This window comes from Danio aesculapii, chromosome 9 (assembly GCF_903798145.1).
Source record: "Danio aesculapii chromosome 9, fDanAes4.1, whole genome shotgun sequence".
In the NCBI taxonomy this organism is placed as follows: domain Eukaryota; kingdom Metazoa; phylum Chordata; class Actinopteri; order Cypriniformes; family Danionidae; genus Danio; species Danio aesculapii.
This window is the reverse complement of record NC_079443.1, coordinates 2,215,479-2,287,567: the sequence shown is the minus strand read 5'-3', so window position 1 is coordinate 2,287,567 and position 72,089 is coordinate 2,215,479. Positions and strand designations below refer to the sequence as shown.

The following is a 72,089-nucleotide window of genomic DNA, read 5'->3' as shown; positions in this document are numbered from 1 at the left end:
TGATTGGTTATTCTTCACCTGCTCAACAGAAAGAGCTGCGATCAGCTTTAGAAATGAATGCGCTGTTCACTGATGGCGGGAAGAACAGCCGCGGTTATCACAGATAATCCATAACAGACACAGTGGAGAAAACTCGCACCTCAGGCACGCTAGTGTCAGGATCCACAAGTATCGCTTTAACAGCCAAGAGGAGAGGAAAAGTTACCTCACAAACACGCCAGTGGGTCAAATGTCCAAAGTGAGAGAGAGAGAGGCAGAGATGGAGTTTTACAGCATTTAGACTCCTGTGCTGTGCCTCCTTCATTGTAGTAAGAGCGTTATTTACTCGCCCTCGCCTCCGCCATAGTATCGCACGTAGGACATAAATGACGTCAGTACGTAATAACCGGTTCTGATCTATTACTGAACCGATATCAATAATTTTGACACCCCTAGTAACGAGTAACGATGCAGCACGTATTAAACAAGTATTAAACTCATTGAAAATATGTACTGAAGTAAAAGTGGAAGTAGGAGAAATAAACAATACTCCAGTAGAGTACAGATACAGCCTTTTAGTACTTAAGTACAGTAGTGAAGCAGTCCTCCTTTACTATACACGTTATATATACGTTATATATACGCTATATATACGTTACTATACATCTCTGCATATGATAGCAAACAGACTGACATTTTGACATGTCAAACGTATAATAATAGGTCATTCAAAAGCCATATTGGTGTACAGGAGTAAGGTTTTCATCTCATTCACACCTTCTGAAATGTTTTTATTCAGCATAAACCGATATCTCCGTGGTGCCTAATTCAGAGTCAGTGCTGACACGGGCAGGAAAACTGATGGATATTTACTCTCCAGAATGCTTATGTACCCTGAATATTGAGGTGAATATGCAGATGAGAGTCCTAATTGAAAGCAGAGGATCGATACTGCAGCCGGAGACTACGGGGCTTAAACGCTTACAGCACCAAACACACTCTCTTCGCCCTCAATCATGTGCCAGTCATTCATCTGCGGCTTAACCTCGCCACCCTCAAAATTAAGAGAGATTATCATCTCGGCGCGGTACGTCTCCGAGAAACCAAAAGCACGGGAGACGTCAAAGTTTTGATGAAGAGCCATGAACAGACGTAATTCCTACATTTAGGAAATGAAAACCAGCGGAGCGGCGCTTCAATTTAGTCATTGTTACAATTCAGCACAATTTCTGCACGTTTGTGTCAGATTGTTTTTTGTATATCTTCATCTCATCTTGTGCAAATCTATTGCGCTACAAACGGAGATGGATGGAGTCATGCATGGCTGTTTTGGACGTCTAGAACAAATACAATAAATGTACATGAGTCTTATGCTGAGCTCACTGCTGTAATTTGCTCTCTTGGTTGGAGCTGGATGTGTTCCTACAAGGCCCCATATACACTACGCTCAAGTGTAAGTGTGTGGATCGCTTTTGTATACATTTTTTATGGGTTCTATAAATGTTTACACGCTCAGAGGTAGGTAAATGTGCAAAGTCTGTCACTGGGGTGGTACCTTTTCATAAGGTACATTTTTGTGCCATGCAGGTGCTACATTTAGGTAGCTTTAACCCAGCAGACACACAACGCCATAAGACAATAATACTAGGTTAGATTTAGGTCTCTAGCATCTAATGTTATTTTGACGACGTGAAATGACGTTGATAATGGTTGGTTTTAAGTTGTGTTGGAAAGTGACCAAATCCAGCATTGAGTCAACATCTTAAACCAACGTCATATTGATGTCAAATCCTGACATTTATTCGCCATCCACGTCTGATAGATGTCTTAGTGGTAACGTCCACATAACGTCAAGCTGTAACATCATTAGACGTTGTTATTTGGTTGATTTTAGGTTGTGTTGGAAAGTGACCAAAACCCAATGTCAAGTCAACATCTTAAACCAACATCATATTGAGGTTAAACCTCAAATTTATTCGCCATCCACGTCTGATAGACGTCATAGTGGTAATGTACACACAACGTCAAGCTGTAACATCATTAGACGTTGATATTTGGTTGATTTTAGGTTGTTTTGGAAAATGACCAAAATCCAGCGTCAAATCAACATCTTAAACCAATGTCATATTGACGTTAAATACGGACATTTATTCGTTAAGTATGACAACCAAAATCCAACGTCTGATAGACGTCTTAGTGGTAACGTCCACATAACGTCAAGCTGTAATGTCATAATTAGACGTTGATATTTGGTTGATTTTAGGTTGTGTTGGAAAGTGACCAAATCCAGCATTGAGTCAACATCTTAAACCAATGTCATATTGACGTCAAATCCTGACATTTATTCGCCATCTACGTCTGATAGACTTCATAGTGGTAATGTACACACAACGTCAAGCTGTAACATCATTAGACGTTGATATTTGGTTGATTTTAGGTTGTGTTGGAAAGTGACCAAAATCCAATGTTAAGTCAACATCTTAAACTAACGTCATATTGACATCAAATACTGACATTTATTTGTCAGGTGTGGCAACCGAAATCCAACGTCTGATAGACTTCATAACGCCCACACAAAGTCAAGCTGTAACATCATTAGACGTTGATATTTGGTTGATTTTAGGTTGTGTTGGAAAGTGACCAAAACCCAATGTCAAGTCAACATCTTAAACCAACGTCATAGTGAGGTTAAACCTGACATTTATTCGCCATCCACGTCTGATAGACGTCATAGTGGTAATGTACACACAACGTCAAGCTGTAACATTATTAGACGTTGATATTTGGTTGATTTTAGGTTGTTTTGGAAAATGACCAAAATCCAACGTCAAATCAACATCTGAAACCAACGTCAAATTGACATCAAATACTGACATTTAATCGTTAAGTATGACAACCAAAATCCAACGTCTGATAGACGTCTTAGTGGTAACGTCCACATAACGTCAAGCTGTAATGTCATAATTAGACGTTGATATTTGGTTGATTTTAGGTTGTGTTGGAAAGTGACCAAATCCAGCATTGAGTCAACATCTTAAACCAATGTCATATTGACGTCAAATCCTGACATTTATTCGCCATCTACGTCTGATAGACTTCATAGTGGTAATGTACACACAACGTCAAGCTGTAACATCATTAGACGTTGATATTTGGTTGATTTTAGGTTGTGTTGGAAAGTGACCAAAATCCAATGTCAAGTCAACATCTGAAACCAACGTCATATTGAGGTCAAATACTGACATTTATTCGTTAAGTATGACAACCAAAATCCAACGTCTGATAGACGTCACAGTGGTAACGTCCACATAACGTCAAGCTGTAATGTCATCATTAGACGTTGATATTTGGTTGATTTTAGGTTGTGTTGGAAAGTGACCAAAATCCAACGTCAAGTCAACATCTCAAACCAACGTCATATTGACGTCAAATACTGACATTTATTTGTCAGGTGTGGCAACCAAAATCCAACGTCTGATAGACGTCACAATGGTAACGTTCACACAACGTCAAGCTGTAACATCATTAGACTTGATATTTGGTTGATTTTAGGTTGTATTGGAAAGTGACCAAAATTCAACATCAAATCAACATCTTAAACCAACGTCATATTGACATTTACTCCTCAAGTATGGCAACCAAAATCCAACGTCTGATAGATGTCATAGTGGTAAAGTCCACACAACGTCATGCTGTGACATCATTAGACATTGATATTTGGTTGGTTTTAGGCTGCGTTGAAAAGTAACCAAAATGCAACCTCTGTTCGACGTTGGACATTGACGTTGGCCTAACATTGGGTTCTGACGTCAGCCCGATTTTCATTTCCACCCAAAATGCAACGTCCCAAAATATTGGGGTACATTGTCAATCTGAAGTCATGTTGATGCCTGTGTAATATTCCTCAGAGATTTTGCTCCATATTGACATGATAGCATCATGCAGTTGCTGCAGATTTGTCGGCTGCACATCCATGATGTGAATCTCCCATTCCACCACATCCCAAAGGTGCTCTATTGGATTGAGATATGGTGACTGTGGAGGCCATCTGCCTCAAGGTTGGACGTGTTGTGTGTTCAGAGATGCTCTTCTGCAGACCTCTGCTGTAACAAGTGCTTATTTGAGTTACTGTTGCCTTTCTATCAGAGTGTCTGTTTGAAAGGTTGTGTGTGTGTGTGTTTGAATAGATGTTTGCAAGTATGTGTGCTTGAGAGAGTGTGTTTTTATGTGCATTGGTATAAGTGTGATATCGTGAGTGTGCATGCATGTGTGTTTGTGTGTGTTTCTGAGTGCAGGTGTGTTTGTGAGTAAGTATGTGTGTTTGAGTGAGTGTGTTTTTATATGTATTTGTATAAGTGTGGTATTGTGAGTGTACATACAAACGAGTGTTTGTACAGTATTTGTGTGTATGCGTGTTTGTGTAAGTAGAATTGTGTGCGTGAGTATGCATGATTGAGTGTTTTTACGTGTGTATGCTTGTAATTTTATGTGTGTGTATATTTGAGTGCCTATACACTATGTATGTGTGTGTGTGTGTTAAGTGTGCATAGATGTGTTTGTGTAGATGTGTGTGACTGAAATCCAGTAATAGACTCTTACCTACCATCACTGTATGTGTCACTGCAGAAACTGTCTAGACTCTGTGTTTGTGTTTATATAGTGAACGTGGTGTAGGGAATACTGAAGAGTTTAGGCAGTTTTCCCTTTCTTCAATCCTGTTCTGGTAAACAATGGAGAACTTTTAAAATGTGAACATCCAAACTATAAAATCTCCCATTCTCTTGCAATCTGCAGCAGGTTTTTTGCCTGTTTGCCGTTTTGTATTGTATTTTGTTTGTGTTGTTTGTTGTTTTGCGTTCATTTGTTCTTTTGTGTTTGTTTTGTTTGTTGTTTTGTTTGGTATTTTGTTTTGTTTGTTCTTTTGTGATGTTGTTTTGTTTGTTTTTTTGTGATGTGTTTTGTATTGTATTTAAAGGTTTGTTTGTTTGGTTTAGTTTTTTGTTCTTTTGTATTGTATTTTGTTTGTTGTTTTGTGTTGATGTGTGTGTTGGATTTGTTATTTTGTTTTTGTCGTTTTGTTTGCTGTTTTGTATTGTATTTTGTTTGTGTTGTTTGTTGTTTTGCGTTAATTTGTTCTTTTGTGTTTGTTTTGTTTGTTGTTTGTTTTGTTGTTGTGTTGTGTATTATATTTTGTGATTTGCTTGTTTTGTGTTTGTTGTTGTTTAGTTTGGTATTTTGTTTTGTTTGTTCTTTTGTGTTGCGTTTGTCTTGTGTTGTTGTTAGTGGTGTTTTGTTTGTTGTTTTGTATTGTATTTTGTTTGTGCTCTTTTTTGTATGTTGTTTTTTGTTGTTTTGTGTTTTGTATTGTATTTTGAGGTTTATTTGCTTGGTTTTGTTTTTTGTTGTTTTGTTTGTTCGTTTGCATTGTGTTTGTCTTGTGTTGTTGTTAGTGGTGTTTTGTTTGTTGTTTTGCGTTCATTTGTTCTTTTGTGTTTGTTTTGTTTGTTGTTTTTTGTTGTGTTGTGTATTGTATTTCGAGGTATGTTTGTTTGGTTTTTTGTTTTTCTGTTTGGTATTTTGTTTTGTTTGTTCTTTTGTGTTGTGTTTGTCTTGTTGTTGTTAGTGTTTTTTTGTTTGTTGTTTTGTATTGTATTTTGTTTGTTGTTTTGTGTTGATGTGTTTGTTGGATTTGTTATTTTGTTTTTGTCGTTTTGTATTGTATTTTGTTTGTGTTGTTTGTTTTTTTGCGTTCATTTGTTCTTTTGTGTTTGTTTTGTTTGTTGTTTTTTGTTGTTTTGTTTGGTATTTTGTTTTGTTTGTTCGTTTGTGATGTTGTTTGTGGTGTTTTGTTTGTTTTTTGTGTTGTGTTTCGTGATGCATTTATTGTTTTGGGTTTCGTTTGTTGTTTCGGTTGTGTTTTGTTTGTAGTTTTCTTTCGCATTATTTTGTGTTGTTGTTTGTTTTGTCAAATAAATCGTGTGACTTCTACCCATTTAAACGAAACAATCCATGGCGGCAGCAATCTAGCAAAAGACATTCTGCCGAAAATCTATTAGCAATCATTTTGGATGAAGCCCCGCCGTTTGTCTTTGAGAGCGGAGCGGAGTAAAGGATAATTGTGTGTAGTCCAGTAAAAAAAAAGCGCCACCACACTTGAGTGAGCTTACAGCCGGGCCGATCCCAGGGCCTGGGGAAGATAGAGCAGTTAATGTTCCCTTTTATTTTAGAGGATGTGTCACTTGTATCTCAGATTTATACTATGATACAGCAATTTCGCTCCAAACAGATGGATAATAGTGTCAACGAGAGGAGAAGCCTGAAGACGGCGTTTTCTTTTATCGAGTTTTGTTTTCGTTCCTTCTCTCTTAATCTCCGTAATCTCGCCGGCATTAAGCTTGATCATGTTTTGTTTGAAGGAGTCGAACGTGTCAGTAATGGCGTCCTAATATAGCCAGCGCTGGGGGGACAGGAATCCGTCGGCCCTGTTTTTTTGTTTTTTTTTCCCGCCGTGCCTCCATAAGCACCTCTGATTTATTGCTCTCTTTATGACAGAGAGGAAAATGATGTGCTGCAGGTATATATCAGCGCAGAAAAGGAAATTGAACGCAGATATCATCTTGTCAGATGGTTAATGCTCTTCCCCCTGTCACATTCGATAGCACCAATTTGGAGAATCCTGCAGAGGTAAAAAGAAGACAATTAACAATGACAGAGCGGTAATGGATGAGCCCATAAAATGAGGCTTTGCGGGCTGCAGGATGCTTTGTATGATTTCCACATGAGATAGAGCCATGCGGGTACATGCTATTGCTATTAATTCGGACCCCCCCCCACCACCCCGTCACATAAAAACACACCATATATTCACTGGGACGCAATATGGAGTGGTCCAATGGTGAAAAAAGCGATGTAATTACCATAATTATCGAGCACTTGTGGCAATCAGTGGGTTTGGTAAGTCTGTTTGCCGTTACATCGATTTCCGATGGAGCACCACCTAAAACATCAACTCATCGTAAATCCACGTGTCAGATGTTATGGGATGGATCTAGCATGAGGGCTAAATTATATGAAGGTCAGGCAGTATTTTAACTCCTGCTCTGAGAGCGCTGTAGACTACAAACTGCCGTATCTTTTTTTTTTTTAGTTCCTCTTCTTCAATCGGATGTTCAATAGCTCCGCAGGCTTGTTGGAGTCAATTATTTTTCAAGTCAAGAACTTTATTGGCCATATGTACTCGTCCTGTGAGTACAGAGGAATTCTTTATGCAAAGACAGTAAGAACAACACAGATAACGCAGAAAACCTACATATACAAAACATGCATACACTCACCGTCCACTTTATTAGGTACAGCTTACTAGTATCGCGTTGGACCCTCTTTTGCCTTCAGAACTGCCGTCATCCTTCATGGCGTAGATTCAACAAGATACTGGAAATATTCCTCAGAGATTTTGCTCCATATTGATGTGATGGCATCACAGATTTAGGCAGATTTGTCGGCTGCACATCCATGATGCCAATCTCCCGTTCGACCACATCCCAAAGGTGCTCTATTGGATTGAGATATGGTGACTGTGGAGGCCATTTGAGTACAGTGAACTCATTGTCATGTTCAAGAAACCAGTCTGAGATGATTCACGCTTTATGACATGGTGCGATAGCCATCAGAAGATGGAGACACTGTGGTCATGAAGGGATGGACATGGTCGGCAACAAGACTCAGGTAGGCTGTGGCGTTGACACCATGCTCAATTGGTGCTAAAGGGCCCAAAGTGTGCCAAGAAAATATCCTCCACACCATTACACCACCACCACCAGCCTGAACCGCTGATACAAGGTAGGATGGATCCATGCTTTCATGTTGTTGAGGCCAGATTCTGACCCGAGCATCCGAATGTGGCAGCAGAAATGGAGACTCATCAGACCAGGCAACGTTTCTCCAATCTTCTATTGTCCAGTTTTGGTGAGCCTGTGTGAATTGTAGCCTCAGTTTCCTGTTCTTAGCTGACAGGAGCGGCACCCGGTGTGGTCTTCTGCTGCTGTAGCCCATCCTCCTCAAGGTTGTTGTGTGTTCAGAGATGCTCTTCTGCAGATCTCGGTTGTAACGAGTGCTTATTTGAGTTACTGTTGCCTTTCTATCAGCTGAAGCAAGTCTGGCCATTCTCCTCTGACCTCTGGCATCAACAAGGCATTTGCGCCCACAGAACTGCCGCTCACTGGATATTTTCTCATTTTTGGACCGTTCTCTGTAAACCCTAGAGATGGTTGTGCGTGAAAATCCCAGTAAATCAGCAGTTTCTGAAATACTCAGACCAGCCCGTCTGGCACAAACAACCATTCCACGATCAAAGTCACTTAAATCCCCTTTCTTCCCCATTCTGATGCTCGATTTGAACTGAAGCAGATCATCTTGACCTAAATGCACCGAGTTGCTGCCATGTGATTGGCTGATTAGAAATTTGCGTTAACGAGTGGAACGCCGCCAGTCCTACACACCCAACCCGCACCAAGCTGCAATCGAACTGACGACTCTCCGCATCAGAGTCGGTTGCTCTAACAAGAAGGCTAAAGACCATAGCCTCTAGCGTCTGCCGCTAGAGTACCTTTTCAGGTTTAGAGGAGTGAGGTTTACCTGCACAGCACTTTACTAGCTGGCCTCCGTTACGCGAGCAGTTGGACAGGTGTGCCTAATATAGTGACCGGTAAGTATATATCGCTTATAAACCAACATCCAAACATGCTCTAGACCAGAACAGTGCAGCAAATGAAAAGGAAGATCTTCAAAGATGTCTTTAAGTTGTAAAGAAATCTGTACTTTTGAAACTAATAAAGACAGCATAAGTCAATGATTTATTTGATTTATTTAGCCTGACATGTTTACTGCTCAAAAATATTCCCTACAATAAAATATTTTGTGTTCAATGAGGGGAAAAAAGGTGGTGTTTTTATACTCTGACATTTAAAAAGAACCTATTTTAGAGCATTAATCACAATACTGTGAAACCGTGATGTTTATCATATTGTCAGAATCTGGCAGCAGTTGCCAGTAAGTTACTGTAATATCATTTACAGCACTATTAATCTTGCTGTATATGTATTCACAGATTTGCATGTATATCTTTACTGTAAAATATACAGTAATTTTCACAATGCAACTTTAACACACAACAGCATAGCACATGAGTAAAATACAGTTCATATTACGGTTAAATACTGTTTAATTAACAAAAATCATTAACAGTGTATTAATGATGCACTCTAATATTTTGAAAAGGTCTGTTTCATACACCGCTGGCAGATGATGTATAGAGAATCCCCATACAGAAATGATGCATATTTTCTGCTCTCCTTCTTACAGGCTCTTTTTGTCCACGCAGGACGGAGATTCCATCTGCTTTCTGCTATCAGCGACCTACTAATTGATTTTCAAGGATGACAAACGAGCCGCTGCTTTGCTGAGCTAGAGGTAATTCCGACCCGGTCCTGTCGGGCCAAAAGCGGCATCTGCGGATCCTCAGCCATACCAACTACACCGAGCGTCTCCTGACTCCGATTTACACTGATCTTTTATTTATTCCCTGAAAATATGGCAGATAAGAAACATAAGTGTTCTTGATATTGTGTTTTGTCATATCGAGCAGCCAAAGATTGAAATCCTAAGAAACAATTTTCTGCCGAAATGAAAGCGCTTGGCCTTGTGAACCCTGGAGGAAAATAACCTCGCCGTTCCAGGCAGAACATATATATTTATATATAACAGAAGAACCGAATAAGTTAAATAGACAAGAGCACGAGGCATGTCACTTTTCCATTTACTGCCCTTTGGGGTGAGCGCTTCAAGAAAAAGAAATCCTCTTAAAGATGAAGACTTGTTATCAGGGCTCTTCTTGAAAGTACTTGAATTTCAGACATACGATTCAAGGCCTGGGGTCCGTTCTTCATATCGCTTAAATGAGCTAAGATGATTTGGCAGATCTCGGATCTTTTACTCTTGATAACTGATCTCTGGTTCTTCAAACAAGTTTGCAAATCAGATTAAAATGTTTGAATGAACTGATCTGAGATCGCTGCATGTGTTGTGAAGGACAGATCAATCGATCCTTTGAAATCCTGATCAGCAATGCAGCGATTGGCTGATGGCACAGCAGCGTAATGACATCATCTGATTAATATTCAATTATCCATGTGAGCTAAATTAAATAATGTTCATAGTGAACTGTTAAATCTGATACGCAATAACGTTGTACTTTTGTTGTGAGCTGCAGGCTTTACTCTTTAATATGTCGAGTATTTAGCAATCTATTTAGTGTTCCATTTAGAGAGGATTTACTTTATTATAGAAGCCTAGCCTATTCAAGTTTCTTAATAACGGGATGTTTAAATTAATTTGGCTTCAAGTGCTAAAAGTTTATTAATGAACTAATTTCGAGAGGATCACGTGCTTATGATTGTTCTCAGCTGCTCCCGTATCAGCTCATGATTGATTCTCCAATCAGATGATTCCTAACTCACTATAAATAACCAGTTTTCTTATCTCAGTATCTTCGTCTTGAAGACCACCCTCCCATCCACCCCTACTCCCCCTTCCTTTCCAGATGGGCGACACGACGGCTATCGGGCCAGTGCGAGCCAGGGCTTTAATCGGGCCAGGCCGGGCCAATAGCCCGGGAGGTTGAGAAATGAGGCCGAAATCATGTCGCGTTTCCACTGTCGGGTTAGTTGCTCGCAGCGCGTCACGCAAACACCGCCCCCAGAACGTCCCCCGAATCAAACGTCACACAACCCGTCACACAACCCGCCCACTTCAGCGGGAACAAAAAACTCAAATTATAACCACAAACACAACCTGGCATCACTACGAGAGCTGGAAGATGGAGAACACCGAAGCGATTGCTTTTTTACTGTTTGTGGTCTGTTGGTGTAAGGCCAGACAGCGATCCCTGGATAAGGACATTCGAGTTCGGCGGCATTTACTTTTTTCTTCTTCTTAGTGAGTTGATCAAGCGCGATAGCAAAACAAATGTAAGGGAAGAAAGCATCTTGTCTCCTCTTTACCTGACAGGAAAACTCCGCCTTTGTACGTAACCCCGCCCCGAAGCCCCAGTTGGCCCTCCTTGGCCCAAGGTATTCGGCGGGCCGAAAAAGGCCGGACGCTGGCCCCAAGGAAGCCCCGCTTTGGCCCGATTACGCCCCGGAAGTGATAGTGGAAACGCGTCTGGCCTTGGCTCGCCCTGGCTCGCTCGCTTTAGGCGCGATAGTGGAAACGCGCTATTGAGTCTACCTTATACTTCAGCCGTTTGCATTTCTCGCGATCCCAGAAGCTCCCTGTGATCTTAACTAGCATGCGTTTTAGAATTCTAAACATCGGTTTCTATCAGGGTACACTCAAGTCGACGGCTTGGCGTCGCGGGCCGCTGCAGAAACCATTCAAAAATGCGTGGCGCGACGATTCGGGACACTTCATGTTTCTGCCGCGCCACAGAGAGTGTCTGGTGTGTCGTGTCGCAGCTTCGAGCGGCGCATCTGGTGCCTCAGTCAAAGTTAATTCAGTGTGCGTGGTTATTAGTCTCGGTGTACAAGCTCGGCACTTGAAACTAGCACACAGTTGGCTGTAAAACTATACAAAGACACAAATGATTTTGTACTCTCTGCTTGTTATGTGTCCGAGTCGTATATGTGTTATGTGTGCGACTGATTGCTGAACCTTTCACTCCTGCTCCTTCTCAGTCTGCCTGTTGGAGCTCATGGCTCCGCCCCCTTGTTACGTTGGGCGGGAAGCCGAAACTAATCTACATGTGAAGCAACACACCCCTAAATCAGCGAGCTGTGGACACGCCCCCAACATGACACTTTTTAACACATTATAATAAAACAATCTGAATTGTGTTTTAAACTGAACCTAAACTGGCACACTCAGAAGAACCAGAATATTAATATTAAATCATAAAAAAGGGGTCAACTATGTGCCCTTTAAACTAAAGTTAACAAACTAAAGTTATTGCAAAAAAAAAACCTCAATTATTATTTCAGCTCATTTTAAATAAGTAGTTTGAACAAACAAACAGTAAACGTAATATTTTGAGTGTACATACATGCTGCCAGTGTGAATGAAAAGGTGCTTGATTTGAAATGAGTGGCGCTTTTAAGAAGTCCCTGAATCTGCTGTTGCTGAAAGAGTGTGAACGCTGTGTTGTTTCTCCTAGCCATCCGCACATTGTGATCAACTAAATGCGAGGTGGAGTTAATACGGCCTTCCCGGTTTCCTTATGATGCGGACCATAATGAGCTGAATGTCACAAAAGCAATTAACACGTCCCGGTATTAGAGTTCACCATGGGATGATGACAACAGTATCATTATCAAAGCCATCATACCACCCGTCTGCGTGAGGGACACATTAAAATCAAATTAAAGGATGGCGGCGTGCACGCAGCTGAATTCTGGCAATTAGCTTTTTGGCTCTGTGATTTTTCTTAAATGCCACAAGACAAAGTTGACTGGCGTGAATTCATTTCGCCGAAAGGTCACGAGGTGCCAAAAAGATGTTGATTTGAACGGAATTACCATTTAAATCACAAAACGCATTTAGGCGGGCCGGTTTGGAGCCTGCCGTAAATTGCTAGACAGGAACAATAAGCTTCTCTGGAGCAGAAAAGTCATTAAACGTGGCTGTAGCTCAAATGGAGGCTCAAACGTTTTTTTAGAGGCATGATGACGCAGAGAAATGCCAGGCCTATCATCGCTGGGCGTGCGTTTTTTTTTTTTTTCTCTTCTGAAAGGGCACATCTTTTACTTTATCTCTGACACACGCAATCTTTCACGGTCATAGATGCGCCGTCTATGAGTGTTTCTAACATACTAGCAGACTGACTGACACTGCCGTTTCACATGTAAAAGTAGCTTGACCTTTCAGTCTTGATAAAACAGCCGGTTCCTGTCCTGTCCTGACCAGCGTGGGAGGTTAAATTGTAAAGTAATCACATTTGACCCCATCCAAGTTTGCGTTTAGCTCCTGAAAAAGTAGTTTGCAGTTCTTTCTAATGTATATATAGTTCCCATTCTGATAAAACAGCGAATTCTCATTGTGTCCCGACCAATGTGGAGCTTTAAATAGTCAAATAATGCGATTCGACCCTATCTGTGTTTACATTCGGCTCCTGAATTGTGTTCGCAGTTCTTTCTAAATGATAATGACATCTTTTTCCCCTAATAATTTAGTGTTCAATCACACATACATTTGATTGCATTTATAAACACAAGTTTTGTATGTAGTTTGTATATGTATAGTTGTACATGTATAGTTATCACATCTATTGTGTTGTTTGTCAACAAGAAATGATTCAATGTTGTGTTCACATTAGAATTTTAGGTAACACTTTAGTTTAGGTCAGAATTCATGATATTAACAAACCATTTACTGGCGCTGCTAGCTTAATAAACTACTAATTAGCTGTTTATTAATAGTTAGGAAGGTCGAAGTTGGGTTTAGGTTTTAGGTAGGATTAGGGATGTAGAATAAGATCGTACTTCTTAACTACAAATGAACAGCTGGTTAATATCTTATAAAGAAGCCTGTAATGAGCTAGATGCTAATGGCATGAATTGTAAGTGTTCCTGAATTTTAGAGTATGCCTAATTGTTTAATCTATTCATTCTGATAAAACCCAGGTTTTCTTTTCTTGTCCTGGCCAACGTGGAGCGTTAAATAGTAAAATAATCAGATTTGGCCGCTCCAAGTTGTCATGTGAAGTAGTTTATAGATCTTTCTAAAATATGATGACATCTTTTTCCTCAGTAATTTAATCACACGTGTTTAATGTAATTAATGTAGTGTGTATTTATATAGCGCATTTTTATTGTGTATGGTCATACACCCAAAGCGCTTCACAATCATGAGGGGAGTCTCTTCACACCACCACTAGTGTGCAGCATCCACTTGGATGATGTGACGGCAGCCACAAGACAACGGCGCCAGTGCGCTCACCACACACCAGCTATTGGTGGAGTGATGAGACAGTGAAAGAGCCAATTTGGTGGATGGGGATGATTAGGAGGCCATGATGGGTAAGGGCCGATTGAGAGACTTTTGGCCAGGACACCGGGGTTACACCCCTACTCTTTACGAGAATTGCCATTGGATTTTTAGTAACCATAGAGAGTCAGGACCTCGGTTTAACGTCTCATCCGAAAGACGGCGCCCACTGACAGTGTAGCAAATATTGCAGAAGACCTACTGGAACCAGCATCGACCCAAGATTCTCACAGAAATCAGTCAAGTTTGGTGAAGGAGAAACCATGGTTTGGGGTTCCGTTCAGTATGGGGGCGTGCGAGAGATCTGTGACATCAACAGCCTGAGGTATCAAGACATTTGTGCTGCCTTTTACATTACAAACCACAGGAGAGGGCCAATTCTTCAGCAGGATAGCGCTCCTTCTCATACGTCAGCCTCCACATCAAAGCTTCTGAAAGCAAAGAAGGTCAAGGTGCTCCAGGATTGGCCAGCCCAGTCACCAGACATCAACATTATTGAGCATGTCTGGAGTAAGATGAAGGAGGAGGCATTGAAGATGAATCTAAAGACTTTTGATGAACTCTGGGAGTCCTGCAAGAAGGCTTTCTTTGCCATTCCAGATGACTTTATTAATCAGTGATTTGAGTCATTGCAGAGATGTATGGATGCAGTCCTCCAAGCTCATGATGGAGTCAGACACAATATTCATTCTGTTTCCACTGCAGCATGAGCACATATTCTATACTGGACATTATTGAAGGTTCAGTGAGCAGACTTTAGTGTAAGCAGAGTCAGACCTTACTGTCCTAATGAAATCATTCAAAATCAAGACATGATCATATTATATTGTGCTCAAATAAGTGTCATCTAGAGGCCTTTACCTTTCATATAAGACACTTCTGATGCCAAATGATCAACTAGAAGTCAAGTTATTATTTGCTGTTCCTAAAACTTGAATAGGCGACAAGACTTTTGTTAGGTAGTGTACATTTGATTGCAATACACAGCCCTTGTCAAAAACAAAAAAAATGTTATGTTGTGTTTATACGCTGTAAAAATTGTTAAGACACCATTAAGGAATAGAGTTCACTTATAAGTTTTTACAAAAGTAAGTGGATTGAAATTAAAACAATTAAGTTGTCCCAAAATAAAACTAAATTGTTGCACCCGAGTACCGAGTATTGACCATGTCCATCCCTTTATGACCACAGTGTCTCCATCTTCTGATGGCTACTTCCAGCAGGATAACGCACCATGTGATAAAGCGTGAATCATCTCAGACTGGTTTCTTGAACATGACAATGAGTTCACTGTACTCAAATGGCCTCCACAGTCACCACATCTCAATCCAATAGAGCACTTTTGGGATGTGGTGGAATAGGAGATTGGCCTCATGGATGTGCAACCGACAGATCTGCAGCAACTGCGTGATGCTATCACGTCAATATGGAGCAAAATCATAACATCAACCAAATAGGACACAGTTCTGTCCAAACAGCTCACAAAAGAAGACTTTCATCATAGCTGCCCTTTAATATTCAGTTTCTCTAGGAACTGATCACAGCTTCCGGTTCATATGGACTTTAAATTCACACAAGATCCATAATACTATTGTGTTTTACTCTTAAATGAACAGATATATCAAACGGTATGAATAAAAAATGAGTTTAAAGTACTGTAAACGTGAATCTTTCCACAAGAGAAAGCGAGACGAGCATAAAGATGGATTCCTATCTAATCACCCCATCTGCCCGAGAGAAATCCTCAATAACAACAATAAAAAAGCGACTGTGCGGCAAAAAGAAATAGGCAAAGGCTTTTAATAAATGGATGCGAATTCAAAACACACAGACATGATTTCACTGACAGCGCAGCACCAACCAAAGAGACGTCAAACGAAAACAAATGTCATCTTCAGGCGGCGTGATGTAGTGCGCAGGGTGGGCTATACTGAGCGCCCGCCTCACGAGTAATTCACCAACACTTGATCTACATCATATTTGCTGGGAAAGGTTCAAATGTCCTATTGACGGGTTATTTTTCGCGGCGCTGTCAGAGGTCAGCCTGTATGGGAATCAGGTGCCACTGTCCTGCTGACAGTGATGCATTGCTGCGCTCAGGGGGTCACGTATCTGTAAACATGCATTATAAAATCCCAAAGACAAATGTGAGAGGCTGACCTGAGAGGAAAAAGAGAGCGTGTGTGTGTGTGAATGTGTCAAGGGGCAGAGATAGCGCTCTTGTTGCAAATGAAGAGGGTCAAGTAATCAAGCTCAGTTGGGCTGGCGTGTCACTCCCATTATCTAATACTGTCCGAAATGATCAATGAGCTAAAATAAAATGATCACAAGCTAAAATAGGCTCCCTAATGAAAACGGACTGTGTTTTAACACGTTTCTTCGGGATGTGCGGGTGTGTGTGGGTGTCTATAACAACCCATTTCACAGATGCTCCTCACGCTCACTTAACCATTCAAGAGGCAGATCCACTGACCGGCAATCTCTGCACACAAATAACACTCGCTACAAGCAATAACTACACATCTCGGCCCGCGCGAGCATGACCCCTTCACTCTCCAGCCCAGGGAAAACAGAATAATGAAGTGTAAGAGAGATTACAATGAAAATACATGGTTATATCAGTGCACTGGACAAACAAATAGTGCAGTTTTCTGTTAGAAAGCGCTTGTTGACCCTTACTCTTATTTTTTTTTTTTGTATGCATGCTTTATATACAGTTAAAATATACAGGAGGGCTAATAATTCTGTTTAATGCAAAGAATATTTTCCCAACACATTTCTAATCATAATAGTTTTAATAACTCATCTCTAATAACTGATTTATTTTCTCTTTTTCATGATGACAGCACATAATATTAGACTAGATATTGTTCAATATACTAGTATTTAGCTTAAAGTGACATTTAAAGGCTTAACTAGGTTAATTAGGTTAATTAGGCAAGTCATTGTATAACAGTGGTTTGTTCTGGAGACAATCCAAACAAATATTGCTGAAGGAGGCTAATAATATTGACCTTAAAATGGGTTTATAAAAATTAAAAACTGCTTTTATTCTAGCTGAAATAAAACAAATAAGACTTTCTCCAGAAGAAAAAATATTAGAGGAAATACTGTGAGAAATTCCTGAGTCTGTTAAACAGCATTTGGGAAATACGTATTGGGAAAAAGGGAAAAGAAATACAGGAGATCGAATAATTTTGACTTCAACTGTATATTTATTTTAGTTTTATTTCTATTTTATGTCTGTACACCATTGTGTATCGAAACAAGACCATTGCTTGTTGATTTTACCATCAGGTTTAAAGCTGAAAAATTAAAAGTGTAATATAGCTTTAAATATGCATTTTTAAATACTTTAGAATATTTAGATAAAAATAAATGTTTACTATGACTTACAGAAAACTTTGACTAGTAATCTGTATTTAAAGTTTATACTTGTGATTAGTCAGTTTTATATAAAGACATACGGTGACCCACAAACGCTGCTTAAACGTCACTTAAAATATTTTTATGCATTTGCAAATGTCAAATTGCTATAAACGTATTTGATTTTTGACCCAGTTGATATATGATATTTCTATTGTGTGCGGTGTATAAATATATAAAAACAAATCAAATGATTAATTAAATAACAGTAATTGAGATATTTGAAAAAAATATTATAGGAAATACTGTGAAAAATTCCTGAATCTGTTAAACAGCATTTGGGAAATACGTATTGTGAAAAAGGGAAAAGAAATACAGGAGGTCGAATAATTTTGACTTCTACTGTATATTTATTTTAGTTTTATTTCCATTTTATTTTCTGTACACCACCGAAACAAGACCATTGCATGTTGATTTTACCATCAGGTTTAAAGCTGAAACATTAAAAGTGTAATATAGCTTTAAATATGCATTTTTAAATACTTTAGAATATTAAAAATAAATGTTTACTGTGACTTACAGAAAACTTTGACTAGTAATCTGTATTTAAAGTTTATACTCGTGATTAGTCAGTTTTATATAAAGACATACGGTGACCCGCAAACGCTGCTTAAACGACACTTAAAATATTTGTATGCATTTCAATTAAATAAACTAGACTTTGATTTAATGACTGCAAATGTCAAATTGCTATAAACGTATTTGATTTTTGACCCAGCTGATATATGATACTCATATTGTGTGTGGTGTATAAATATATAAAAACAAATCAAATGATTAATTAAATAACAGTAATTGAGATAAAACGATGAACTAGAAAAACTTGATATTTTATTGTATAATGCACTCCAATAAACTGTTATTTAAAGCTCAGGAAAAAATGTAACACTGAATTTGGTGCGAAATTACATATAACAAGTTTGCAAATAATTAATAAATTTACAGTTATTTAATTCTTTATAAAAAAAAAATGGTTTAAGACAGAATTGTTGAGATTATTGTATATAATATATATATTAGCGATTCTCCGATCAGGATTTTTGCAGCCATTACTGATTCTTCAAGCTTTTGTCATTGCATAAGCACAATTATGAGTATGAGATCTCGCCTTACCAAAGATATTAAATAAAGGATGTTGCATACAGTACATGTAATGGTCAGAAGCAGCTTTACAATTGTAAAATAGATGTTTTGTTGTAGTGCTGCTGATGCATAACCCAGGCATATAATCTCGGATGCACCTTCCTCTGCTTGTAAACTCATAAACAAACAGTTGCAATTGTTTCATGAGATCGGCTAGATCAATGAGTATCGGTTGAGTCGTGAAATGCGATTATCGGCCGATACCAATCAGAGCTCTATATTTTGTATATATATATATATATATATATATATATATATATATATATATATATATATATATATATATATATATACACACAAAATATATATATTAAATCACATTTCACGACACAATCGATATATATATATATATGAATTATGGGTCAAAAATATGCCTAATGTTATGGTTAAAGAAAACACATTAAAAAATATATATATATAAATTAAAATATAAAATAAATTAATAATAAACCAATAAAAAAATTATAAGTAAATAAATAAATAAATAAATAAATATCTTGAATTCTGTGCCTTAAAGAACTCTGCATCTCAACATGGTGATACTGTTTTAAAAACTTTATTTCTCATATTATTACTTGTAGACAAAAATAAAAACAGCACTGTATTTCTGCACATGATGCTATGCTTAATAATTTGACAATTCGACAGCTTTTTTAAACGTGAAACAGGTCAAAAACATAAAGGCACGTGAGGCTGAGAACACTGAGAAGAGCTGCTTTTATGCCGTAATAAATAAGCGGACATACATTCCTATGGCGGTACCCGAACAGACATGTAAACATGGGAGCAATCTCTCACCGCACAGCACCTGACATATGCTACACTTTCATAACAGGCACTGACCGTTATTACAATATTAATAGCTATAAATATTATAAATAGACTTCCCAACTGGAGCATTTTTGCTTCGTATTTGCAAAATAAGAATATCAAATACATTCAGTCACAAATCAAGAGGATGAAACGCTTCAACAGCTGCTTTTCTGGCCAACTAAAAGTGATGTGATAAACATTTTTCCACACATGTAAACAAAGATAAACTATTTTACGAGTACTAAACTCAGAAATGTAACACATTATTGCAGATATATCAGCATCGAACTTTACAAAAACCTTTTGACCCCAAAACTATTCATATTGCTAATCCATAATGTAACACTGCATTAATAATAATAATAATAATAATAATAATAATAATAATAGTGAAGAAATTAAAACAAACGTAAACTAATAACCTAATATGAAAAAGCAAACACACACACACACACACACATGATGAACAGACAGGCTTATGTTGGCTTTTTCTCACTTTACTCCACCTCCATGGCGGACACGTCCTGTTCTCCGTCGGATTTGTCCGGGATATCGGTGTGTGGCTCTGGATCTCCTGGTTTCGTCTCTTCTGTAGGGATCTCATCTGTTTGTGCATCTCCATCTTCAGCTTTTACAGGCTCTGCTTCTTTACTCTCTAATGAATGAACAAAATGAGCTACAGTTAGTAAGATCCTTTACTCGAGGCTAAACATGTCAGTGACACACAAAATAAACCAACAGAGACGCAGTGGAAATATGTGCTAAAGCCTGTCTGATATGCTGTTTGACTGTGGTTACTATGTAAAATGAACACTAGGGGCAGTATAACAATAACTTGTGTTCCTTTTCACACTAATGATATTCACAGGGACATATTATCGACAAATTAAGGAGTATTATTGCACAGTTTTTTGCCTAACACACATTAAATATGAATCAATTCAAATAATTTCTATAGCATTTTTACAATGTTGATTGTGTCAAAGCAAATTAACATGGAAGTAAAACAAAACCATGTCATAAATATCATAAAACACCTTGATGCAGTCCATAATTGTCTTAGATTTAACTCTGATGAAGCACGATTCCACATAATAGATAAAAGCAATGTAAAATCAAGGTAAAACTATGTGTTTGCAATGCAGTTTTCTCTTACGTCTGCTTCTGAAAACACTATCGGTTGGGTTTAGCTCAGTGGTTTGCTAGCTGATCTGTACAAGCGCCAACTTCTGGACGTGTAAAAGTAGGACGTGTATCAGAAACGTACAACCAAACGTACCCTAAGCAACGCATTTAAAAAATCGTGAAAATGTAGACAGCGCCCTCTAGTGGATTTGTCATCAGAAACGTACTATAAATCGTACCCGGGGCAATGTGTTTTTGTAGATTTTTGATAAATGTAAGCTGAGGTACGTATTGGACTGAAATAAATACGGCTCAAAGTTAATTTAGAGACTAAATTATATTTTCATTAGAGTAAAAGCATGCTTATGTTTAAGTTGGCATCGAAACTTAATTTAACTTGACTTGCTATGCAGCTATAAAATGATGAAAACAAGATCGATAGACTCCAAGCTTCATTTAAGGGCACTAAAGTGGAAAAAAGTGAGCTCAGAAATAAAACCAACAGAAGCCTAGAAATCAAAGAGTGGACAAACATTTATTTCTTAGTAAAAGGACAGTTCGACCTGTTAAAGTTAAATATTAATGACAAGAGAACATGGGTTCCTCTACAGTTTTATTTATATTACGGCAAGAATAAAAGCAAAAATACTGACTTTTTATTTTTATTTTGCCCACTCAACAATTCACACACTGTCTGGCTAGTTTCTGTCCTATACTTATGCTAAAAAGGCTACAATGGGCCAACAATCCTGTCCATTATCACCAATAATGCCTAGAAAAACAGGCCATCAGTATATTGTAAACTGATAGGTTCAAATATTCTTTTCCAGTCATCAGACATTATTTGTTACTTAATTTTAGTTTGTAACTTGTAAATTGTTTTAAAGTTCAAAAATGTTCTATATACATCAGTGTAAAACCTGTAAATGGTGGAAAAACTGATTCTGTAATAGTCAAACCACCCGAGTCTCCACTTTAGCCATGGCATCTTTTTTTGTTTGTTTTTGTGTTAACAAATGATTTCCTAAAGGTTTTTCCAAACGAATACAAAGACATTCCTCCTTTCCCACAGCTGTTGCAATTTCTAGGCAAGAATTATTGGTCATCTGGTTATCTCGATGATGATCCCGCATGAACGGATCATAAAGATGTCTGTACAGTCCTTCCTGTTTCAGACAAAGTCTCTTCAAAGTGTTTTATATTCAACTCAAATCAAACGCGGTGCCGCGCAAACTGTTCACTCGAAATCTGTTCACTCTGCAAGTCATTTCGTTCACATGCCGAAATCATGTCATGTGCACCGAAAGTTACCCTCCGCAAACACAGCGATGACGTCACATTCGCCACGCGCACTGCGTTCAACAACAGAAAGCTGATTGGCTATTGCATGTTGGTCTTATTTGTAGTTGTAATACCGCAAACTACATTAGGACTAGTGAAATAAGTGATGTTTTATAAACAAATTTCGGGAGGAGCACGCGCAGAAGTTTCAGTATCAAATACGTCGTTGACAATTATTCTATTATCCAATCAGTTCTTGACCAAACCCCTATATATACCAAAGCTGTCTTACCTGCAGCATCTTACGACTTTAGCATCCCTCTACCACCCCGTCACCTCACCTCTTAAGCATTACAATCCCAGGGGGAGCGTTCTGGGGCCGGGCTAGATACTTCGCTCGAATCCCTATTCCTCTCTGTTTCCTGATGAGAAATAACTCGAGTTTGGGTGTCTTCCCTCAGAGCCCTCTCCCCGGACAGCACGCCAAATACGCTTTATTCTGAAACTATTGCAAGTGTGAACTCGTGAAAGAACTACAAAACCACAAAAACCAAGCAACAACAACAAAAAATTATTTAAATGAGCATTAGATGTAGCTTTACCTGTACATCAGAAAAATAAGACCTGTGCAGAAATATTTAAGACCTAGAACAGCCAATTTAAGACTTTTTAAGGTCTAAAATGTCAATTTTTTTTATTTTTGACTTAAGACCTCGCGAAACCCTGCTGAAAGACGTCCGGAATGAAGCAGATCGTCTGCTTTGATGACGATGGAGACTCCCCCCTCCCAAAAAAATTAAATTATCACAATTATCAACTTTTTTCAATATCGTGGAGCCCTAACACACACACACACACACACACACACACACACACATACACACATACACACAATGTATCATCCAGAGCATGTAATAACAGAAAAGAGCAGGACAGTAGACTCTGACTGTGCGTTCACACCGAAAGCGGTGAGAGCGTCCAAGGTCGCTCTGGCCGCCCTGGCGACTACGCTGTCTGCCGTCAGCTCCGGCGGCGAGAGCGTCAAAATTCGCTACATTGGTCTCGTATTTAAAGGAGCCGCTGCAGCATTTCAGTTACATTCCTGCATAAACATGCTTTCTAGCGAGAAAATGTTGCGCAATTCTTAAATTCATTTAACAATGGAAGATCAAGTTGCATGTGGAGTGGCTTTGCTCCACTTAATTATCCAATGTGTACATATGTCTGAAATATCCTGAAGCAGCAATACTGTTTTGTACTGTCGCATGAGAGTCCCGCTTTTTAAAGATAAATATATACAACATAAAAGGACATCAGTAACTTATTTAATGCATGTTCCTGTAAGAAAACATTGTAAATAATTGAAAATCCGGCGACCGTAATAATCAAAACCTTGGGAACAACTTGATTTCAACTCTCCTCGACGCTCACACCAGCGAAGACGCGCTGCGCTGCTCCTCGCCGCCGGCTCTTATTGAAAATGAATAACTTCCGGCAACTTTGACGCTCTCGCCGCTTTCGGTGTGAATGTACGGTCACTGCGTGTGTGTGTGTGTGTGTGTGTGAGCGGCAGGTAGAGACACAGGGTAAAGCCCTACTAACTAGGCAGCGCAGTGGGGAGGAATATAAGACTCTAAAGCCTTTAATCACCTCACAGATCTGCTCTCAGCACATCAGCAAATGTCCTCTCAGAGGGCACACACACACACACACACACACACGTCTCATCTCAAACTCACAATAAACCCGCAGTAAACAAAGCCGGCCCCTTCAGAAATCATCCTTTAATACTCTGCATCTAAACATGATCTGCTCCTGCTGCTCAGGTGAACTCTGGCGGAGATCTGCTACCTGGGGCAGGTGGAGAGACAGGCAGGTCCGTCTCCATGGCAACAGCAGGAGGGTCTTGGCTCGTCTTGGCTTCTGCAGTGAATTCTGGGAGCCGCGGGGCCTGGGGACGCGTCTTCCGGGCCGGGTTCAGGAAATAGCAGTAGGCACATCTGAATGCTAAACCACGGATGGTAAGGAAAAGAAAGCATCTGAATGATCCTTTGACACATGAATATAATTATATAAACATGCGGCGTGTTGGCGATTTGCGATCTGAGGGATGATTCAGTCACACTTGTTTATCTTTAAGAAATTCGGTCTTAAAAGGCTCTGTGATATGCTAACCGGTTTCATAACAGTCACTATAAGGCATCGTGCGGTGTTTATACATATAAATATCTGCTGTTTTTATAAATATCTCACCGATATATTCAAACTCCTCCTTCAAAGCCATGCCGTTATGAGACAAACACTGCTGGCATATCAGGGCATATCTGCAATCAAAAACAGAGAGACACACACACACACACACACACACACACACACGCACCTAGATTATAAATGAATCTTTGTAAATATACTGATTACTGTTTATTGTTAACAACTACGACTATTCCAACTACTACGACTATGACTACTACTACAATTACTACGATTACGACTATGACTACTACAAAGAAGACTATTACTAGGATGAAGGCTCCTACTACTACAACCATGACAAAACAACTACTACTACGACTATGATTGACTACGACAATCATAACTAATATTAAGGCTACGACGACAACTACTACTACGACGAAGACTACAACGACTATGACTACTACTACAATTACAACGATTACGACTATGACTACTACAAAGAAGACTATTACTAGGATGAAGGCTCCTACTACTACAACCATGACTAAAACAACTACTACTACAACTATGACTGACTACGACAACTACAACTAATATTAAGGCTACGACGACAACTACCACTACGACGAAGACTACTACGACGAAGACTACTACAAAGACTACTACAAAGACTACTACTGCTACTACTACAACAACTACGACTATTACAACTACTACGACTATGACTACAACTACTACTACTAAAAAGACTACGACGACGACTACTACTACTACTACTCCTCCTATCAATACAACTAAGACGACTATGACTACTACTAAAAAGACTACGACGACAACTACTACTATGACTCCTACCACTACGACTATGACAACTACTACGACAACTACAACTTCTACTACTACAATGACTACTACTAGGACAACTACTACTACTACAAAGACTATGACTACTACTACAATGACTACTACGACTATGATGACAACTACGATGACTACTACAACAAAGATTACTACAAAGAAAATACTACTACTACTACCACAACGCCGACTATGACTACTACTACTACGATGATCACTAATATAGACTACTACGACGATGACTACTACAACTACAATGCCTACTATTAAGACGACTACTACTACTATGAAGACTGCTACTTTGACTACTATGACTACTATTACAACTATTACTGGGATTACCATTACTACAACTATGACTACTACTACGATGAAGGCTCCTACTACTATGACTACTACAACTATGATTGTGACTACGATGACTACTACTATTAAGACGACTACTACTATGACTCCTACAACTATGACTCTGACTACTACTACTACTATGACCACTACTATGATGACGACCACTACGACTCTAATGACTACTACTAGGACAACTACTACTTCAATGAAGATACTACTACAACTATGACTCTGACTACTACGACCACTACTATGATGACGACTACTACGACTCTAATGACTACTACTAGGACAACTACTACTTCAATGAAGATACTACTACAACTATGACTCTGACTACTACTACGACCACTACTATGATGACGACTACTACGACTCTAATGACTACTACTAGGACAACTACTACTTCAATGAAGATACTACTACAACTATGACTCTGACTACTACTACGACCACTACTATGACGACGACTACTACCACTCTAATGACTACTACTAGGACAACTTTTACTTCAATGAAGATACTACTACAACTATGACTCTGACTACTACTACGACCACTACTATGACGACGACTACTACGACTCTAATGACTACTACTAGGACAACTACTACTTCAATGAACATACTACTACAACTATGACTCTGACTACTACTACTACAACCACTACTATGACGACGACTACTACGACTCTAATGACTACTACTAGGACAACTACTACTTCAATGAAGATACTACTACAACTATGACTCTGACTACTACTACTACGACCACTACTATGACGACGACTACTACGACTCTAATGACTACTGCTAGGACAACTACTACTTCAATGAAGATACTACTACAACTATGACTCTGACTACTACTACGACCACTACTATGATGACGACTACTACGACTCTAATGACTACTACTAGGACAACTACTACTTCAATGAAGATACTACTACAACTATGACTCTGACTACTACTACGACCACTACTATGACGACGACTACTACGACTCTAATGACTACTACTAGGACAACTACTACTTCAATGAAGATACTACTACAACTATGCCTCTGACTACTACTACGACCACTACTATGACGACGACTACTACGACTCTAATGACTACTACTAGGACAACTACTACTTCAATGAAGATACTACTACAACTGTGACTCTGACTACTACTACGACCACTACTATGACGACGACTACTACGACTCTAATGACTACTGCTAGGACAACTACTACTTCAATGAAGATACTACTACAACTATGACTCTGACTACTACTACGACCACTACTATGACGACGACTACTATGACTCTAATGACTACTACTAGGACAACTACTACTTCAATGAAGATACTACTACAACTATGACTCTGACTACTACTACGACCACTATGACGACGACTACTACGACTCTAATGACTACTACTAGGACAACTACTACTTCAATGAAGATACTACTACAACTATGACTCTGACTACTACTACGACCACTACTATGATGATGACTACTACGACTCTAATGACTACTACTAGGACAACTACTACTTCAATGAAGATACTACTACAACTATGACTCTGACTACTACTACGACCACTACTATGACGACGACTACTACGACTCTAATGACTACTACTAGGACAACTACTACTTCAATGAAGATACTACTACAACTATGACTCTGACTACTACTACGACCACTATGACGACGACTACTACGACTCTAATGACTACTACTAGGACAACTACTACTTCAATGAAGATACTACTACAACGACTATGGTGTGGTGGCCTTTGAAATAGAGACTAAGCTGAAGGAAACTGAATGATGAATGACTCTTTCAGACTCTGAAGTACCATTTTATTTGTAGAAGTACGTGATATGCTCAATTAACTAACAATTAATCTGTAATTAACTACTCTAACATAGTTTAGATTCAGATAATATAGTAAATAGTAAATATTACATCACACACACCCGTATTTTTCATACAGTCTAACCCTAATTAAGATTAAAAAAAGGTTTGATGTGGAAATGTTTCCCGATACAAACATTTCTAAATCCTTTAGCTATTTAAATAAAGCAGAGTGATCTTAACCCAGAATCCAAAGCAGCTAAAGTAACCACTAGCTAAAGCTAAAGTAATACTTATTCTCTGGCCGTCTATGAAGTGAAGCAGAAATTCGCTGTATTATATGGTGATCTGTGCTTTTGGAAATCACATCACACTCTGATTTGTCTCAGTGTACAGATATAAATCATGATTTGAGAATACAGCACTCACCTGTTCTGAGGTCCATCACCCACTAGGTACTCAATGACCCTGTCCACGGCCCTGCGCTCTCTGGGGAGGACAGGCCTGGCCAGTGGAGGGCCGGGAGGGTGCATTCCTGTGAACACACACAAACACACACACACACACACGCAAACAAACACACACACAAACAAACATGCACACACATATATTCACGCAAACACACATGCACAAGCACACACAAATTCACACGTGCAAACAGACAGACATAAACACACACACACACACACACATTCATGCACACAAACACACATACACAACCACCAACGCAAACATGCACACACGCAAACACAAACAAACAAACAGACAGAGATAACCAAACACAAGCACACACATTCATGCACACAAACACATGCATGCACACGCACACACGCACAAATTCAAACAGACACACACACAAACAAACAAAGACAGACACACACAAGTATACACACATGCACAGGTGTGCACAAACGCACAGGCATGGACAAGCCCAACGGGTGTGCACACGCAAGCATGCACAAACACAAAAATATATGTACGCACAAACAAGCATGCACACACAAACGCACAAGCACACACACATGCATGCACACAAACACAATAACAAACAACAGACACACATGCACAAATGCACACACGGACAGACGCACACAAACATACGCACACACAAACAAACAAGCACACAAAAGTGTGCACGCAAATATACACACAGACAGAAACACACAAACATACACACACAGGTGTGCACGCAAATATGCACACACGGAGAGACACACACAAACACACACACATTCACAAGCACACAAAAGGAGCGCACACAAATATACACACAGACAGAAACACACAAACAGGTGTGCACGCAAATATGCACACACAGAGAGAGACACACACAAACATACACACACACAAACAAACACGCACAAGCACACAAAGGAGTGCACACAATTATACACACAGACAGAAACAAACAAACATACACAAACAGGTGTGCACGCAAATATGCACACACGGCGAGACACACAAACACACACACACACAAACAAACAAACAAACAAACAAACAAACACGCACAAGCACACAAAGGAGCGCACACAAATATACACACAGACAGAAACACACAAACACACACACACAGGTGTGCATGCAAATATACACACGGAGAGACACACACAAACACACACAAACACACAAAGGAGCGTACACAAATATACACACAGACAGAAACACACAAACATACACACACAGGTGTGCACGCAAATATGCACACACGGAGAGACACACACACACACACAAACAAACACGCACAAGCACACAAAGGAGTGCACGCAAATATTCACACACGGACAGACACACACACAAACATGCATGCACGCACACACATAAAAACACACGCAAAAGTGCAAAAACATACGCACACACAAGCAAACATGCACAAGTACACACACACAGAGACACACAGACACACACACACAGTGATCAGGGAAAATCATGGAACTTTAAAAGGTCTGTTTCAGTCATCTAATCAGGGAATTTAATACTATTTTTTACCCAAGTCATCCTGGAATATCAGACGTACGTAGTTCGTTTTCTATCCCATGTTTTTGATCCCATTGTTTAGCTATTGTTCAGCACCATTTTATTCCTTGCTTGCTTGTCAACCAGCAATCATTCATAAAAACTCAGCTTTATAGTCAGAGAAAGTCAAGGAATCTGACATTAGGCTCAGAGTGGGAACCCTCACACACACACACAGACGTCTCCACAGTGGTATCTGTGGCTCAGTGCTGCATGGCCAATGATGACTGATAAGAGGGACAGCTTTTAATAACGACGCTGATATGGACCTCCCTCCTCACGCCCGCTGTGATCCACACTCATAATTAATATAATTTAACATCAAGAGCAATCATAGCCAGAAGACTGGTCATTTCTGCCAGACTTGGCATAGTGCGGGATCCCTGCTGCTTACTCATTTACCAGCATATGGAGACGCCGCAGTGGACCAAGGTGCTTTTCACTTCCAATTTCTTGCTAAAGGTGTTTGCTTGAACTGGGCCCAGAAGAGCTCGCATACAGCAAAAACACACGTGACAAACACAGCAGGGCCTGTGTCATCTGTCACTCACTGTAAACAGACGTTTAATTAACCAGAAAACTAATTACACTGTAAAAAGTGAAAACTTTAATTACTTTGACTTGTTACAATTAAATGAATTTGATAAAGTTTGACTAAATTAATTTATGACAGGTTTCAGTAATGAATTAAGTCAGTCCTTTTAGGTGCAACAAGTTTTAGTAATTTAAGAAAACAAGAATGGAACGGTACGTACAGTACAGTAAAAATCATTCAATATAATACTGTTAATATAATAATAACAATAATAATAATAACAATAACAATAATAACAATAATAACAACAATAACAACAATAATAACAATAATAACAACAACAACAATAATAATAACAATAATAACAACAACAATAACAATAATAATAATAATAATAATAATAACAATAACAATAATAATAATAATAACAATAATAATAATAACAATAACAATAATAATAACAATAACAATAGTAATTATCATAATAATAATAACAATAATAATAATAAAAGTAATAATAATAGTAATGATAATAATAATAATAATAATAATAGTAATGATAATAATAATAATAATAATAACAATAATAATAACTATAATAATAATAACAATAATAACAATAATAACAATAACAACAACAACAATAATAATAACAACAACAACAACAATAACAACAATGATAATTATAACAATAACAATAATAACAATAACAATAATAATAATAATAACAATAATAACAATAATAATAATAATGATGATAAAAATTTGTTTATTACAGTTCAAATAATTCCCTTCCGATGTTAATATAAAATTAATACTTATGTTTTGTAGCAAACACAAGTATTCCTCATTATTGAAAGTGAACAATACTTATACATGCCATAAATAAATTACTAAAACCTGTTAAACCTAAAATAACTTAATTTATTACTGAAAACTGTTATAAATCAAGTTTGTCAAACTTAATTAAATAATTGTAACAAGTCAAAGTAATTTGTTTAACTTTTCACTTTTTACAGCGCACAATAGAAATCCAAAACCTACATTTTCATACGCAGGATGGAAAAGAAATTAATTGTGACTCCAGGATATTTTTAAACACTGTGCATGCAAATTTAGCACTGATTAATATTTAGAGATGACATTTCCTTTTACATATACACACACCGGCCACTTTATTAGGTACACCTGTCCAACAGCTTGTTAATGCAAATTTCTAATCAGCCAATCACAAGGCAGCAACTCAATGCATTTAGGCTTGTAGATATGAGTTCAAACTGAGCATCAAAATGGGGAAGAAAGGGGATTTAAGTGACTTTGAATGTGGTTGTTGGTGCCAGATGGGCTGGTATGAGTATTTCAGAAACTGCTGATCTACTGGGATTTTCAAGCACAACCATCTCTAGGGTTTGCAGAGAATGGCCCGAAAAAGAAAAAATATCAAGTGAGCGGACATGCCTTCAGTGGGCGCAAATGCCTTGTTGATGCCAGAGGTCTGAGGAGTCCGACAGGTTCTAGCTTATAGAAAGGCAACAGTAACTCGTTACAACCGAGGTCTGCAGAACAGCATCTCTGAACACACAACATGTCCAACCTTGGGACGTATAGAACGGGAGATTGGCATCATGGATGTGCAGTCGACAAATCTGCAGCAACTGTGTGATGCTATCATGTCAATATGGAACAAAATCTCTGAGGAATATTTCCAGTAGCTTGTTGAATCTATGTCATGAAGGATTAAGGCAGTTCTGAAAGCAAAAGGGAGTCCAACCCGGTACTAGAAGGTGTACCTAATAAAGTGGCTGGTCAGTGTATAAACTTTAGCCATTTGATATGAGCTCTTTTTAAGTTTAGTATTTCTTGTACGTGAATTTAATCCTTTTTAAAACAATTATGTTTGAATTTTGAATAGTTCAAGTTTTATTTTAAATAATTTGGGATTTTTTTTTATATTTCATTGCTAACCACTGAGCCACCGTGCTGCCATAATACTTATGTTTCATTGTTATTAAGACGTATTTCTAGCTTCTTGAAGTCAACATATATAAAATATTACTTTTGTAAAGAGTTTAAGACTATATTAAAAAAGAAATGTGAACATTTATCAGCCAAAGACATTAAAAGAGCTTTCAGCCAATCAGATGAGCAGATAAAACTCACCCATCACAGGGATCGGTGTGCCCGCCGGGGTCCCGGGCCTCCTGATCAGAGCTTGTGGGGTCGATGCTGCCAGACCTTTTTCAGGTGGTCCTCCTGGAGCAGACAGTGGCGTGACCGGGACTGACGGGCCAGGTACAGGAACTGGAGGAGGACGACCAGTGGGACGAGGAGACACAAGCCGATGACGTAGCTCTGAATTACAAAAAAATAAACAACAACAACAACATTTATACACTAAAGGCTTATTGCATCTTATTAATTTCTCAACCCTGTAATATAAAATAAATTGTGCTGGGCAAATATTAATTGGGATTAATTACAATCAAAATAAAAGTTTGTTTTGACAAAAGATATGCGTGTGTGCGCATTATATATATATTTATTATGCATATTTAATAGACACACATAGATTAAAACTAAACTATACAAAACTACTTTGTTACATGCATATTTAAATATATATACAATTTGAATCATAGACATATATATAAAAAAAGCACTAGTGTTTACTATAAATTTTCATATGGGCTTGCAGCTGGAAGAGTATCCGCTGCATAAAACATATGCTGGATAGTCGGCACCAGTGGGGTAGTGGTTAGTGCGTCGACACATGCTCTCCGGTGCTCACGGCGACCCGAGTTCAATTCCCCCTCGTGGTCTTATGCCGATCCTTCCCTTCTCTCTCTGCTCCCCATGCTTTCCTGTCAATACTCTCTACTGTCCTGTCTAATAAAGGTGAAAACCCCGAAAAAATAATTATTAAAAAAATAAAATTAAAAAAACATGCTGGATAAGTTGGCGGTTCATTCCGCTGTGGCAACCCCAGATTAATAAAGGGACTAAGCCGAAAAATAAAATGAATGAATGAATATTTTCATGTGGGTGTCTGACAACTGAAAATAGATCTAGTAGCAGATACTGCAGCCTCAGTTACATTTTACCTTGCACTTTTTGTTAACATTTATTATTATTTATTTAGGATATTGAAAAAAGATGCGTGTGTGCGCGCATTATATTTATTATGAATATTTGAGATACACACACACACACACATACTGTGGGAACAAAACTATACAAAACAATTTTGTTACATACATATTTAAATGTATATACAATTTGTATCATTGACATATTTAAAAAAGCACTACAGTATTTACTATAAATTACTATAGTATATTTTCATGTGGGTGTCTGACAACTGAAAATAGATCTAGTAGCAGATATTGCAGCTTCGGTTACTTTTTACCTTGCACTTTTTGTTAACATTTATTATTTTTTATTTGGGATATTGAAAAAAGATGTGTGTGTGTGCGCATTATATATATTTATTATGAATATTTGAGATACACACACACACATACTGTAGGAACAAAACTATACAAAACACTTTTGTTACATATTTAAATGTACATACAATTTGTATCATAGACATATTTAAAAAAGCACTACAGTATTTACTATAAATTACTATAGTATATTTTCATGTGTGTGTCTGACAACTGAAAATAGATCTAGTAGCAGACATCGCAGCCTCTGTTACTCTTTATTTATATTTTATATCTAAATATAATTATAGATTCTCAATCATTTGCATGCATGTGTATTTATATATTCAAAATTAATATACAAAGTACACGCAGATACATTATGTCATAAATGTTTATCGTGGATGCGAATGCGATTAATCTTTGTCCAGCACTAATAAAACATTTGAATATACAGCTAAATGTGTCTTCATGTAAACGGCCCTAAAAAGGCATGATAAGCCTTTTTATTATTACAAAAAGTGCAAAGACAAAATGTGTTCGCATCATTATACATGCATTTACCCACCTGAGTTCATTTACAGAGCTGGTAAAAAATGCAAAGTTGAATAACACCAATCTTCCAATACATGTACATTGAAGTAAAGAAAACTCGATCCTTAAACTACAGTTCAAAACAAACTCTGATGTTGACTTCAGAAACTTGGTCAGCAAGTCTGCAGTGGTTTTAAGTAGTAGTTTTAGTTTTGATGCTCATACCATTAAAAAAAAAGATAGACGTTGCTGTTAACATATGGCTAGCATGTGTCTAGCTTAAGTCTCCACATTGTTTACAATTACTTACAATAAATACATTGATGTGACTTCTATCCTTCCATTAAAATCATGGTTTCAGTTTCATAGTTGACTCTGAAGTTGTGGTTTCATTAGGCCTGTCATGATATCTATTTTTGTTATATGATATATTACACCAAAATACATTGCAATAAACAATATTATTGTCATTTTAAGACCATTTTATGCCACTTATTATATAATGCCATAATGACAATATCATCATAAAAGCAAGTACACACTTCCAATATTTTATTCTTAAGAATATTACACTTAATTATAGTGATTTTAACAATTTAATTATGATGCATTTGTAATCAGAATGTGACAATAATAATAATAATAATAATAATAATAATAATAATAATAGCTTACAAAAAAGTACACGGTAAAAGGTAACAGAGGCTGCGATATCTGCTACCCAATCTACTTTCAGTCGTCAGACACACACATGAAAATATACTATAGTAATTTATAGTAAATACTATAGTATATATTTTAAACCATACTGACACGGACACCTCCAATAGAGATAGAGATGTTGCGCAAACAGCTAAATGTTGCTAGAGTTGGTTATGTATGGGCGATATATATTGCATCACCAAAAATGATTGAGGTCATGTCCATGTGTTGTGCGATGAGTCCATATATTGATTATTGTATCAGGCCTAAATTTCATCCAATTTTACCCACATGGCAAGTCAATAAACAATTTAATACACTCTGATAAAATATTATGAAATAGATATATCTCAGATTTCTAGCTTTAGAAGTGGGCTGGATTTGATTGCTCACCTTGGCCTTGTCTTGGAGTGGCAGTCGGGCCAATAGGTTGAGTCTCTAACTCCTTCAGAGAAAACAAACACACATTTAATCCACCACATCTGTATTAAAGGGGACCTATTATGCAAAAATCCATTTAACCACAGTTTAATGGGTTTAAACACAGTTGTGTGGGAACAGCCTGTGAATATAACCAGCTTCTAAGGGTAACCATGTATATATTGTTTTTATTATACATCACACTTGATAAAAACAGTCTGCAGAAACACTTGGATTGACATTTTCCCTTTGTATGATGTCACTAGAGGTAGAAAGCCCCGCCCACTAGTGACCATCTCTCCCTAATGCTCAAGTTTTGTTTCTGAATCTGCCACTATGCTGATACACAGGCATTCATAGCTCCGCTTGCTTTGAAAAACAGCACAATCTCATTTGAATTTAAAGTGACAGTCACCAACATGCCTCAATTAGGGTCAAAGTCTAAAAGGGTCAGTTTCAGAGAGGTAGAAAACATTATTTGTGTGGTATTTAGAGCCGAAACTTCACATAAACACTATGGACATCAGGCTTATTTTACATCTACATGATAAATTTGAAATATAATACTTACAAGCTTCTTCTTTGAGTCTGGGTCAAAGCGTTCAAGAATCAGCTTGGCATTTTTATAAGTCTCTGTTTCCATCACTTGTTCAAGCTGTGAAAATAAAACAATCACATCAACACAATTGCATCGACTACTAATGAATGTTAAATAATCATAACAAAATATTATCTGCGATTGCAAAATAGTTTAAAGAGCCCCTATTATTTGAATATGACCTTCCATGCAGTTGGGTCATCTTACGATATACAAGCTGAAGTATCACGATACCAAGTAGTATTGCGATAAGTAGTATTGCGATACTTTAATTCATAACACAAATTATAAAGAGAATTGTCAGAAATACTATATTTATACATGTTATAATAGGTCATGAATTGAATTCATAATTCCCTTATCATTAAAAAAGTATTATTTGCACGTCACTTCACCTAAAATTCATTATTTTTTTTATTTTGTAGATAACTGGCCAACAAAAATACACTAAAATAAAGATACAAACTATACCAAGTGAAATTAGTAACAAAAATAGCATTTGTCCAACAAAATTAAGCTATATGAAGTGGTCAAAAATTGCTTCAATGTTTCCTGTTGCTATTTTGAGTTTGTCTATCGTTTTTTTTTTTTCAGTCTTATCAGGTAACAATCCAAAGTAATTAAAAATTTGACTTTGAGAGTCGTTCTTTAAGAGATTGTCGCAGTTGTTGTAGCTACTAAATCATATTGACAGAAATAGTAATGAACCGATTCAGATTGAAACATCAGAAAACATCAGAAAACTTGCAACCTTAAAGAGCTCCACAAACTGTTGAAATAAAATGGTCTATTGTTGCACAAATGTGTCAGCATTTCAGTGACTTTTAAATATCAAACATTATCTACTGTAGTTAACTACTACGTTAATGATGATACTACTGTTTACAAACTACAGTGGCACCACCAGTATTTGAGCCATAGTATCGCGATACTACCATACTATGCAGTGTGTAACAGCACTAAGCGAATGAAAACATCCAGCTGAGGTTTAAATCTGAAAGTGCACAGTGTTTAAAACTGATTCTTTAACAAAATTGTCGACTCAGTTGAATAAATGAATCGTGTTGGGTTCAGATCTTTTGCTTGAACGCGTTGATGTCTATACAGTACATCACCAAATTTGTAGTTCCAGATCTGGTCAAATGTGAACGCGATTTCCCTTCAGACACTGGCAGAACGCAGGTGATCATGGGACTGATCATGATGCAAAGATGACGATCACTGACATACGGAGATTCGGCTGTGGGGAATTAAGGGTTAAAGTTCATTTTCACAGCAATAACACAGTATACTGTACCATGTGCTGTGTTTGTTCCTGTCATTTTATAACCTACAATAACCTACGCTGCAACATGGGATCTGTCGGCCGTTTACTATTGAAGGAGCAGCAGACCATGGTTTCCGCTACATTCATTCTTCCATCGCGGGGCGCCACGCCAATATTCATCCCGCCACGGCTACATTACAGCTTCTCATTCAAAACATTGAATTATTTTAATAGCTGGTGATAATCGCACCAAAACGTATTAAAGGGTAAGTGAACTTTAACAGCGCGAACTTTTCTGTAACCGTAGTAGTGCTGTGGATCATTTGTTTAACCCTTTAAGGTTACGTGCTGACTGACTGGCTGACTGACAGGTGCGTGATGCGTGAGGCCAGCAAACACGACGTATAGCTGTTTCACTTTACTTCAGGACGCATTAATGGCGCTCTGTAGGTCTATTGGAGACATTCATGAATACTCCTAGCAAATTTACTAAATGTTGGAGACATACTCGTTACATAAACGCGCTAAATCGCACTTCAGCAGCGCTTATTTGAGAGCGCACAAGAAGATCTGCGCACTCTTAAAGCGGCTTATATTTGAGGGGGCGTGCAAGAAGCTTTGTGCACGAGCAGAGGAAATCGGCGCGCAAGCAAAGAGTTTCGCATGCTCGTAGGCTATTTAGTAAATGCTCACGACATTTGTAATTGAAATAACGCCACAGGTAGTTGGTAGATCTGTGTAAAAAAGGCCTGCCGCCACAGCTGGAAGAAATCCTAGAGGAAACACTGGAGACTATGGGACTTTGTCAGATTTTGACAGGGACTTTGTCAGTAACTGTTACAGTTCATACTGACCAGTTTCTTCTTCCTCCAGATCAGAACATGTAAGTGTCATTAAAATTGTTGCCTCGTTTTGTGTAGTTTGCATAATATGTGTTTAATTGTGTGTTATAAGTTGCAATCGTCCTGCGGGGCTTGTAATCACTTGTCTACTATAGATCAGTGCTTGTACTGTCTCTCTCAGGTTAAATCTGTGGGGCTATTCACATCTTGTGTCCAAATCACATTGAAATCGCAACATGTGCTTTACCAATTTAAATGCGTTTCTGAACTCGTGATCCTCCGCCATTTGCCTTTGCAAAGCGGACAGGTAAGAAGGTCACGTGACATACATTTTGCAACACTTAGGACTACTCTTCTGTATAGTACATTAGGCTAGGGGCGAGCGCCACCCCTTGTACTTTCGGATAGATAGATAGAGTAGACAGTCAGGACTCGGAAGACTCTTCGCGTGCTAATTGTTTTGTTTCACATAGTTAGTTAGCTAGATGCTTCTGGGAAGTTAGATTTAGTTTGGGTTTTGTTCTTTTCGTTCCTTTAGCGCCGCCCACGTCCCTTCTGCCAGCTCTCCTGTCTTTGTATTTGTTTCAGTGTTGTAAATATTGTAAATAGTATATTTTGCCTTACTTTATTTTCTTTATTTTGGATTTATTCGTTGTTTTTGTTCACTTTAGGGAAATATTAATAAAAAAAAATAATAATAAAAGAATAAATAAAATAAAAAAATAAAAATAAATAAATAAATAAATAAATAAATAAATAAAATAATAAGAATAATAAAAAAATAAAATAAAATAAAAAATAAATAAAATAAATAAAAAAATAAATAAAAAAATAATAATAATAATAAAATAATAATAATAATAAAAAAAATTAAATAAAAAAAAATAATAATAAATAAATAAATATAAAATAATAATAAATAAATAAAAAAAATAATAATAAAATAAATAAAAAAATCCCAATTTTGGTATTGTTTTGGTTGTCTTTTGCACTTATTCACTGTTTGTATAAATATATTTTAATTACACCTGAATGTCAAACCCCACCATCCCCTGGACTAACATCAGGGGTTTGTAACAGCCACCATCAGCTGTTCCTCACATGCGCAGCCAATTCTCAAAATAGTTTTGCCGCTCTGTGGATTAATACTGAATGTGTGTCGTTGTTATTACTTGGGGTTTGGTTTAAGAGTAGAGGAATATACTGCATTGCTTTAAAGCATTCCTGCATTGGGCATTTACTCCAAAGCCATGGTGGACATTTCGCTCTGTCTCATGCTGAACGCAGACGACCAATCAATACAGACTGGGTCATCGGACCAATCAGCGCAGATTAGCATCGTGCTAAGGAGGAGTTTGGGAACAACTGAATCGCTGAACGAATCATATGGGAGTCGCTGGGATAATTAGGTAAAAATAAATGCAGATTATAAGACAATGGAAGTGTTTTTTTGACCTTGCATGTAGATCAACCTGTTGTTGGAGACCCCCAAAACCAAAATATGACCATTTATTATGCAAAATAGGGGCTCTTTAATCTATGGCATCTATCCAATAAAGGGTTAATCTTGCGGTTTCTTTTTGGGTTTAAAAGCAGAAAGTAATTTGGTCCGCTTCCTCATGTCTACGTTTAGTTTCATCTTAAAACTTCATTTCAGAGGAAGAGCAAATAGTGCTAATTATTTAACTTTAATGAATAGAATAATTACAAGCCCTACTGCGATAATGGGGAGTGTGAAAATCCATCAGCTGTAATTATTGAAAGTTATTAGACATGACAGTGGATGACAAGCAATTTCTCAGATTTATTTCCTCCCATCACTAAACACTATTAATTTAAAGACAAGTCGTTAGCCAAGCACTTTACCAAGTAAAGTCTCGGTGCCAATTACCCGCTGTCTTCATTGATTTCAGATTATTTATTAAGAGCAGAAATGATCTCTTTCTCTCGCTGACAGCAGAGGAGCTCGACATGATGAAAAGGAAAACAGGACGTTGTTTTCCTAGCATTAGTATAAAGCTAACGGAAGAGGGAAGCACCCTGACTGGGTGAAATTACTAGCTCGCTCATATTAAAACGTTATGATATATGCATATATGAGAGGATCTGCACTCAAGCGGACTTTTGGAAGCTATTTGAACAGCATTGTGTGTATGTATAGTGTGTCCAGAGTCATATTAGAGTGATATGAAAGACAGCAAGTATCTTTCTTAAAAATTCTTGATATTAAATCAGGAGGGGGCGTCCAAAGTGGCTCAGTGGGTAGCATGATCGCCTCACAGCATGGAGGTCGCTGGTTCAAGCCTCAAGTCAGTTGGCATTTCTGTGTGGAGTTTGCATGTTCTCTCAGTGTTCGCATGGGTTTCCCTCCACAAGTCCAAAGACATGTGGTATAGGAGAATTGGGTAAGCTAAATTGTTTGTAGTGTATGTGTGTGAATGAGTGTGTATGGATGTTTCCCAGTGATGGGTTGCAGCTCGAAGGGCATCCGCTGTGTAAAACATATGCTGAATAAGTTGGTGGTTCATTCCGCTGTGGCAACCTCAGATTTATAAATGGACTAAGCCAAAAAGAAAATGAATTAATTAATTACATCAGGATAAAAATCCCATTAATTTTGAGGCCCACCAATATTGATTGATAGGCGCATGTTGCAATGTGTCAGTAGTAACTTGTATAAACGCATCCACATGACAGGATTTGCAAAGAAATTTGGAATAAAAGATCTGTTGCAACTCTCTGTGATCAAATTGCACTTCAAGAAGCAGTAATCGCTACACGTTGTGTTTTTTAATAGCATTTTGAACGTTGCGTTTTGATCCATGCAATTCATAACCACTAGAATCAGCACAGCTGTATAGTTTACACAACTCTAAACAAAGATGCTTCACTCACACAACAGGAGTCCCGGTTTTTGAATGTTAAATAAGGTTTATTTTGCACAGTAACTTAGCTATAATGATCTCTATACAAAAGCATATTTACCTATTTGCATACCTGTCAAATAATAAACACCAGATTCTTCACTGTATAATTGAAACACTCTGCAGCGAATGAATCTCTCATTTAGATTTTTCATTTGATTACATTAAATAACAGAGGTGTCACTTTAAAAATGCACAGATCTATAATGAAAGCATTCGATAATATTTGTTCATTTAAGACGAAATTGTTGTGTTTTAAAAGAAAACCCAACAAAATCGACATGTTTAGACATTATTATTATTATTATTATTATTATTATTATTATTATTATTATTATTATTATGTGTATGAGTCTGTTCAAACACACACCCCAAGACCCAAAGTGTCCACTTTCGCTTTGCTTCGAATGGTGTATACAGAATCCGTTTGGGAAACAGCATCTATTTATCACTATGGATTGCGTCTGACAGTCACGCACCGCTACATGAACCGACTGTTTTGAGGATTGCATGAGAGGGGCAATGGCGCCTGTAATGGAAAGTAAGGGAATCCTGCCATTTTTATATTTATTTTAAAGTGTTTTCATGCTTAAATAAAATAAAAGCGCACATCAGGTTCACATTTAAGGGCCAGTGACATCCCCTGGTGGTTCGGCTGTATGGCTTGCGTATAGGGAGGATCAGCTCGTTTATTGCCACCCTTCATAGAAAGATTTAAAAAATCTTGGAAAATACCTTTTTGGGATGATAGCGGGACCGAATTGTAAAATACGGCAGGTATTTGGTTGGCATCCTGTTACATTTGAGCAATAGCAGCAAAATGTGTTATATGTGGACGCGTGTGTTTGTGTGCATAGTGATTATCGCAATGGCATTTGTGTGTGGCTCATTCATCTTATTGTGGTATTTGTGACAGAGTCTCGGTTTCATCATGTCCGAGTTGCCGTCTGTCATTTTGCTAAGTTTATCCTTACATCCAACCCCATTTATACCTCTCAGAAGCTAAATGTCCTGAGAGTGGGTGGAGCGAACCGGCTTATATACATTTAAAGACACAGGCAAAAAAAAAAACATTCACAATAATCTCGGACCCAAAAATTTACATTTTCAACAGGGTATAATAAACGATCTGATGGGTATTTTAATGCTGAAATGTCACAGACATTTGTAAAAAGGGCAAAATTAGAGCCTGTGAAATGTGTGAGAACAGATATAAAACAGACAAAAAAAATAATAAATCAGCCTAAAATGAATGACACAACAGCAGAAAGTTACTCACTATTTTCTTTTTCTCTGCTTTCAGCTCTTCTAACTTCTCATCTAAGAAACAAATAAAGTAAATAAAAACACCAGAATTGAACCCCTGGTATAATACACAATACTGAATTTAACAGACGATACAGAAAAACAGACATCATACTGAGATCATCTAAAACCCAGAGAGGAAGATCTTACTGTTTCTCTCTGTTCGCTTGTCATATAAAACAATCAGCAGTTTCCTCAGCAGCCAAATCCTTCAGAAGGGAAAAGTCATTAATAAAATTCTTTACATACATTTGTTTTTGTATATAAAATTAATTTCAGCTTGATCCCAGGGAAACATTTATTATTCATTTAGTTTCACTTAAATATTTTATTAAAAAATAGACAGAACATTTAATTAAAAAAAAGACAAACTAAATTATGAGCCCCTTTAAGCTGTTTTTTTTAAAACCATTACATGATGAGATCACCTTCATATTTCAACAAGAGATTATACAGAAATAAATATACAAATATAAATAAAATTCACAAAAACTGTATACCAAAAGTTTAATATGACTTTTCAATTCAATATTTGTTAAAAACATATAAAGGTTTTTCATTATAAATATCTTGTCTTAATGGTACTTCAACTTTTTGTTGGACTGAATTAAAAGACTGAGTCTAAATGTACTTACAACAGAGGGAACAGCAAGAAGGGTGATGCCACTATTAATTTTCCTATCATCCGCTCCGGGATGTACCACATATATACGACTGCACAGGCCATCAGGTACAGCAGAGCGGAGTACAACAGCAGTCTGTAAACCCATAACTTCAGCCGCTTCTGGTTCTTCTCTCTGTATTCCTCAAGGGCCTGGATATCCTGAGAGATCAACAAAACACAACATAAGGACTGGAGGTAGTCAGTTTCATTCAATCCTTGATTCTTTGTTTGAATGACATTAAAAATAAATAAATAAATAAATAAATAAACTAAATCAATCAATCAATCAATCAATCAATTAAAAATAAATGTATTCATTAATAAAACAATTTAATTAAATTAATAAATGAATGTATTTATTAATTAAAAAAATTTAATGAATAAGTAAATAAGTATAAATAAATTAATTAATAAAATATATATATATATATATATATATATATATATATATATATATATATATATATATATATATATATATATATATATATATTAAATAAAAAAATACATTTAATTAAAAATAATTATAATAAATAAAAAATAAAAATTATAAATAAATAAATGTATTAATTATTTAAAAATAATTACATTTTAAAAATTTATTATAAATATAAAAATAACAAAATGTATATAAATTTCTATTTTTATTCATTTTTATAAATATAAAAAAATAAAAATAAAAAAATAAAATAAATAAATAAAATATATATATATATATTTGTTTGTTGAATATATAATTACATCAGGTTTCAAAAATTGTATTTGACAAAAGTGTAGGCTAATGTTTTTATTTGAATTAATCACAAATTTAGACCAATGCACTACATTTGTAACAGAACTTGCAATCTTAGTCGGCTAATAACTATGATTTTGGGAAATGCACTGCCTTGCTTCCACCACCACCACACCAGACATACATTATAGCATTTCTTTAATTTAATGCACCATATTTAATAAGAAGATGTGATTGAGATTAATGAAAAAAAGAATTGCAATTAATAACCACGATCAGACAATAATTCAGCATTGCTGACAGGTCTAATTATGCTCAGTCAGAGATGTAGAAGTGGAGTATTGAGATCAAGGATATGAGGGTGTGTTTTCAGCAGGAACAGATCAAATAACAGGATGCATGACGGCCTAAAGACACTGAAATACTGATGATACACTTTAAAATATCCTGCGGCATACAGTAAGCGTAGATGGAAAACCTGTTTTGTCAGAACTTGAATCAAATCTCTATGACCTAGATATCTAAAGCAGAAGTTAACAGAGGCTCTGAATAGAGCCTGCAACATTAATTTGATTACACAATCTAATCTTTTCTAAATACAAAATCAGATCAAATTACTTAAAAATCACATGCTTTGGCATTTAAACAGTCCATGTACAAACAAATCATTCATTCAGTGCTTAGCTGACCTGAAGAGACCTCTCTGAGTGAGCTACTACTGTAAACCCCATCCTAAAATAACTCCTGAGACATGCACTGGGCCTTTACGGTGCACGGCTGACATTTGTGTCCGTCTGTAACTGTGTGTTTCTCATATCCTGTTTTCCTGAGAGTCTCCCGTATGTCACACCCATCTCCAACCTTTGTTATTTCTCCCAGCAAACTCCTATAATTTATATGACCCAACATAGTTACGGAAAATCACTTTTTGTCTATGGTTGTCAAAGTGCTAGATCTTGCATGAAGCTCAGTACCTTACACAATTAACAAAATATTTCAATTTCGAAAGCATCTTTTACCTCAATCTGGCAACCGATGTACTGCACTGTATGCAAACTGCAGAGCAATTAACATCACTTCAAATATTACTGTTTGTTTAAACAGCAAAAGTAAGTCCAAGGCACTTGAAAAATGTGGAAAAAATAGATTAAAATGCCTTTAATCACATGGCTATTCCTTAAAACTAGAATAGCCAGGTCAATAAAGGCTTTTTAATATATTTTGTCCACATTTTTCAAGTGCCTTGGACTTACTTTTGCTGTTTATTCTGATGAATCCCTTACTCAAAGAGCACCAACACATTAATTAAGCTACCCCTGAGCACTTTTTGTTTGATTTTAGACTGTTGTTGGTTTGTTTGTTTATTTATTTATTGCAACATCAGCAACTTATGGCTATTTCATGGCAGGATCTGTATAGATATAAAATATTACAATAATATCAACATCGTCATTTAGTAAGAGATCATATTACTGCTGGCTAACTGCATAAGGACACCTTCGATATCAAGTAGTAGTAGAGATTTTACAGTCAGATGGTGATGATTTTAATAAAATACTAAAAACAATACTTCATTATTAACATCTCAACGCATTTTTTAACTCAATCTGGCAACATATGCATTCACTTCCAATACTATTGTTGGTTTGTTTGTTTATTTATTTATTGCAACATCAGCAATTTTTGGCTATTTCATGGCAGGATCTATATAGATAAAAAATATTACAATAATAACAACATCATAATTTAGTAAGAGATCATATTACTGCTGGCTAACTGCATAAGGACAACTTCGATATCAAGTAGTAGTAGAGATTTTACAGTCTGCTGGTGATGATTTTAATAAAATACTAAAAACAATACTTCATTATTAACATCTCAACGCATTTTTTTAACTCAATCTGGCAACATATGCATTCACTTCCAATACGATTGTTGGCTTGTTTGTTTATTTATTTATTTATTGCAACATCAGCAATTTTTGGCTATTTCATGGCAGGCTCTATATAGATATAAAATATTACAATAATAACATCATAATTCAATATGAGATCATACTATTGTTGCTGACTAACTGCATAAGGACAACTTCGATATTAAGTAGTAGTAGTAGAGATTTTAGTCACAACAGCTGCTGATGATTTTAATAAAATACTAAAAACAATACTTCATTATTCACATCTCAACGCATTTTTTAACTCAATCTGGCAACATCCGCATTCACTTCCAATATTACTGTTGGTTTGTTTATTTATTTATTCCAACATCAGCGATGCATGGCTATTTCATGGCAGGATCTATATAGATAAAAATATTACAATAATAACAACATCATAATTTAGTAAGAGATCATATTACTGCTGGCTAACTGCATAAGGACATCTTCAATATTAGGTAGTACACTGAAAATGATTATTCATTGGATTTACTACATATTTTTTAGGGTAAGGGGTGGCAAACGATTTACATGGACTGAATTTAAACAAATAAAGTTGAACAATAGTACATTTAATTTGTTTGTTTAAATTCAGCCTATATAAATTGTTTGCAGTAAATACAATGAATTTTTTTTTTTCAGTGTAGTGAGATTTTAAAGTCACGACAGCTGCTGATGATTTTAATAAAAACCTAAAACAACACTTTATAACAATCTCTTCCATGGTTAAGAGCATTTACTGTATAAAACATCATCATCTTGAATTATCAAACAGTTTAGTTAACTGTATTAAAGACATGGGTGTCATGCATAAAGCTGAATAGAAGACAGAGAGAGTGATAGCAGAAAATCATTAGAAAAGTATCTTTACCTTATCAAGACCCTCCAAGACCTCTACAGTGGATGGTTTAGCCTGGAAATGAACACACAAGAGTTAGCAACCATGAAATCAAACCCTCATCAGGAATAAAACAAACCTCAGCACGGCTACAACTGGTAGGAAGTGAATTGAAATGTGTTTAAAGCTTTTAATTAGGGCTGGGCAATTAATCAAAAAATAATCGACATTGAGAGCCTATAATCGATCAATTTTTTCCAGGTTAATTATATTAATTACTTTCCCCACCGCATGTGGAGTCACGCGACCCCGCTCTGTTTATACTTCTGCGTCAAACGCGAGCGTATGGTCTAGCGCAGCCTTCATGCGCTTACTGTGGCTGACGCAGACACTTACAAATCCTCTCAAAAAAGCATGCAGTGAAGGCTGATTTATACTTCTGCATCCACTTTGAAGCCACATTTGATCTCTAGTCAAGCCTTACTTTGCACTACACTGACGGTGATGGAAGCTGCACCAGAGATGGCATATTTTCCATCACATTAAAATTCTTATTTACAGTAAAATATTTGTCAACAGAAGATGCAAGAAATGCATTGTTATATTATAATGTTATAAAATAAAATATTATTTACAGGATATACAAAAGTTCAGGGGCGTAGCGGACATTTTAAAAGTGGGGGGGACGGCTGTATGAGATCATATAATTATCAATCACCTGTTTCTAAATGGTCTGTCTCTAAAAGTGAGGGGGACGGATCCCCCCCCCCCCCCCCCCGTCGCTACGTCCCTGCAAAAGTTACTTTATTTAGAAAAGATACTGCTTACTTTCTACTTTTAATGTGAAAAAACATTACAATTATTTTGTTTTGTTTCCCAAATTCCAAGTTATTTTTATCACTTTATTAATAAGAAAAAAGTGACTGTTGGTTTTAGGCGATGTGTGTTTTAATTTCAGTTGTTCACTGTTGATGTTCAATAAATAATCATAGATAGTAGATAGTGTGTGTTTCCTTCAATTATTTTAAAATCAAGTAATGCACCCTGCATACAAAGGGAGAAGTTTTACTGTACAAAACTTGTTTGTGAACTATAAGGGCAAAAAAAATAACCTTTCATTAATCGTAATCGAATCAAAATGTTCAATTAATCGAGATTTTGATTGTAGGCCAAATCACCCGGCCCTACTTTTAATCATGTCATGTTTAATGTATGCATGTGACCATCGACAACCTTCTTCTGCACAGGTATATTTTAAGATAAGAATTGCCAACAATACATTATAGGAATAAAAATTCAACATTTTTTTAGTTTATGCCAAAAGTCTTTAAAAAATTAAGTAGAAAATCAAGAAGGTTGCTAGTTCGAGTCTGGGCTGAGCCAGTAAGCGTTTCGGTGTGGAGTTTGCATGTTCTTCCTGTGTTAGATGTGGGTTTCCTCCGGGTGCTTCGGTTTCCTCCACAATCCAAACACATGCACTATAGGGGAACTGATTAACTAAATTGGCCGTAGTGTATGAGTGTGTGAGAATGAGAGTGTATGGGTGTTTCCCAGTACTGGGTTGTGGCTGGAAGGGCATTCACTGCGTAAAACATACGCTGGAATAGTTGGTGGTTCATTCCGCTGTGGTGAGCTCTGATAAAAATCAGAGACTGAGCTGAAGGTATATGAATGAATGAAAGTTGCTTAGTTGAAAACCTTCTGCAAATGCCCCTTTAAAAGTGACTGACTCGTGTTTGCTGATCTTTTATATTTGGAACAAGTTTTCGATCCATTTGTGTAGGTTTTCTTCGAGCGAACAAGCCTTAAAAGTAAATCCTATGCAAGTCTGAGTGACTGGAGCACATATTTACCCTCCACCGAGACACCACAGCCCCCATCCTATGAGGGCAGTCCTTCCTCTCCGAGCCTGGCTTCTGTTACACTTATCTTCTGCACTTATTACTCCACGCCAAAGCCACACACCTGTTCACACAATGAAGGAAACGTTACACTTACAAACAAGCTCATGATAGATTGGTTTCTACTTGATTTGATATGATATGAGGATTAAGGAAGGGATTACAAAGACTCTGTAGGCTTTCAATTATAAATAGCAAAGTCACACACAACCAAATGTAAGAACATTGCAGCCTAATCAATAACAAAAACAACAACAAATGCTTGAGGCTTTTTTTATGAACAAACGTATGAAGTTGGAACTGCTCAATTACACAAAGCAGGAGATCAGTAACAACAGATGTAGATTAATTACCTAATTAATTAGATATCATCTTTATATCTAATCAATAATATTCACTTATCTAATTTAACTATATAAATCAATCATCAACATGAGCATTTAAAAACATCCTAATTTTCAACAGCACGTCTTTTTATATCTTTACCATTTTAAAATAATTAAATATAATTAAAAGCTTTGAGAATTGCTTTAAAAGATGAAACCTTTCTTCACGATGAATACCACTTGACCTTATATTTTGTTTTCCGAATAAATAGCAGGCACTCATCTCATTTTAAATGCGCAAACACTTTCTGAAGGCACTATCTCTTGGGTTGTTTCAATAAGGGATACAGCTGTAAACGGAATTTAATATTAATTATTTAAATACCCATTAATTGTATTTTATTATTGAATACCCCAACTCCAACTCTAAACGTAACCCTCACAGTATTGTAAAACAGTCATGTAAAAAAAATCTAATTATTGTTGTAGAGAGTCATAACAAAAAGTATGCTATATAGATGTGACTATCAGCAGCTGTATCCCTTCTAGACTTCAGCGTCTCTTGCACAGGCAGATTTAGATGAGTGATATCAGATGTCACCAAGGCTCACACAAAATCTGGAGGCTCTGAAAAGTAACAAGACACTCCTCTATTTTAAACCACACAGTCCTCAAGAGCACAAACGGAGAGGTCTTAAACCCCATTGACTCTAAATAAATGGATTTATAAATCAAGTTCACTAAGAGGAGTTTAGAAATCCAAATGCGTGTAGATGTGCTACAGTGGGGTGAAGTTGGTTTTATAATCACACATTCAGACTTTCACCTTCCTAATACAATTTCAGAAAAGTATTAAAAATAAGGTTGATCATATTAGTAGCCAATTACTATCAAAATACATTGTTTACCAGGGTTCTTGCAGGATTCACGTAGTTAAAATTTAGACTTTAAGACCATTATGTATGAAATTGTAGACTCATAAAGGGCTAAAAGCTAATTTTACAAAAAGCTCAGATGGATTTTTATTTGCCCTATAATTTATTATATTTAATAAGACAATAATACATTAATAATAAAAACTTATTTTAGATTTTATTTCTTAGCAAAATATTTTAAATATTGTGTAAAAACAAGCTAGCTCTACTTGCATCCATACACTTTTCTCCAACATAAACTTTCTTTAAAATAAAAAAATTTAATGTTTCAAACATTTATAAAACTATAATAAACTCAATCTATGCACAACAATCTCTAACCAGGTTCAAAGTAGTGTAGGGGAGCGTGGGGTTTTAAAACTTTTGGCAATATTGCACAGAAACCAATTGAGGTAAAGTTGGTTTTACATTCGCATATTCAGACATTCTCCTTAATAATATCATTTCAGAAGAGAATTATTGGCAAATTCTAAATAGTGAAATCCTATTAGCAGCCAATGAATAAAGTACAACAGTGTTCACAGTCAATTAAATAGTGATAATGTGGCTTTCAAGTCATATTTACGTGCAGTTTCAGACCCTATATTTAAATTAGCGTAGTAGATAATATAGGGAACATTAAATGAAGAAATGCGTGAATATAACACCAACTTTAACTCAATCAGAAACCATAGATCCAGCAGCATGGGCCGGTATAAGATTCTGACAGTATGATAACCTTGGATAAGAATATCACGGTATCACTGTTTTGTGCTCACTGCTCTAAAATCAATTATTTTTAAATGTCTGGGTAAAAAACAAAAACCTTTATCCTCTTTGAAAACAATATATTTTATTTTTTGAAAGATTTAGAATATTTTGGAACAGTAAACATGTCAAGCTAAATAATTCAAAAGATTAATTGACTTCTGCTGTCTTCAAAAACACAGATTTCTTTACAATTTAAAATGGCATCTTTGGATATTTTTTTTTCTGCTGGAGATACTGTTGTCGTAAATAAACGTGAAAAAAAATCTTACACATACCTTAGGAACAGTATCACAGAAAATTTTGGTGGTTTTAAAACCTTGACTTTTCCAAACCGCGGTATACCTTGAAAACTGTTATCATCCCATGCCTAGTTGCTGATAAAAATAAATATCTATATATATCTATATACACACACACACACACACACACACATACACATGCATGCATGCATGCATGCATACATACATACATACATACATACATATATACATACATACATATATATATATATATATATATATATATATATATATATATATATATATATATATATATATATATATATATATATATAGTAACTACATTGGGACACATTTAGGGAACTTCATAGATATAATAGTGCTTAAAATCTTTTTAAAAGAGTTATTGTAACAAATATAACGTGTTGTGCTTATAAAAGTGCGTCATAGCAATTAATCTGAATTAAAGTTATCCTTTTTTGTCCTAATGTGCGAATATAAAACCAACTTTACCTCAATGTACTGCATACACGAAGGACCAGTTGAAGTCACTTTATTTATAACTTCATTCACTTCAGAAGTGTTTAGCTCGAAAAACAAATTAAACTTTTAATATTTTAATAAGACTGCGACTTCGTTTATAAGCACAATCGTACAATACACCATAGACTATGATAATTAATACAGTTAAAATAAAACAACAACTATGAATGACTATAACTCGCTTTCTATTTGTACACAGCGCTTTAAAAGCCTTCTCAAAGATAAACTCGAGCACACTTGGTGCTTCCTCAAACTGTAAAAGTAGAAACACTTTAACTTTTAATGGTAGATTAAACAATAACCACTTTGATACAGTTTAACTTGCTACTGTCAGCTGATACAGCGGACATGATAAGACGACATGTTGTGTTTCGCGCACGCGCTATGACGCGACTTTAAAGTGCATAACCACGCCACAAACTATCATAAAACACGTGAATTGAAGGAGTCTCACCCGTGAAGAAGAAGTCCAGCGGAGACCTGCGATATTATTCCTCTACTTGAGAAGTGGACGTCACCAAAGTGTTCCCACAACCCCGCGCGGCACGGACTTCCTCTCCTTCACTGCTCTGTCACGTGATCAATGTTTTTTTTTTCTCTCTCTCTCTCAAAGCGCGGGAAGATTGAATTAATCAAAGCAATGAATGAACTTCACGTCACTGCAGAAACAAGTGATTTACTGAAAAAATAGGTATGTTTTTCTAACATTCTGTATTTTATTTAAACATAGCGTATAGTAATATAACAGAAATTTTTTAAATTATATTTATATATTAAAACTCAACAAATAAGTAACGTAAAAGCTGTTTTATAACATATATATGCTTTTAAAAATGTTACATAAACACATCCTTAATAATATTAAAGTCTGCGTGCATAGGACTTTTACATTAGTGTGTTCATGTACCTCCAACTGAAACTGAATATTGAGTAGGGGGCGGGGCTTTCATAGCAAACTAACGTTAGGAGAGAGTATTAATCTGCAGTTGCTATAGAAACCCGTCAACCGAAGGACCGTCACTCCAAACGCGGAGGTAAATAATCAGATTTTAATTGAAGATTATCACAACAAACACATTTTATCAGTTGATTAACTTATTAGCACTGATTAATTATTGACTTTAAGAATAACAATGTGAGCTAGCACAATAAACATGGTAAATTTTGATTTCAAGCGGACTTTAAATTGATAGTATCAACTAATAAATACAACGTTGTAAAAATTAAGACAGTAACACAAGATATGAGGTATAAAAGACTTTTATGCAATTTAAGGACACTGGAGGCATCTTAAAAGCTTGCACCCGCCATTAAAACTGAAGCCGAAGCATAGATATTTACATTAGATATCGCCTACTCTGTTGTTGTCTATTGGAAGGAATGCGTCAATAGAGCCGCCATTTTCGTACAGGGTAGCAGCGCTCCATTGAAATGAATGCGAGACCCAAGGTGCAGTGGAGGACTGTGGCTATCCAGAGCCAGAGAAATACACAAATATGCATACATCTATGATCCCGGTGGTCATTATGCAAATATTTTTTTAAATTTTTAAAAATGTCCGCTACACCCCTGCCGACGATAACACAAGGCAGCGCAGTATCTTGTTATCATATTTCATAACATTGTTTGCTTATTTTATTCAACAAAACGACCATAAGCCGAGTATTTAGTGCAAGTTGGAGCTACTTTGCCTTAAGGTAAATGCAGTGACTGTATCATCAATAACGCAAGAAGCGAACATAGATATATACACTAGATATCACATACGGACCCTGAGCATACGTCAATAGCGCCGCCACATTTGTACAGGGCTCCCAGGACAAATGTCATTCAACCGTGCTAGTCAAGACAGTGTGCCAGCGTGAAGATGCTGGACTTTAGCGCTGTGTACAGGTGTAGTAACGAGCAAACAAAGAAAACAAAGCACAAAGGCAGAACATAGGTAAGATTTCGTTTCTCATAGATAATTACATTAGATGTCGCCTGCGCTATTGTTGTCTATTGGAAGGAATGCGTCAATAGAGCCGCCATTTAAGTACAGGGTAGTGCTACTTTGAAATGAATGTGGGACCAAGGTGTAGTGGAGGACTGGGCATCCGGAGCCAGAGATATGTAAAGATTTATACATATATCTATGATCTGGAGTTTTCCCAGCAGTCAGTATGCAAATATTTTTTAAATTACGTAATTTAAAATTTGACATCACGACAAAGAGCGTGTGTTTGCATGCAGGGAAATGTATTATCCTCCCTCCCTGTTAAATTTGATCTAATCCCTGTCCTGAAACAGCTTACATAGAATTTGCCTACACTCACCGGCCACTTTAATAGGTACACCTGTCCAACTGCTCGTTAACGCAATTTTCTAATCAGCCAATCACATGGCAGCAACTCAAAGCATTTTGGCATGTAGACATGGTCAAGACGATCTGCTGCAGTTCAAATCGAGCATCAGAATGGGGAAGAAAGGTGATTTAAGTGACTTTGAACGTGGCATGGTTGTTGGTGCCGGACGGGCAGGTCTGAGTATTTAAGAAACTGCTGATCTACTGGGATTTTCAAGCACAACCATCTTTAGGGTTTACAGAGAGCGGTCTGATAAAGAGAAAATATCCAGTGAGCGGCAGTTCTGTGGGCGCAAATGCCTTGTTGATGCCAGAGGTCACCGGGTGCCACTCCTATCAGCAAAAAACAGGAAACTGAGGCTACAATTCACACAGGCTCACCAAAACTGGACAATAGAAGATTGGAGAAACGTTGCCTGGTCTGATGAGTCTCCATTTCTGCTGCCACATTCAGATGATCGGGTCAGAATTTGGCATCAACAACATGAAAGCATCAATCCATCCTGCCTTGTATCAACGGTTCAGGCTGGTGGTGTAATGGTGTGGGGGATATATTCTTGGCACACTTTGGGTCCATTAGTACCAATTGAGCATGGTGTCAACACCACAGCCTACCAGAGTATTGTTGCTGACCATGTCCGTCCCTTTAGCTATCATGTCAATATGAAGCAAAATCTCTGAGGAATATTTCCAGTAGCTTGTTGAATCTATGCCACGAAGGATTAAGGCAGTTCTGAAGGCAAAAAGGGGTCCAATCCAGTACTAGTAAAGTGTACCTAATAAAGTGGCCGGTGAGTGTACATGACCACTGACTACAAAACCAGACATAGGATACATTTATAACAGCTTTTTTTTATAAGCAAATACGCTTTCCATTTGTAGGCCTTTAATTTGTTGGGGTAATATTTGGCAAACTATTTTATAGGACAATATTTGACTGAGATCTCACTATTTGAAATACAAAATATTATGAAATCTTGCAGAAGCTTTACAAATAAAGTTATTTGCAGTGCATAGAACTAATCAACAGTGAGGTTTTGATATATTTATGGAAGAAAATATTAGGGCTGCGCAATATTTTTATATTTTAACATTGATATCGCAATGCTCACATCTGCAATAGTCACACTGCAGGATCTGCAATGTTGAGGCGGGAATGTAGTTGACCAGGAACACAGTTAATCGTGTCTGTGTTTTTAAGACCTGTGATTGTGTAAGCAAGTAACGCATTCATGTGCAAGAAATTACAATGTTTTTAACTTTAAGAAAGATCGATTGTACATGAGTATATGTACACACAATAAAAAACTACACTGTTATTTCACATTTGATTACTTAACCGTACCTGCAAACTGCTAGACTCCCAGAACAAACAAAACTGTTGTTGTTTTCATATTGCTCTACTGCTTTTATCAATACTTTTGATTGGTTTATTATAATTAATGCAGATGCAAAATCATCATAATCAACGAAAACCCACATGAACACAGGGAAAACATGCAAACTCCACACAGAAATGCCAGCTGGCTTATTTTTATATAAAAGTATAAAGCATAGACATTAACAGAGACATCAAATTGCTATAGGGGCAGCACGGTGGCTCACTGGTTAGCACTGTGGCCTCACAGCTAGAAGGTCGCTTGTTCAAGTCCTGGCTGGGTCAGTTGGAATTTCTGTATGGAGTTTGCATGTTCTCCCCGTGTTGGCGTGGGTTTCCTCCGGGTGCTCCGGTTTCCCCTATGTCCAAACACAAGCGCTATAGGGGAATTGGGTAAGCAAAATTGGCCACAGTGTGTGAATGCAAGAGTGTATGGGTGTTTCCCAGTACTGGGTTGCAGCTGAAAGAGCATCCGCTGCGGAAAACATATGCTGGAATAGTTGCCGCTGTGGTAACCCCAGATAAATAACAGACTACGCCGAAGGAAAATGAATGAAGGAATAAAATGCTACAAGATTTTTAAAACAGATGAGCATTTTTAAAAAAGAAAACTGTCAGTGCTTCATACAGTTAGTGCTTCCCTTTTATAATCTAATAACTTTAAAATAGAGAAAAGATTGGGTATTTATAATGAAAACTGCATGTCTGAACATCCACACTGCCTCAGCAAGAATAGTGAAGATCAGCACCACGGACAGCAACTGCGCTTATAAATTTATAACTCTCAGTGTGAGCAGATTGAATCCAGTGCCCAGTGTACTTCACCATAAAATAACAACCCCTGAGTGAAGCTGTTATCCGTACAGCTGCACTGCAATAACATCTATATGTCTGCCTAAAAATCTATATGTCACTGTACTACAAAAATATAAAAGAATAATTATCTCAATGTCAGCTTTATCAAATGACTGCATCCTAGTTTCTGGTGATGACTACATGCACTGTAAACGTATCTGTTAACTAACAGTTTCATATTTTGGGATTCACAAATGTTTTCTGATTATTTACGGTTGTGAATTGCATTATGGGATGTTGATCTTTTTGCTTTGGGCTCTTTTGATGCTGAAAATTCAACTCTACAGTTTAACAACGTGACTTTTAATGACATTTTATTAGTTTAGTATTAATATAATGTGTAAGAAACAATATATAGAGATAAATAAGTCTGTAAAATAACAGAAAATGTACTGGCGGTTTATTACAATGTTTCTGTAGCGTAATATACAACACCAACCCCAACAATATAGCACTTCAAACTATTAAAAATGTTTATAAAAGTCACTTTTCAAGGTCAAAAGTTGCATAATTCAGTTTAAAAGCATAAATAAATGGGAAATAATAAAAACATTAATCACAAAATATGAAAAACTGCTCATTTACGTTTTTCTTTTACACTTTGGTGTCAAAACACTTATATTTTATGCCATACATAACATATTTTCACGATATTTTCATTATATTTAAAAAACTCATTGACAACCAATTGTAACACAAAACAATTTCTTCATCAAACTTCTCTAGAGTCCTCTGTGTTCCTCCGAAGAAACAAAGTCATGCAAGTGGAACGGCATAGGGGTGAGTAAATGATGGAAAAATGTTCATTTTAAGAGAACTGTCCCTTTAAGATACAGGCATATGAAGCCATGGGATGTTTTATTGGCTTGTGTATTTGTAAAAGCTTAGGTTATTATCCTCTGGCACTGGCTGTGGGGTTGCTGAGCGGCCTGTCACTTGTCCTCACATAACATAAAATCTATAAAGATGCACACGTTTTCTTTGCATGACCCACTTCTAATGCACATGGAGCTCATGCTGTTTTCTAAAATCATCACTGAATGATGTGTAATATTGCAAACAGTGCGAGTGAATGGCTGTATCTTCATAAGGAGATTTCAACTTCACAATGTCAAATGAACACATCACACTGTAGATATTGGAAAACTCTGACATTGTGACATTTAATTTTTCTGCTACTGTATTTATGTATACAGTCAAGCCTAAATTATTCATACACCTGGCAAATTTTGACTTCAAATGAAAATCAAAGTTAAGAAATATGTTTTTTCCACAATGATGCCTCATGTACATCGTCTTATTATCTTTTGGGAGAAGCCTGCATCATTTACAGTCAAATTTGATGGTTGAAAAGTAACTTTAAGTCAGAATTCGGCAGCAGTATAAATAATTTTTGGCTATATATATATATATATATATATATATATATATATATATATATATATATATATATATATATATATATATATATATATATATATATATATATATATATATATATGTATGTATATATATATATATATATATATATATATATATATATATATATATACTGCAATATGAATACAATTTCACCAGATGACTTGAACGGCTCTGTTGGCATTAATTTATTAATTTAAATAGATTAAATTGATTATTTTGTACAATGTAAAATCCAAAAAGTTATGGTAACTTAAACCATTTGAGGAAACCGATTGCAACAAACCATTTAAGTTCAAAAACTGATCCTACACTCTCAGAAATAAAGGTACGCGAGCTGTCACTGAGGTGGTACCTTTTCAGAAGGTACAAATTTGTACTTGAAAGGTCCACATTAATACCTCAAGGGTACGTATTAGTACCTTAAAAGTACAAATGTGTTCCTCTTAAAATTTTTAAGTACTAATATATACTTTTGAGGTACAAATATGGACCCTTCAAGTATACATGTGTACCTTTTAAAAAGGTACCACCCCAGTGACAGCTCGCGTACCTTTATTTCTGAGAGTGTAATGAGTACTGTGAACTTAATCCATTTGAGTAAACGAAGCAATTTGAGCACAGTAAAACCAACACAATCTCATGGCAATTCATAACTTTTGATTTAGTGGCTAATTCGTATGAATTCGTAAGATCTAATTCGTACGATTTAGTACGGTTTGCTCATCCCCCAATGACGGTTGGGTTTAGGGGTGGGGTTAGGTGCCACGCCTCCTTTTTAAAATCATACAATTTTACTCGTACGAATTCGTCACTAAACTGACAAAACGTAAAATACTTATGTTTTCTCGTGATATCAGGCTGGTAAAACCCAATAAATGAAGAGAACTCAAACCAACTGAGTACTGTAAAACCCAGTAAGCTAAAGCAACTCAAACTATTTGAGGAAACCGATTGCAACAAACCATTTGAGTTAAAAATGAAACTAGTACTGTGAACTTACTCCATTTAAGTTGAAGTAATGAGGTATTTAATGAACTCATTACCTTCAACACTGAGCTCAAAACTCTTTTCAAATGAATTAACTTCCGGTCAATTTTGAGTTAGCTACACTCATTTCATTTGATTAAGTTGACTGTCGGGTTTTACAGTGCACAAATCAGAATCGAAAAGATCAGGTTGCATGCGGTTTGGGCTGTTCGCATTGTCATGACAGAATCAGATCTGAGTTCCATGTGTAAATCAGATTTAGGCCACATATGCCTGCAGTGTGAACGTAGCCAATAGGAGACTCCGCAATAGTCACATCGCAAGACCTGCAACATCAAGACGGGATTAAAATGAGCCAGGAACCACAGTTCTGAACACATAATCCGTGGAGTCATTGCTAAGCTTAACTCAACCCAATAGTGTGAATGATTCTTAAATTATTTAGGTGTGTTTTGAAGCACTGTGACTAAGAGTTTAAGTGAATATAAACTATTTAGGCACAAGAAATGATGATGTTTGCCACTTTAGCAAAGGTTAATTGTCTTTAATTATTAATATACAGTGTTATTTGACATTTGTTTATTGCACTGCTGAATACTCAATACTGTTCAGAAACCAATAAGCACAGTTTATTTCATTTTTACCTTTGTCCTATAGTTTTAATCAATGCTTTATTTGTTTATTTTAGTTTGTATATATATATTTTTACAATCAATCATCCCAATCAATGTAAAATTATCTTTCCAAATAGTCATCTTGGTAAATTATATTAATAGCGCAATATATAATGCAGAAAAACTAAACATTACAAGGTATTGTGCCTAAATGTTTTGTGTATTGTGCCTAAATGTTTTAAACTCTCTTGGAATGCTCACAAATGCACACGCAAATGAAAACCTTTCACTCCGTTAAGGTTAAACTCTGCAATGACTCCACAAATATCATGTATTGAACTCCGGGTCAACTATAATCCTTACTCAAAATTGCAGATCTTGTGATGTGACTACACAAGCAATATTGATACTGAAATGATATATTGTGCAGCCCTAAGCACGTTGTACACACACCGAACTCGTGCCTTCTATCAGAGGCAAATTACTCGAACGTACAGTTTGCTCTGTAGTTATTCTCAGGCCAATACACTTTGTAATGCCTTCAAAAAGTTCTTCATTTGTTGAGACTAATTAGAGATCTCCCATTCAACATCAATATTGGCTCTTATAGAGGGTCTGTTTGTTTTCAGTTTGAATATTGATCAAATCTGTAAATGGTCATTCTACTTTCAAGCTTCCTGGATATCCGTTAAATAAGATCATTCTATATTTATATACATATCATTGACCACGGTCTGTGGGTCTCATTTAAAGCAAGAGACTGCAATCTCGGTTTTAGTAACATGAAAACAAATGGAGAGACTGATAGACGCTTATGAATTAGCGTGCAAAGCTGCTGCACTTCTCATAAAGTAGCAGCTGTCTGTGAAACACAGTGGCAGAGCCAGGATGTTTTCATAAGGGTGGCCAGCATCCATTCTGGAGCAGCACAGCAACATTAATTCATTCCAAATAAAAATGAGTTTGTATAAAACACAGGACTGTTATGGTGCTTCGGATGCAAGTGTGTACAATAAATTCATATTTAATTCTAAACGAGGTGCTAGTGGAATAGATCAAGAAATACTGCATGCATTTGGGCCATTTTTACTTCTCATTCCCCACCTCTGGGCATATTAATAGACCTTGTGCACCCAAACGCTTGTTGTTCTCAATCTCTGCATCCTCATAGATGAACATTGGACAGATAATAGTAGTTGAAAGATTAGTCAACCTTTATTGAATTTTATATAATCTGTAGGTTCTGCTTCACAAATGTGTCAGAATATTGTCAAATGACTTGTCAAAATCAATTAGCTGCAACATTTAATTCATACCTAAACTAAAAACTTAAAAAGTAAATAAAAAGGATTAAGAAAAGTGGATCCGCAATGCATGGCCTAAATAGCTTGATGTAAAGTAAGTCTTTTTATGCACAATTAAATGTGATTAATTTTTGTTTGTACTTTACCACCTAGCAAAACGCTTATTATGCACAGTGTTTGCATATATTTTTGCATTAATTTACGAATATAAATGCATAATAGTTATTATTGCATATTGTGATATCATGTCTGTTCCCCGTACATTTAAGAGATCTGCTTTCATTCGTGACGCACCTAACGAATGCTTCAATCGTCTGCACATTCAATTGAACGTTTCAACATTCGCTTGATTTGGGCCTGGCGCTGATGAGGAGATTTTGGAGTGTGTCTGAAAGGTCTCTTGTAAGATTGCTCGATCTCTACATATCCCTTTAAATAAACGCAGCTCTTGTGAAAGACAAATGCGAATTGCGAATGCAGAAAAAGCGTCTCCACGCGGGATGACGGAGCTTAGGTCAATTGACGGCCATCCTCTAGCTCCGCCCCGCATCAGTTTCACTGCATCTTGAAAATAACGAGGGAAAAATAATCTAATTCTTTTTATAGAATTCCGATTATTCCAAAATAGAATCCTTCACATGATGTCATTCAAGTGTCCGTGGCGCGCAACGTTTGATCTGACCCAACTGAAGAACTTGTACACAACTTGCTGTCCATTCCATTAAATCCAATTAAAATCATGTTATCGTCGTGACAAAATGGAGGGAAATATTAAGGCCCACTTTAGATTAAGTAACCTTAACTACTTATTACTTTTAAATTAATAATTTTGTACAAGGCACTTATTATTATTATTATTATTATTATTATTATTATTATTATTATTATTATTATTATTATTTACATTGTGCTTGTATTTAAAAAAATGTATGGATGTATCTGTAATTAAGTTCTATAATTACATTTATAATTATACTGTTGACCCATTCCTTACACCTTAACCCTTTAACTGCCTGCTCTACCAAATGGTTGACCATATTTTGACTGTTTTAAATAATGTTAAAGTCATTTAAATAATAATGGTTTACACTATACAGCATTGTTGGTTTTACAAACAAATCAAAAAAACATATTCCTACTACACTTGATTTTGGTGTTATTGTAAAAAAAACAAAGCCTGTTAAATGAGAATCTGAAATATTTTATGGCATACTTCAAAAATAAAGATGATTTAGTATTCAAAAAATGCTTTATTTTATGTTTTTAAATAAATAATCTTACACTTAATATTTTCTGATTTTCATAGTATTTTAATTATATATTAATCAGTGTTGGATTGCAGTTGGAAGGGCATCCGCTTCATAAACATATGCTGGATTAGTTGGCAGTTCATTCCGCTGTGCCGACCCCTGATTAATAAAGGGACTAAGCCGAAAAGAAAATGAATGAATGCATAAATTCCGGTATACTTTTACCCTAAACCGACATATCAACCATTTGGTAGAGATTGATATTTTAGAAATTGTGTATTGAAAAAATGCATTGAGTGTGTTAACTAGCGACATTAGGAGGTATGAAAAGCATTGCATTTTTTTTGTATTTCTTGGTAGTTAAAGGGTTAACTCACAAAATCTGGCCTTAACCTTAACCGTATTCCAACTCAATAGCTCCAAGTGCTTTATACAAGATTTAAGTACATTATACGTATTGTTTGGTTGACATTTAATATAAAATGGGACCAAACATTGGCTTTTCATAGCGCCTGACACGCTGAACTCATCGCTCTGTTGTAATGGGGCTCGTCATGTAGGCGTTTAAGTCAATCAAAAAGCTGAAATTAAAGTCACTTTTTTTTTTTGTAGTTGTCGTCAATCAAACAAAGGGTTAACTTTGTGGTTAATTAATTCAACTAATACAGAATGAACAGTATTATGTTGCCATTCACCAAACTACGTGTGTTTAAAGTGCTTGTCAGGCTTAAAAGGGAAAGCAATAGGCGTGAACGTTTTCTCCACATCAGATGAATTCAAATATGTTTCAGAATGTGCCAGGTGACATTAACGACATGATGTAGCCTATATAGGTGTACATGTTCGACAGCCAAATATGTTGAGGTGAGCGCGGGTGTTCGACTGAAAATATACACCGGCAAAATGTGATATAATTAGAGTGTTATGTTTGTAAATCATATTTTGACCCTCATTTTCTCCTGCAAACTAGACCTTCTCATTGGCAGACAGCTCAGCCGTTAAAGTAAGTGAAGGCAATTTTCAAGGATAATTGCGAACATGTTTTAATACATATGCATGAAAACCATTTTCTTTTTTGCGAGAGGGAGAGACTTAACGTGCTTATGCAACTGATTGAGGGGATGACCTGCTATTCAAAATGTTATTTGAGAACTATCAAAATGTGCAGACTTGCAAATTGCCCAGCTTGTATCTGAATTACTACCCCATTCATCATCATTATGGGTTGATAAGTTAATTTAACCATTTCATTCCGTCTTAATGAGCTATAGTTAAATTAATGTCACATAATATATGAAAGCAACATTTGAACAGAAGCGTTCATTTGAGACAAACAAGGGTGGCCATAGTTTCAACTGATGCATAAATCTCCTCATCACAGCCGGTGCTTGTGTTACCACGAACCTTTCCCTTCTGTTCCCTTTAATAGTGTCAACAAAAAACAAAGCAAATAGTGAAGCTTTGTTGAGGACTAGCTGTTTAACGGGTGATCATTGACTTGGTGTTATCAGCTAGTAGTAGCCGCGCGCATATTTATGTAAATCACGTGTTACCTGATATAATTCTCCATATTAACTAAGGGCCATATTTTTAAAATCATTTTTGGATGCAATCCATTTACATGAATAAGGCATGATAGCATATGGCGAGGTATAGCCTATAATATCACCCCCAGCATAAGAGACTTCATTTATCGTTAGCACGTCGAGCGTTTCAGTTCAATCGCAACAACTGGATCACCCTCACCCCTTTCAGACCTCCAGAAAATAATACAACCTGACAGCTTTGGGTGGGCTTTACCAAATTATTCTATTACGTACTTGATTAAAAACTGTCTGATTGGCAGCGTTGATTCTCAACAGGCACACCGCAATATATAGTTCTCCAAAAATGCAGCGCGTCAAGTTCAGTCGCAGGGCATCGCTTGGCGCCCGCGATTCGTATTCGTGAAGTTCCACCTTAAAACAACAGTCTTTTGGCCCCACGTGCTCCCTGTAGTTCGGATTTTGTCCTCCCCGCAGCAGCTGTCACCTCGCATTACTCGCAGTCAGCTAAATGAAACATTATTCTAAACATATGCATCGTAATCAGTTCGGTCACACTTACAAGAACACGCGTTAATAAGGCAATCAATCACAGTGGAACAAGCGAGTTGTTCTGCAACAGCTCATAAACAGTGTGTAATGAAGAATTGGAGGTTAGCATGACACGCGCTGATCAGATAATCAATGTCAAAGATGCGATGAATGTCAGTAAATGTAGTTTTTATGTCGTTTCTATAAAATCCCCAATTTACAACAAGCAGTTCAATTACCCAGAAAATACAGTCAATTAAACGGGCGTGATTGGACAGTAGCGGGAGGATCATCGATCTTTGCATTTCTATCTCGCTGGTGGACGTTTAATTTGGGTTTTCTATTAGCACCGAAATAAAGGAAAAAAATAAAATATATTAAACAACCCGCAGATTTATTTTCTTGTCAGAAGCAATTCGCCTAAGGTGACAGACAGTTTGCTGCATTTTATGATGAATTCTTTTTTCAGTCTTTGCACATTGGATACAAAACCCATGGCGTTATTGTGGCCAGTGTTTTTCTGCCCTCTGTCTTCTCCAGTTTGCCTCTCCATCTATCTCAATGCCTTTGTTGTACGGGTTGTAACCCTCGCCTTGGTAAAGAGCATAACGAAACATGGCGATACATCACACTCTTGCTGCGCCTCTAATCCCATTTCTTTAATGGGGACGTTCAAAAAGAAAGCAACTTATCTCAGAGTCCCCCGGGAGTGTGCCGGTATATATTTAACCAGGCTGCAATTAACGACAGTATCAGCTTGTATCATTTAGAGGTAATGTAAAAATAATGGTAAATTATAGGGCCGGAATGACCCGTGATCGCAGACTCCATATTCCCCATAGTTTTAGTGTCGTTTTAATTAATGCCAGACTCACTTTCTCACCAAGGAGAAGGGGAAAATGTGTTAACAGAGCAGGAGCTCCGCTTTACACTATTGCATTATTTTTTTAATCATTAAAACAATTATTTTAAAAGGAAAAATGTCCAATATTTAATCTAAAAATCACATTTTTTTAAATATGCATGAAGCAAATTTAATTTGTGAGTGTTTGCAATTCAGAATTTAGTAAATCTTAATTAGAAATCGTGCTTAATATAAATGTGTATGTAGTAGACATTTGTAAATTAGCCTATATTTAATATATATATATATATATATATATATATATATATATATATATATATATATATATATATATATATATATGCTTCTTTTTTTTGCACTTGCTCGTTCAGAAAATAGTCTACATTGTGCACAATGATTACGATTTAAGAAACTGCGTTTTAAATATTTATTTTACAATAACAACACCATCAATAAATAACATAATATACATTTTTATATTGCACATTTTTTTTCTCAAGTGAAAATATGAAAATTCATACAGTCGGCAATATGTAAAATACAGAGACGTAATGTACAGAGTCGTGTATCACGGCAACCCTTGGGAGAGGAGCAAAACACTGGGATTTTAGTATTGTCATTTATTGAACAGACGGCAACCAGCCCCGTGCTCCAACTCGGTAACATTTACTTATTTATTTATTTTAGAAAAAGAAGTCTTTCATTTTAAACGGTAACAGCAATGTGATATGCTTTATATACAATGGGTCAGATCATTTTGGCTTGCAACATGAGGCCTAATATTTCTCCGCATTTCATTTGTTCTGTAGTGGTGAGGTAAAGTCAGATTGTGTAATCCTAACATCTGAAATAAACATCCACTTACGTAAATTATGAAAATTAAAATAATAAGAAGGTAATCATTTCGGATGGCAGTCAAAATGCAGTTGGCTTAATGCGTGTTAAACCTATGCGTGTTGTAACAAAATATTTCACCATTTTGATCTGTACAAGTGCTATTTTGCTATCTTTAAAATTAGGTTTTACATTGAGGAAGAATTCCGCCCAGTGACAAGAAAAATATGTATGCAGACAGAAATGCATGAGCAATTTGTCTGAAGTTTGGGGTTGTGTGGATAATCCCATTATATTGTGAGTGAAGAGTCTCTACTGGGAGTATTATGGAAATATCGGTTTGGATTTAATGAGACTGCTCGCATCAGCGGAACATCTCTGAGAGAAAAGTCTACCCAGGCCGGCCAAGGTTCCAATAAGAAGATTGGAAATAGGACTCGGTGGAAAGGGGATTTTTTTTTTTAAATAATAATAAAAAAATCTCAGGTAACGAATACCACGTTTAATACTGTACAATCTACACACCAAGAACAATGCGAAATGCTCAAGGTCTTTTATCTATCTTGTCTAATGACTTCCCACAGCGGGTTGTTATGCTTTGACAGCGAGTCTCTGAACGGGAACTTTCTTACATTTCCACATTCAAAGGAGGTCCATCAAGGTACATGATTGGCAATTTTCGTCATAATCTTCACATTATTAACAGCAGAATTGACATTGTAGCAGTAGTGCACATTTTATGCGCCACACTCCTAGATCATCAGGGAGAGTCCCTCGAGCAGCAACACTTTCAGAATAGCATCGTTACATCTCGCGCCTGGTCCCCTGTAACTGATGCTACTAAAGTGGCACAACCAGTGTATAGCTATTCTCTTTACTGCACACGATGCGGATGTAACCAAAAATAACATTTGCATACAGTACCTAGTAATACAATAAAGCCAAATAATACTTAAAGTAAATTAAACATGTGCCTAGTCATATTGAAAAGTAAAGCATGATAGTGTTATTAACCGTATTTGCTCAAATGTATTAATAGTGTGTGTGGTGACACATCTAAAAGGCCTTAACAGTGTATTTTAAATAGATATTTTTGTAATAATTCTGGGCGTACTGGAATGAAAATGCTGTCCCTTTTGTAATTAAAAAAATAACCATAATAATAATAATCATAATAATTACATGTGCTTTAAATAAAAGAAGTGTGTATGCCAGTAGTGAGCTATCTATTAAGCGCGCTTTCTTCTCTCTGGTCCGGTGAGGGCACCGCGGTTTTGCTGAGGACCGCCGCCGAGTATGGCAAAAATCCGCTCTCAGACCTTTGCCCGGTCGCCGTGCAGGTAAAATCAGAGCTGGAGCTCCTGGAGCCCAGTGCGCTGGCGGCCTGGCTGCTGTGGCAGCTGAGACACGAGCACGGCCCGGTAGCCGAGGGCGCGCTCACCGCCGCAGCCGCAGCCGCCGCCGCCGCTGCCGCCGACGCAGCCGCCGAGCTGTTTAAACCAGCGGGTGACTGGTACAGTCCTGGATGTCGAAAGCTACACAGCAGCTCTGGGCGCGAATATGGATGAGAAAGAGCGCGGAAAGTATCAAGGGGACGTATAGAGGTAGCAAAAGGTGAAGATGCGGCTCCTGAGGCGGCTGCCGCAGCAGCTGCTGCCGTGACACCGACATGGGGGTAATAGTGTAGTGGCATGTGGGAATGAAAAGGGTAAGGCAGACTTCCGGTGGCGGCGGCGTGCGTCATCATATAGGTGTAGAAGCTGGGATCGGCGGGATGTGGCCAGGACATGGCAAGCCGCTGCCGCTTGTCCTTCATTCGTCGATTCTGAAACCACACCTACACGCATCCACAGAACAGGTAACAATTAGGGATCAGGTGAGCAGGAGGGGAAAATTAAACATCACAGTTTTGAAATCTCAGGACTTGTGTATAAATAATATTTGTAAATGAATTTAGCTGATCTGTTGAGAAGCGTATTATTATTATTATTATTATTATAATTATTAAGAGAGGAGAAATGGAGTCACTTGCAAATCGTCAAATAGCTTTGCAACTGCAACTAATTTTAATATCTTAGAATAGCTCAGATGAAAAGAGACGGGTTTTTGCATCAGACAAAATAAAACTGTCTTTATATTACACTGTTTTTATTTTTAGCTGCATCCCTGTATTATTTATGTCCACCTATATATAAATATTCTTTAATATATATATAGAACAGAATGGATTATTATTTTAGATTTGGAAATGGGCATTTAAATGCGTGGATTTATTGTGCTAGAGCATGTAAACGGGTAATATTTGTTTGCTGAACGTTATGAATTAGCAGGTGCATATTATATTTTGGTAAACAAAATGAGAGCATTACCTTTATTGTTGTTTCGGGCAGGTTTAATGCTGCGGCTAATTCACATCTCCTGGGTCTCGAGACGTAGTTTTCCCTGTAAAATTCTTTCTCCAGTCTTGCGATCTGCTCTCGGGTAAACGCAGTCCGGTACCTCCTCACCTGGTCCGAGCTCGAGCTGCTGTTTCCCATGGAATTACCGTTCAGATTCGACAGAGATGATGAACTTGTGTTGGAGCCTCCTGAATTGCTGTCCGAGAAACCTAAATCGGATAATGAAAGAGATCAAATCCAAATGTATAAATATTTAACAAACATGTTAAGAGAAAAAATAAATTAAATTTGAACATTAAAGGAATAAATAAAGAAAATTATGCGTTTATAAAATATGTTAAATCAATCGGGAACGTTTTGGGATTGCATTTAATTTATTTACTCAGATATTCAGTATAAAATAATTTTAAACAAACAAAATATAAAGAAAAAAGCTATTAAATATACACAATTAAATGCAAATGTTTGCATATATATTTTTTAAAAACGCTAAATGTATACACTACATAATGCAACGACAATTTATTTCGATGAATGCAACGACAAGCTAGCACTCAGACATTAGAAGAAATGCAACACTAAAATATAACCGAGCACACAATAAAAAAATTAAATACTAATCACATTTAAACCATAAATATGAAGCAAATTCTAATGCAATTATCTTCAAAAAATAAAAATCGATATAAACAAATTTAAAAACGCTTTAATCGAAGTTTCCACGCAATTTGTTTACCTTTACTGTTGTTTTCCTTGTGTTGGCTGATGCTTCCCGGGGAACGATGAGACGGGCAGCCCACTTCCACATCGCTGTTCATGTCGGAGTCAGGAGAAACTTCAGGATACAGGTTTATTTTCTTCCGGCTTTCGGAGGACGACACTTCAGTGGAGGAAGTGTTGTCGTTGTGGTGGTTCCCAAATAAGCTGTCGATCTCGAACTTGCCTTTGGTGGGAATATCCCCATGCAGCGAGGCGGAAGTTATTCTCGGGCTGAGGCGACCTGCGTGCTGGGAATTTTCCAGGGCCTCGAGCACCGCGTTCCCGGCCGAGTCGGTGAGGTTGGAGAGCCTCTTCCCTGCCACTGGACTGTGTAGTCCCCTTTCCATCAGAATCATTTCTTTTCTTATCCTCTCCATCATGAAGTCGTGCGGAAAAAATCCAAAGTCCCAGGGCTGGTGCTCCGATGACTGGTGGCGGATCTAATCCGCATTCAGCTCAGCTGCCGCCTCTAAATAATATAACACCTTTATGAGCTGGAAGGCAAAAGAAAAAAACAGAGGAATGCCAGTGCGGGCAACGAATGACTGCTCAAAATGACCCGCGCATCCTCTCTGGTCCAGAAAGTCATTCATCAAAAAGTGGTTTGCGCCTTCGTCGTTAAAGGTGCGCGTGACGCGGCTCGAATGATCATTTATTGTAACAGGTTTATAAGCAAATAAATAGGAGAGAGACTGTCATCGGTTGATAGAGTCGGCCCTTGATCGGCCAGACGCGTATATCCAGGTGGAGAGAGAGAGGAGAAGTGAGGAGCGAGCAGCTTCTGATCTGAGTCTGTTTTAGATGGCTCCTGGGGTTGGCCTCTGGGGTGAAATTGACAGTCTGATTAATAAAATGAGCGCGGCAACATTTCCCTCTTCATTTAGGAATATCATTATGCTTTGATTCTCTATTGTTCCTTCCTTCTGTTCTGGCTCTCCCACTCCCTCTCTCTTTCCCTCTCTCTCTCTATCTGAGCTGTTTCTTTTTTCTTTCTCTGTCGATTATTTCACACAGACGTTTTCGAATGAGAGGCATTAGTTAAAGATTTTTTTTTGCATCCAATTAGAAGATCCCGTTGCGAATATAGTTGTTTCGTTTCAAAATAACGATACGGACACGTTGCATTTATAGTGGTGTTATTTAAACTCTCTATTTGTTGGAGATTATTATTATTTTTTTGATGGGAAAAAAAAAAACGCACACATAACTACATATTTGCGAATTATGTATTGATGTAATTGTATTTTTCTTACTGATGGGCGTTTTCTAACATTTGTTGTATTTAGCTGATACTGTTGAAATCACGAGATGTAGTGTTTTATTTTTTAGTTTTCAAATAATGTCATTCTTATTTTTATTTCTGACAGTAAATGACAATGAGTTTTTAAACCCATGTCTTAAATGATAAACGAAATTAAACGTGTGTTATAAGACAAGAGAAAGAACAGAAATGCATAACATTTGGATATACTGATAGCCTAGCATCTTTAATGTTTATTTCTATATAATTATAGTTTTGCCGGTATCAAAACTGTATTGGAATTATAGCTAATATTAATAATGATAAATAACAAGGCAAACATCGCTGGTCATGCCTATATACACAAAAGAAATCTGATGCAAATGCAAAAAGCAAGAATAATTACTTGATACCGCTCCGCACACTCCGCTTGTCATTCAGAGAATTTCTGAAATGAAAATGAACACAGAAAATTTGTATTAATATATAATTCTGAGGCTTTAGTCTATGCACTCAAATCAAGTGTTAACGCGGGGGCGTGAGCGGCTCTTTAAGGCGAGGTTAAGTTTTCCACTTGAAAGAGAGAGAGGGGGAGAGAGAGAGAGAGAGAGACCCTGACCGAAACGCGGACTGAAATGTTTTAGCGTTCTTTGTCGCCCTCGCCAGCTTTTCAGCAGATAATACAACACCTCTAAGTGTGCTTTTCAATCAAATACTCATAGATAGCCAGCCTATATCCAATTAGTGCAGTTACCAGTTTGTTCATTTGTAGTAGCCTATTAATAATATATTAATTGTGACACTCAAATGACATCTTTGTATAATAGACAAGAACTTAATCGCTGCTAAACAAAATAAGGCCTTAAATATTAGTATTGCTGTAAACTGTATAGACGATGTCATTTGAGTAGAGCCTTGATCACTTTCAACAATCATTTGTGCGCCAAAATGGACACAAAATAATTAGTCGTTAAATAACTAGTGAAGGAAATGTAATCAGAAATATTGTAGTGTTGGGAAACGTAATACTATAGACAGCTCATTCATTTTCCTTCGGATTAATCTCTTTATTCATCAGGGGTCACCACTGCGGAATGAACCGCCAACTTATCCAGCATATGTTTTTCGAGCTGCAACCTTGTACACCCATACACACTCATTTACACTATAGCCAATTTAGTTTACCCGGAGGAAACTCACGGCAATACCGTGGAGAACATGCAAACTCCATTTAGAAATGCCAACTGGCCCAGCTGGGACTCGAACTAGCGACCTTCTTGCTGTGAGAGGACTGCTAACCACTGAGCCACCATGCCGCCCACACATATAAATAAGCATGTAATTTCCATAACATTTTTCCAGAAAGTACAGTAAAAGCAATGTAATGTGTAGTAAATATTAATAACTAATAATCGAAATACAGAAACAATATATATATATATATATATATATATATATATATATATATATATATATATATATATATATATATATATATATATATATATATATATAGTTTCTGTATTTATATATACATATATTCCATTTGTTTATAAATAAACAAAGCAGTTCATTCCGCTGTGGCGACCCCTGATTAATAAAGGGACTAAGCCGAAATGAAAATGAATGAATGAATTACAGTAGTCATTTAAATGTACACATATCTCTCATTTGGTTTGATTCACGATGTAAAATAGCTGTGATATGATTAGCTACACATATATGCAATTCATCAGTATATATTTTAATATATAGACTATAATTAAAAATGTGCAACCTAAATTATACTAATCAAAACTGTAAAATGCACGACTGGGAAATTTCTAACACGACGAAAATCAATCTGTGCACAAATCTAGCGCCATTTAAATGCTCTCACCAAACATTTCAGTGATCCCGACACCATTCTTGAAACTTGTGTGCTTAAAAAAACAGCCCACAGCTCTCGACCGTAATATTTCTAAAAGTTACCCGTAAGAAGTAATAACGTGAAAAGGAAATTCCTACGGAAAACATGCGAACTAACACGCAGGGTTGCGTTTCCCAAAAGGATAGGACAAGTGTTTACGGGCTGTTTTCCGAAGGCATCATAAGCGAGCGCCCATGCAGTATTCCCAGAGAGCCTTTACGGATATTGAAACGGACACAGACACGTGCAGCCACCTGCGGGACAACTGCAAAATTACATCTAAACATGGACGACTGTAATGCGTGAATCTCTACATTTATTTAAGGCATGAAAGCGCAAAATTGATCACATTAATACATGACAAGTAAATAAACTTACTGATTAATAATGTAGTTAATAGAGATGTGAAGGATAAAGTGCAGAACTTGAATGGTAAACTTTAGCTTCACTACTGTAACCTGTTGTGTAAATATACTAGCATCGGTATTTTGGTCAGTATTGGATCATTCACAGGGCAATCATATCTCCAATGATATTAGAAGCTTGCGCATCTACTCCAATCAAATATAATAATATAATATAAATAATAGACTGTTCCATATCAAGTAATACCAAATTGTAAATTAGATTATTATTAAATATCAAGTAACAAGAGGCAAACTACAAATCCATACAGCTAAAGCTTAAGATTGAATGATCTGAGCACTTCACATTCATTCATTCATTTTCCTTCAGCTAAGTCTCTATTTCAGGGTCGCCACAGCAGAATGAACCGCCAACTATTCTGGCATATGTTTTATGCAGCAGATGCCCTTCCAGCCACAACCCAGTACTGGGAAGCACCCACACACACACACTCATACACTACAGCCAATTTAGTTCATCCAATTCACTATAGACCATTTGAGGGATGTAAACAATAACAATGGTCCCAACGTATTTCCTGTCTTACATTTTTTAATTTGCTAGAGCTTCCGAGAATCCAAAAAGAGCCTCATATTGATAATGTTATGAGAGCTGTTTTAACAGTGAGTCATGAATTGAATTGCCTCTTGTTACAGTTATGAAATAGTTTGATAACAAGTAGGAAATGTTCATGGGTCAATGGCATGACCACATTGAAATGGTCCATAGCACGTATTTGGACTGTGGGGGAAACTGGAGCACCCGGAGGAAACCCACGCCAACATGGGGAGAACATGCAAACTCCACATAGAAATGCCAACTGGCCCAGCTGGAACTCAATTCAGAGACCTTCTTGCTGTAAGGCGACAGTGCTAACCACTAAGCCACCTGCTGCCCTTCACATCCAAGGTGTACACTCAATTCTGCCATTTTCCTTCAGTTTATGAGAAT

The 72,089-nt window shown here is 36.8% G+C and overlaps 2 protein-coding genes across 2 annotated transcripts; both read right to left on the bottom strand.

The window, feature by feature from the left end:
• Positions 1-19,122: 19,122 nt before the first annotated feature.
• On the bottom strand, positions 19,123-51,057 carry lnpa (limb and neural patterns a). The gene is made up of 13 exons (XM_056465037.1): positions 50,953-51,057; positions 47,658-47,769; positions 45,838-45,879; positions 42,269-42,456; positions 41,784-41,842; positions 41,608-41,648; positions 35,269-35,352; positions 34,671-34,722; positions 31,777-31,968; positions 27,495-27,600; positions 24,055-24,125; positions 23,653-23,808; positions 19,123-20,050 (listed from the first exon to the last, which is right to left on the bottom strand). The coding sequence occupies exons 2-13, from the start codon at positions 47,682-47,684 to the stop codon at positions 19,893-19,895; spliced, it is 1,176 nt and encodes a 391-aa protein (XP_056321012.1). The 5' UTR covers positions 47,685-47,769; positions 50,953-51,057; the 3' UTR covers positions 19,123-19,892.
• A 14,570-nt stretch (positions 51,058-65,627) lies between these two features.
• LOC130234893 (homeobox even-skipped homolog protein 2-like) lies at positions 65,628-68,444 on the bottom strand. The gene is made up of 3 exons (XM_056465224.1): positions 67,562-68,444; positions 66,796-67,034; positions 65,628-66,263 (listed from the first exon to the last, which is right to left on the bottom strand). Exons 1-3 carry the CDS (start codon positions 67,962-67,964, stop codon positions 65,649-65,651), a joined length of 1,257 nt encoding a protein of 418 aa, XP_056321199.1. The 5' UTR covers positions 67,965-68,444; the 3' UTR covers positions 65,628-65,648.
• Positions 68,445-72,089: the final 3,645 nt, after the last annotated feature.

Excerpts from the sequence above, each read along its gene's own strand:
- lnpa (XM_056465037.1), bottom strand. The coding sequence starts at position 47,684 with ATGGGGGCTGTGGTGTCTCGGTGGAGG. Across the intron at positions 27,601-31,776 it reads CACACCGATCCCTGTGATGG|GAATGCACCCTCCCGGCCCT; the intron begins GTGAGTTTTATC and ends GTGTGTTCACAG. Across the intron at positions 24,126-27,494 it reads GGTGATGGACCTCAGAACAG|ATATGCCCTGATATGCCAGC; the intron begins GTGAGTGCTGTA and ends TTTTGATTGCAG.
- LOC130234893 (XM_056465224.1), bottom strand. The coding sequence starts at position 67,964 with ATGATGGAGAGGATAAGAAAAGAAATGATTCTGATGGAAAGGGGACTA. Across the intron at positions 67,035-67,561 it reads CAAGGAAAACAACAGTAAAG|GTTTCTCGGACAGCAATTCA; the intron begins GTAAACAAATTG and ends TATCCGATTTAG. Across the intron at positions 66,264-66,795 it reads TGCCCGAAACAACAATAAAG|GTGTGGTTTCAGAATCGACG; the intron begins GTAATGCTCTCA and ends GGATGCGTGTAG.